The sequence below is a fragment of the Vigna unguiculata genome, chromosome 4, assembly GCF_004118075.2.
Source record: "Vigna unguiculata cultivar IT97K-499-35 chromosome 4, ASM411807v1, whole genome shotgun sequence".
In the NCBI taxonomy this organism is placed as follows: domain Eukaryota; kingdom Viridiplantae; phylum Streptophyta; class Magnoliopsida; order Fabales; family Fabaceae; genus Vigna; species Vigna unguiculata.
The window spans coordinates 32,381,824-32,446,429 of NC_040282.1; the positions used below are offsets into that span (position 1 = coordinate 32,381,824).

Below are 64,606 nucleotides of genomic sequence, written 5' to 3' on the forward strand. Positions count from 1 at the left end.
GTCCACATAACGAGGATTCTCAAATGATTACTAATAAAAATAAAACCTGAAATGTGAAGTTCAGTCACTGACATCTAAGCCAGACCTTCACAACTCTTTCACGCCACATTAATATTACTAAAAAAATAATAGTGTCAATGTATTCTACTCAACAATTTTTTATAAAAGCCTCACTTTTAAAGGCAAAACTAATAGTAGCTTACTGCAAAAAGGGATATACTGATTTACAATGACAATTAATAACCCATACTGATTATCATTCACTTTTAGCTACACCGTACTAATACTACGTTTAGATGGAACAGTTCAGGTTCAGGAAGATGCTCCTGAGCTTACATGATGCAATCCACTAGCTGTCAAGCAGTCATGCATGCAACAACTTCTACCAACTAACTGTCAAGCAGGTTTATTTTTTCTTTTGATATTCTTCACTTAGAATGATGCAACATTTAGACTACTCTTGCAGTCACAACAATAGCAATTGATCAACACCTGAGATTAACATGACAAAATTTAAAACTGAGCCACCGATATTGAGAAGTAGCTAAATGTGCGGTTCTGTATGACTACACAAGCGAGTTTCTAGTAGCATTATTCTTCCACTTTTCATGAGCATATATCTTTCTAAAACCTTTTCATTTCTTGTTATTTCTCACTTATCTACAATCCCTTCAAACTCAGAAAAAATGCAACAAAACCAATGAGGCGTCAACCACACAGCACCACACACAAAAGAAACTTGAACATTCCCCTCCCCACTCAGCGCCACTCAAAACCAATGTTCATAAATAGCATTACCCTCCCCACTCAGCACCACACACAAAAGAAACACCAAATGAAGTATCAGACCTGAAAGAGTGAGAAACCTGACTTGTTTCTGAGGAGAATCTGGATTAACCTTTACACATTGAGCAACTTGAAAAACATCTAGCTCCCTCATCTGCCAAAACCCACATCAAACAGTTCAATTAACCCATTTCAAATCCAGGGTAACTTTGATATGTTTTTTCACTTAACAAGTTTTCTTATGGAAGCTAAAGCTCCTCATATCAATCTCATTCATTTCATTTCGTACTATACTACTTCAAAAAAAGATGTCATTTCATTCAATCTCCTGTTATCTTATCAGATTATATTGAAGTTTATTTAATTTTCCCTTCATCTTGTCTCCTCTATTTATAAAAAAGCTTATTCTTATCCAATCATGCCCTGCTCTTTCATTAAGCGGGTTCTTCACTTTCCATTATAAAATGAATACCTTTTGAGCAGCGACGGGAGCCCCAACGAAATTGGGAATGCGATGGTGAACAGGTCGAGGGTTGTTGGCAAAATTGCGGGCCTCCATCATGTCCCATATCCTCTTTCGGATTACCCATTTCCAGGCCTTCGGGTCAGCGGCTTCCGCCATGGCTCGCCGGGCCTCCGCGTCGAGCGCCAGCCGCTCCGCCTCGTACGCCGCCGCGTCGAAGGGCTGGTTATTCTTGTGTGTTCTGGCAGCTTCCACCTTGAAGCACCGGCGAGGATGCGTGGAGAAGGAAAAGGTGCAGAGAGAGGGAGCCTTGAAGGGGTTGGTTGTGAGCATAAATGGATGTGATAAGCGGAAAGCTTCCATTTTATTACCAAACGTTTCGGTTTGATTTGAAACTATGCTTTGCTCCGGTTACAAGTGTACATATCAAAAAAAAAAAAAACTAAAATATGACGAAAAAAAACCCACTATTATATTTTCCTAAAAAAAAAATAGAAGACTTAGTTTCATTTCATCGTGTAGTTAAAAATACTTTGATCTTCATTCTTATAAAAAAATCTTATTTTAATTATACCGGATGAATTTTTTATTTTTTAAATCCTTACATATAATTTTACTACTTATTAATCTTTACGCCATAATTAAAATATATGTAAATAAAAATATGACTAAGATACAATGTTATCGGATAATGAAAAATAGCAGCAACTCCAAAAATCTTTATAAAATTATAACTGAACCATAATGGAAATATTATAGTAAATAAAATATAATACCATTACATAAACTTTTAATCTTGAGTTGATCCTAAAATTTTTTGAATGACATTGTTGGTCACTTGTGAGCTGATATAGCTAAAACAACTCTTCAAAGAATTTCAATTTGAAGAAAATTCCCAAATACATGTGAATTGTAATTTCATAGCAAAATTGGAATCTAGATATATCACTGCTAGATTTGTCAAATTGGATGACAATGTATCCAACCCGGCCACGTCTATGAGATGTTCTCGAAGTATCATGACCATTGGTCATTATTATTGCTGGAAAATAAGTATAGTTTCTTCAAAATAATTATAGTTGTTAAAATAAATAGTCTTAAAGGAGATTCATTTTCCTAGGAGCATGCTTTAGATCTAGTTCCTAGAAGCATGTTTTAGTCCTAGTTCCTAGGAGCATCTTCTAGAATTCTCCTATTTCCTCTCATCCATTGTATCTCATGTACTATAAATATTGAAACCTAAGAGGAGAGAACACACACTCTCAAATTCACTGTAAAATCTTCTTTTCTTTAATTTCAAGTTGGTATCAGAGCGGGTGGATCCCGCTCTGCCTGTCTTTGTCAAAGGACTGGTCTTTCGTCGTCCGTCGTCCGCCACTGTCTGCCATCGGCCGCCGCCGTATTTTTGCCATCCAGCACCTGGGTTCGAGTCGCCTCGAGGAGCGCAATCCAACCCCGGTGGTCGCGCCTCCGTTCGCTGCTTCACGCGCCGTTCAACGCCGCTGCTTCCATAGGCGCGTGGGTCTCACGCGCCGCTGTCCCGTCGCCGGATCATCTCCAGACCACCTTCGTCTGACTCGTCAGAGCACCTCCACCAGCTACTGTCAACTTATCATGTCTTCAAGGAGTATTCCATCTTTTTCGGGCACTACTTCCATAATTTTGGAAAAATTAAATGGAAAAAATTACTTGTCTTGGTCTGCATCTGTGGAACTTTGGTTCCTTGGTCAAGGGTTTCATGATCATTTGGAAGAAGATGGAAGCTCAGTGCCACAAGATCAAATTCAGCAATGGAAGAAAACTGATTTTCAGCTTTGTGCTCTACTTTGGCAATCAGTAGAGCCTAATATTTTGAGTACGCTTAGGGCCTTTAAAACATGTCATTCTTTTTGGAAGAAGGCCCAAAATATATTCACAAATGATATCCAACGGCTCTACGATTCGGCTAATCGACTATCTTCTTTAAAGCAATCTGACAATGATATGGTAACTTTTATGGCTGAAGCTCAATCTGCTGTCGAGGAATTAAAGGTGTTCTTAGAAGTGGACTCATTAGAAGAAATAAAAGGAAAGTTGGATAAGTTTTACATGGTTATGATTCTTCGAGCAATGAATCCAGAATTTAATCATATTAGGGATCAAATTCTAACTAGTCAAGAAGTCCCTTCTATAGAGAACCTGATAACACATCTCCTTCGGGTTCCATCCCTTAAGCATAGAAATGTCCAAGAGAATGTTGAGTCTTCTACTATGATTTCATTTCGTGGTAAAGGAAATCGTGGTGCTAGAGGAGGGCGTGGTGCTAGAGGGCGTCCCCAATGCACATATTGTAAAAGAATGGGCCACACTCAAGAGAATTGCTACTCACTACATGGCTTTCCTGGAAAGACAGCCAATATTTCCAAAGCTGAAAGTTCTGAGACAAAATTCTCTGAAGAAGAATATCAGAAATATTTAAAGTTGAAATCCAGCAACCTAGCTTAATCATCTACAACTCCTAGTTTGTCAACTGCCTGCATTTCACAATCTACGGAGAGTCACAACCCATGGATTATTGACTCAGGTGCATCTGATCATATTTCTGGTAATATCTCCTTGTTCTCCTCTCTCTCCTTTCCTAAAACATCTCATTTCATAACCCTTGCTAATGGATCCAAAGTAGCTTCCAAAGGAATTGGTCAAGTTTCTCTTTCTCCTTCTTTGAACTTAAAATTTGTTCTTTTCGTTCCTGAGTGTCCCTTTAGTCTCATCTCTTTAAGTCAATTAACAAAATCATTAAATTGTTCAGTAACCTTTGATGCCAACTTTTTTGTCATACAGGAACGTGGTACAGGTCGTATGATTGGCGAAGGACATGAATCTAGAGGCCTTTATTACCTTGGTTCTAGCCCATCTATATCTTGTGTTGCTTCATCTCCTAAATTGCTACATGACCGCTTAGGACATCCTCATTTGACGAAACTAAAGAAGATGGTCCCTGAACTCAATAGTCTCCAAACTTTGGAATGTGAATCATGTCAATTAGGGAAACATGTGAGGTCTTCTTTTCCTAAACATTCTGAATCTAGATGTGATTCTGTTTTTTCTATTATCCATTCTGACATTTGGGGGCCAAGTCGTGTGTCATCTTTTGGCTTCAGATATTTTGTTACTTTTATTGATGAGTTTTCTAGATGTACCTGGATTTATTTAATGAAGGATCGTTCTGAACTTTTGCAAATTTTTATATCCTTTTTAAATGAAATTCGAAATCAATTTGGGAGAATAATCAAAATTTTCAGAAGCGATAATGCTAAAGAATATTTTTCCTTTGAATTATCCAAGCTCTTAAACTCACATGGCATTTTGCATCAGTCTACTTGCCCTCATACACCTCAACAAAATGGTATAGCAGAAAGGAAGAATAGACATCTAGTTGAAACTGCTCGTACCTTATTGCTTGGTGCAAATATGCTGATTCATTATTGGGGTGATGCTATCCTAACTGCATGTTATCTCATTAACAGGGTGCCTTCTTCTTCTCTTAAAAATAAAGTTCCTTATTCCATTCTATTTCCAAAAGAGCCTCTCTTTCATATCACTCCACGTGTTTTTGGTTGTGTATGTTTTGTCCATGACATGTCTCCAAGTCTAGACAAACTCTCAGCAAGATCTATCAAATGTGTTTTCTTAGGTTATTCTCGTCTTCAAAAAGGATATCGATGTTACTCTTCCGAGACCAAGAAGTACTACATGACTGCCCATGTCACCTTTGTTGAGCAATCTACCTTCTTCCCTACTGCTACTTGTGATTCAAATTCTATCCAACATGTTCTACCTATTCCCTTCTTTGAGTCTCCGGCCCAGATAGTCCAAAATACCGTACTCGATCCTAATGCGCCGTTGTCGCCACCCATTATTACTTATCAACACAGGAACCAAATGGCAGGACCAATACTCCAAGGTGAGTCCTCTTTTGAAGGTCATTCTCCATCATCACCTGGTACCACGACTCCTGATCATGATGATTTGAATTGGCCCATTGCCATCCGCAAAGGTACACGATCTACTCGAAATCCTCATCCTATTTACAATTTTCTTAGTTATCACAGGGTATCTCCTTCCTATTTCTCTTTTATTTCTTCTGTCTCTTCCATTACTATTCCTAAAATTGTGAAAGAAGCATTTGATCATCCTGGGTGGCGACAAGCCATGATTTCTGAAATGCAGGCTCTTGAACACAACAAAACATGGGAGTTAGTTCCTCTTCCTTCTGGGAAAAAGACAGTAGGTTGTCGCTGGGTCTATGCCATTAAAGTTGGACCCAACGGTGAAGTTGATCGACTTAAGGCACGATTGGTGGCCAAAGGATACACTCAAATCTATGGACTTGATTACAGCGGTAGTTTTTCACCAGTAGCCAAAATGACTACCGTCAAACTCTTTCTTGCAATGGCAGCCATTCGTCATTGGCCCCTTCATCAACTAGACATTAAAAATGTTTTTCTGCATGAAGATCTTGAAGAGGAAGTTTACATGGAGCAACCTCCTGGATTTGTTGCTCAGGGGGAGTCTGGTTTGGTTTGTAAGTTACGTCGCTCTCTCTATGGTCTCAAGCAATCTCCACGTGCTTGGTTCAGGAAATTCAGCCACATTGTTCAAAACTTTGGACTGAAACGCAGTGAGGCAGACCACTCTATTTTCTATTGCCTTACCTCTCCTGGAAAATGTGTGTACTTAATAGTGTACGTCGATGATATAGTGATCACAGGCGATGCTGGTAAAATCTCTCAGTTAAAAGAACACTTATGCCATAATTTTCAAATCAAGGATCTTGGAACTCTAAAATATTTTCTGGGTATAGAAGTAGCCCAGTCAAAGGAAGGAGTTGTAATTTCTCAAAGGAAATATGCTCTTGACATCCTTAAAGAGACAGGTATGATCGACTGTAAACCAGTGGATTGTCCCATGGATCCAAATCAGAAATTAATGGCAGAACAGGGAGAAGCTTTCTCTGATCCAGAAAGGTACAGAAGACTAGTTGGAAAACTTATTTATCTTACTATTACCAGACCAGATTTATCCTTTACAGTTGGTGTTGTGAGTCAATTCATGCAGAATCCGTCTATCGATCATTGGAATGCTGTCATTCGTATTCTAAGGTATCTTAAAAAAGCTTCAGGACAAGGACTACTTTATGAGGATAAAGGGAATACTCAAGTTTTTGGATATTGTGATGTTGATTGGGCTGGTTCTCCTATGGATAGACGTTCTACCACGGGATATTGTGTTTTTCTTGGAGGAAATATAGTCTCGTGGAAAAGTAAAAAGCAAAATGTTGTTGCACGATCATCCGCTGAAGCAGAGTATAGAGCAATAGCATCCCTAACATGTGAACTTATATGGGTTAAACAATTTCTACAAGAAATAGGTTTTTGCAACATTCAACCAATGAAGATGTATTGTGGTAATCAAGCTGCTCTCCACATCGCTTCTAATCCAGTGTTTCATGAAAGGACCAAACATATTGAAATTGATTGTCACTTTATTCGAGAAAAAATGATGACCAAAGAAATTTACACAGAATTTGTAGGATCAAATGAACAACTTGCAGATGTATTAACAAAATCCTTGAGAGGTCCTAGGATTGAATTTATATGTTCCAAGCTTGGCACATACAATTTGTATGCTCCAGCTTGAGGGGGAGTGTTAAAATAAATAGTCTTAAAGGAGATTCATTTTCCTAGAAGCATGCTCTAGATCTAGTTCCTAAAAGCATGCTTTAGTCCTAGTTCCTAGGAGCATGCTTTAGTTCTAGTTCCTAGGAGCATCTTCTAGAATTCTCCTCTTTCCTCTCATCCATTGTATCTCATGTACTATAAATATTGAAACCTAAGAGGAGAGAACACACACTCTCAAATTCACTATAAAATATTCTTCTCTTTAATTTCAAGTATAGTCAAAGTAGAGAAGTAGAAAAAAAAAAGACTTGGAGACGGCCGACGTGGCTAACGGTGAAGGCTGGAGTTGGCGACCGGCGGTGGGGACTGGCAACAGCAGCTGATGACAGTAGTGAGTGACAGTGATTGTAGTTGCGGTAGTACTGTGGTGAAGGAAGGAGTGTTGTTTTATTTCTAAAGAAAAGGAAAGAAAACTTTATGGGGTAAAGAAAACTTTACTGCAGTAACTTAAGTAAATTAAGTAAAAGATAAAAACAGGGTAAAATAGTGATAATGGTCAGAAATATGTGTAGGTTTGTTTAAATAAAAAATTTAGTGGGTCAGGCTCAATTTGCTAAAGACTAAAAGGCAAAGATCAAATTAAAGTTTCTGCTCATCTTTTTCTCACCATGCCACCACTGTAAACCACCACCATTTTGCACATTTCTTCTCTTCTGTTCAAGATTTGGGTTCTTATTTTTTTATCCGATTTTTTGTCATAATTGCTACGCCACCGTCATCCATCATGCCAAAAGCAACCGTCATGAAAAATTTGATTTGCCTCCGCCTTATTATGGTGGCAGACCGAAAAACCAATACTGATTTCCGCCATGACCGAAATTCAATAACACTTCTAGGATATCAATAATTATAATATTTATTGTGATGACAATAAAGAAGTGATAGTGTTAACGGTTATAATAAAAGTATAATAATAGTTTTACAATAAATATAGTGATATAAAGACAACAATTATAATTATAGTTAATAATAATGAAAGTAATATATATAAAAACAATGACAATAATAATAAAAACAAGAATAATAAAACAATGTCAACTATTTAATTGTTTTTTAACTCATTTTCCTTGAATATTACATTAAAAATGGAAATAAACAATTCGGTAAGGAAGTGTATGTGCATCCAAGTATTAATTGACCACATGATACAACAGTCCTTTTATCTTGTCTACAAGCTCCTTGTCACCAAACAGTCTTTGAAAAGTAATATTATAAAATTTAACAAACTGACGATAGTTTTTTAAATAGATGACATACATTTTTTTAAAATATATGGATTAAACTTACCATATATAACAGTTCATAATTGAAGCAGCGTATAACTATTTTAATATACCAATCCATAAACATTTTTCTCTTCAAATACAAAATAATAAACCTGAGAACTCCTCCCATGCACGGATGAACCATTAAATCACAAAGACATATACCAGAAATGAATGGAAGAAGACTGATTAGATGCTATCCTTTACTTTCATAAACTCATCAATGGTGTAAATTAGCAAAGACTGCATATAACAAGAGGTCCTTTTATTTACTTAATGAGAATTTTACATTCCTTCATTGAAGGTTGAGTTGGAAAGGGATAAGAAAGATTATATGAGAATCTAAAGGAAGGGAAATAATGAAAATGTTCTCAATCCTTGAACATGCAAGGAAGAAGGAAAGGGAAGAAAAGGGTAGGACATGAAAGAGAGATACAAAGTGCAGATAGGAATAAATAAACCAGAAACAAAAATGTAGTTTCCACTTAGCTGGACAAGAAAATTGAAATGGATTTTGAGAATACAACAGAAAGGCCTACTTAGCCTGAATTACAGAACATATACAACAATCATGATAAGAACAACCATAAGAGAATCCCTCAACTCTGAAGAAGTAGTAACTTAACTTCTCTCTCTCTTTCTTTTCTATTCTTCAAAGGCTACATCCATCTGCAATAATAAAGCTTGCCCCACTACTTTATGTTAGCAACCTAAAAATCTAGTAGAGGCAAATGAGAAGAGAAATGATTCGAAGTGAAAAAGTAGTGCAAGTTTTATCAGTAAATTAGCAAGCAAAGAGACCATTACAATGACAATGAGGGTGACATAATCAGCATAAAAATTATCCTTCCCAAATTCAGAACCTAATATGCTTAGCAAGTAGCAACTATAAATCAATTTTCCTTCAGTTCTTATGCTCAGATATTCTGCAACTGGGAAAAGGAGATACGGACAACCGATCCAGAAAGTGGACTTGCATGTTTGCACACAAGGGCTTCAGTAGCCTGTTCCTCAGTGTCAAATTGAACAAGTGCCTGTTTTTTAGCATTCATCTCAAACACTTTGCAGTTGACAATGTTACCATGTTCCTCCAAAAGGCTTACAATCTCATCTTCAGTTATGTCTTGTGGGAGGGTGGACAAGTGGATCATTTTTGTCGGGGAGCAGCAATACCGATAGTTCTTTGCAGCATTTCGGTTGAATCGATTGAGATTTGAATTGACATACTCGTGTGTATCAGCACCTTGGGATATGTTTGCATACTTTGAATAGTTGACTTCCAATCGCTTCCCAAACAACATGGCTCCCTGTTTTCCAAATTCAAAGGTTTTAGTGAGTAGCTCAAAGCTAGAGTTGAAAAGTGCCTGATTAAATTGCAGGCAGCAACTATGGAGAATAAATACATCAAATAAACACAAATATTTGGTAGACAACTAGAGGATCTATATTCAATGTAACGTGCACTAGCACCTGCATAAAATCTCGATTCAATTGGCTAGGAATCCAGTTTTAATCAAAATTTAATTAAGCACTTACTGAATAAGCACTTGTGTATAAGTTGTTTCAACAATAAAATATGAATATGGTTGAATTGTTTCCGAGTAAGTTCCAAAGAAGAAGACTAGTAAGCATAATATCTTATTGCATGAACAACAAATACAATGAATCTACAGGCACAATAATAACATTTCATGTTAGTGAAGATATCACAAGATCTAGTTAAAGATATATATAACCAGCAAGGTGACAAGAAACAAACCTTCAGAAAATGTACTGCTAATTCAGCCTGGAAACCATCCCCCATCTGGATAAGTGCATGGTCAGGCTTATTTCGGAGTAGTTTAATTCTGACAATGTTCCCATAAATGGAGAACAAATTGAATAGTTTATCTTCGTCTATTCTCTGAATAAAAACAAATTACACGCCAAATATAATTTAAAAAAGTGTAGAGAACTTTATGGAAAAAGGGAAGAGAGATCAAGGCAATGTACTTACATCAGGACTGAGATTCGCAACAAGAATCGTACACCTTTCATTTGTTCCAGTTATGCCAGGAGGCAAACCTCCCCCAAAGGCAGCTGCAATTGCAGCAGCATTGGCCATCTAAAATTCAAAAACAAGTTAGCACGCCTGATTGATGTTGGCATATTTTATGTCCAGAATGGCTTAGAATCAAAATCAACCGAGCTTAAAATAACAATTAATTTTTTTTCCAAACAATTAAGCTAAGCCAAACATGCTTTAAAAATATATGGGAAGAAAAATTCATTCAAGTGATGCATATCAACGCTCAACTAATAAAGAAAAAACCCATAACAACAGGTTCATAATATAATGACTGTCATTTATCACAAAAAAGGACGAAAATACCAAGCTGATCACATAGCAGAAAGGCCAACAAACATTTTCAGTGAAACTTTCGAAAAAAATTAAATAAAATATGAAGCCCCATGGGAAATTACTTTGCTAAAGATCAGTAAACTCAAATTCTCACCTTTTGTAGGGTGCAGTTATGAAACCAAGTATTTACCACATTTTTAGATTTTAAAATATCTATATAGTAAAAAGAGATCAACCACTAATCCGCTAGACATTTATAATGCTACTTTTCACAAGATGTAAATTGATGATAAGTTGATAACTTCATCGTATATTCCACTGCAAATCACTAATCGCAAAAGAGACATCAACTTGACTTGAAAAATATCCACCTGTGAGAATCCAGCTGCAAAAAGAAAACAAAAATATTAGTTATACAAAGAAATAAAACAATAACAAACAAAGCAAACCAACCAAAGCAACTTAAAATATTTAGCACCTGTCCTTGCTCCAGAATACATGCCTCCTGCATCACCATATCCAGGCTATCTCATAGAATATGAAAGATGAAGTGAAAGAAACAGATTAGTTAAGGATTTGACAAAGATCAACAAGATTTGATTCAGAAATAAACAAGTGACAAACAACATACTTGTGAAGATCGACCTTTCTGTTCAGTAGGCAGATTTGGGTTCGTGAAGTCCCTGTGGAGCATGAGGGATAAACTCATTATAATAATTACAATGTTATAAAAGAGACAATGTTTAAAAGGACTACAAATAAAGAACCAATTGAATCACACCTTGAACGATCATTATTGTAGTTCACTTGTAGTTCATCAAGGCTGCAATGAACATGAATTATTATCCAACCATAAATAAATAAAGGCAAGGCAGAAAGATGGGGGATGCAAGATTAATCCGCAGCATAGAAGAATAACACAAGTCACTAAACCCAAAAATGACAATGGGATGAAATTGCTGAGATTAATTTAACTTACTTTGAGTATTGAATGTCCAACTGACAACAACCATCATAGATATTGCGTCCCTATAAATTGTCAGAAGTACAATCATCAAATATAAAAATATATCGCCAGAAATTAACAAGCCAAGTAATGCCACAAACTCCATGTAAATGCAAAACAACCTGTAGTGTACTTCTGGCAGCAACAGCACTTTGACGGGATTGATACTGGATGAGAGCCTGAAAGCCTACACAGTTTTTAAACACGAGATGAAACCAGTAATAAAACACATGCACAGAACATCAACCAATTAAATATGATAGGAAGACAATCTTCTTCCTTAAAAAAAATGCAGTGATGGTCCTTGTTCCTCAATAGCCATATCTTATAACAGGGTATATGTATACTGTGTGAAAAGCAAAAAAAGAAATGACACTGACACATTGAAAAACGAAAAACTTAATTTCATTCATATCAACGAACTCATTGTCCTATTTATCTACCAAACATATATTTACATAATGCAAAAGAAATTATTACATGAACCAAATATCCTCTATTCAATTCAATCCATTTAGGCCCCCCAAGACAAAAAGAAAATCTTAAAAGGAAAAGAAAGAGAGAGGAAGAAATCTGAGAGAATCTGACCAGCTGACTTCTGAAAGGTTACAATCTTTTCCACAAATCCATGGGGAGAAAACACTTGATGTAGCACATCCGCTGTTATAGGATACAGCATGTGATGAACTGTAACTAAGAGAATTCGATTTGGCTGTGCATCCAGAGAGTTGCCGACAGCAGACAGCATAGAGAAAGAGAAGAGAGAGAGAGAAAGGAGAATAAATAGAGAAGTTCGTGATAAAGAGAAAGAAAACTACAGAACAAAAGAAATCAACACTATACTTATTGCAATACAAAGTCTGAGAACAATATACATGTATATTATGGGGACAGAACATCGCATAAATATAAAGAATACAAATGGTAAATGAAAAAGGGTTGGTAAATATTAAGTTTTTGCCACAAAAAACCAGTTGAGGCATATATTTTCCATTTAAAGAAAAAAAAAACACAAAAAACCAACCTCATCCTCTCGTGCTTGATTTTGATCCATTGTAGTTAGTTCTTGATGTGAGGAAAACTGGACATAAACATTTCTCCCCCTACAATAAAACAATAAGATAACTATGAAAAGAATAATAATTTCTTAGAAGCAATCGAAACTAATAATGCTTTGTAAATCTCTTAACAAGACATCCAATATCAAGTTATCAAAATACTACCTTTGTTCCAATATATAACAACAAAATACGTAATCCATCAAGACCAACAAAAAAATTGAATACCCACCACCCCCGTAAATGGCTTCAGTAAAGGTTAATGGTTATATTTAATTATATTACTCATAACTCAAGGGATAATTGTTTTAACCAGTGGCTGACTTGTATTGCTAATAGGCCAATATATAAGAACAAAATACGTAATCCATCAAGACCAACAAAAAAGTTGAATACCCACCACCCCGTAAATGGCTTCAGTAAAGGTTAATGGTTATATTTAATTATATTACTCATAACTCAAGGGATAATTGTTTTAACCAGTGGCTGATTTGTATTGCTAATAGGTCAATGAATGCATCTACTTTGTTGGGAAATGAGTCAATGTCTCATTAATAGACTTCATACATGAATTAAGGATATAAAAGACAGTTACCAATTAATAAAGTTGAAAGTGGGTTCTTATTCTTATAAATAGGACAAGAGGTAGTTGTATTCAAGTCAACCACAACAAATTCAAAAGTGAAAAGATAATCTATTTGTACCTTATGCTTGGCTGAACATTTGAATAAAACTGTAAAGCATTAACTGCAGAAGGAATATCTTGCATTTGAAGAAGTGCCTATAAGAGCAATAGATTATACAAATAAAAAAATGATGAAACAAAACAGCCTAGATTTCCCAGAATCTAAGGAAAACAGAAAAAATTATTTGGAAATAAGAATACCAACCTGATTTTTTGCACGCAACATAACAAGCTTTGTTATAACTCCAAAAGGCTGAAATAGCTGAAGCAAATCATTCTGCAACCACATGAGTTATGACTTATAAATCACTTGATAAATTTAAACTCGGCAGAAAATGGGAAAGAATTGTTCATTCAAATCATCTTTGATAAATAAAATAGTAAACATAAAAAAAAAGAAAAAAGTATTGGTTGTTGGCGGCAATTACTTTATGACTCATGGAATACGGTGACTATAACTCAATAAGCAATTTTAGAAAATGTTATTATACACTTTCCGGTTGTCAGTAATGCACAGTAACCAAACATCCTTGTATTCTACCACAGGCTGGCATCTAGACTTCTGTTTGCTGTGGTGTGGATTTTTGTAAATCCCTCTTTCATTTAAAAAGTATTCCAAAATCAACTTTTTTCCCTTTTTTCGTGACCTGATATCCAAAGCCCTCTCAAAAGGTTTTACTGTTTAATTTGGATTGTAGTACTCAACAGATCAGTAATAGTAATTTAGATTACGATCGCAAAAAGTCACTTCATATCAGAAATTATTAACGCAAATTCTGAAATCAATGTTCATTTCATTTTACATTTCCCTACTGATAGGTGTGTCTAGGTGTCTGTAATATTCAGATAATACTAAACTAGAAGAAATATAGAGTGCCGTGGCAACACAACAAATAATGTATAACTGTTTCTGAAACGAACTATGCAAAGATTTACAGTTAACTACATGTTATTACCAGAAGTTTCGTTACTGACATGATCTTGCAGCTTCCTTTTATAAATATAGCTACTAATGTTGAATACAAGTACTTTTTAGTTAATACTGTCCAACATCGTTTGATATACCCACTACCTAAGTTAGCAGGTTCAGTTAGCAAGGAACGGTTGTTTTACCACTAAAGAGATCCAAAGTATGGCAAACAAAACCTGTTATAATCAATAACTGAAACGGAAATTGTAGAACTAATTACAAAAACGGCTATTGTCACTTTCTTTCCCGGACGAGTCAATATTACAGAAGTTACTATTCTGGCCATGACAGCGCCGAAGCTCATGCAACTATGCAATGTTAAAGCAATGACATGATCATATAACAAAAACAAGTAACAACAGAACACAGACACAAGAAAGAGTAAGAATGAGGAGAAATAATTTACTTCAGATATCTCATGTCCCACATTTCGAACGTGAATGACCTTGGAAGGTTCAGCCATTGCAAATTACCTAAGCAAAACACAAATAACAAAAAAGGAAATAAAAATTAAAATAAAAAAGAAACATACAACCAATATATCTGCATCTTCTCTTCTGTTTGCATTCCAATTTGAACATGCAACAAAACGTTCCCACTAAGAAGCTCGAGATTCATTTGCTATGAAAAACCAAATTCACAGCAAATCAAGATTCAGGCGGAAAAAAAAAATTGGGGTTTTCTGAAACCAAGTGCGAATCGCGTAAAAATCCAAACTTTATCTCCTACTCGATCGAACTCGTGAAAAACTCAGTTACCCAATTGAAGAGGTGAATCTGGGAGTGAGTAGAACAAAAAGTAATATACAAAATAAAATGCCACGCGGCAAAAGGGTATCTTCGAATCACATAAAGGAGCACAAAAAAGTTTCTCAAAATCGCGTCACGATGGCACGGGCTGCAAATCGTACAAAATGGAAAGCTAACACTCAGAAGCAGAGAGAGAGAGAGAGAGAGAGAGAGAGAGAGAGAAAGAACTTGCCTCGAGAGAGTGAGTGAGAGAAGAAGGAAAGAGAAGAGAGAGAAGAAAGTTGATTACAGAAGGTGCAAACGGTGTCGTGAATTTCTTGCCCTACGTATGTAATCATTTTTAAGCCCAAAACATAGGAACTCAATGATCCAACAATGTTACATATTTTTAATCTAATTTTTGAATTGTTTTCTATAAATTTAACTTTAGTACAAAATTATTTATAACAATAGTTTATTATGTGAATATTAATATTCATAAGAATGTAAACAAGAAAAAAAAAACCTACCAGAAAACAATCTTATGTGGGTTGCATTCGACAAACATCAAACATTTATAAAGTAAATTTTCGATTAATTTCCTAAAATTGCAATTATCACTCAAATTGTAATTTAAAATTAAAAAAATAATAAAAATAGTTCATAAAGTGTATATTAGTGATTAATATTTTTTAAATCGTAACGTAAGATAAAAATATAGTCTCTAAAATAAGCCATCAGACATAAATTTATTGAATGAATTATATATTTATTTCTTAAAATTATAACAGTTTGTTCAATTAATCTTCAGAAACATAAATAATTTATAAAATTAAATACTACTAATTATTTTAGTATCTAAAGTTAAAATTAACTATTAAATTGATCTTTAAAAAAAATAAAATGATTAATAATTCTTAAAATTATTATTTTAGCACCTAAATTTGAAATCGACTATTAAATTGATCTCTAAATATAAATAAAATGATGAGTAATTCATAAAATTATAAATTAACAAATAATATAGTTCTTAAAATTAAATAGACGTAACCACATTTTTACTTATTAACTTTTAAAAATTTATAATACAAACCTTCTTCATAAAAAAAATTAAAAAAAGTTGTGAATTTTCAACCGAAATATATGATGTTTTACTGTTTTTAGACTCAAATATGATTAATAACATAAGTTCATACTTCTTTTTCTATAACTATATTTTATATATTATTGTAATAAAATACATTAAAAATATAATCAATTAAACGCATTAAATTTTTGAAACGTACGTTTTTTATATATTTTTATAAGTCCCCTTTTCCTTTAAAGCATATAAAAAAATTATTAGCCTAAGTTTATCTTGTAAATGTGGAAATGTGAATTTAACTATTCTTTTTAAAATTATCTGTAATTTATAATCTATAATTCTACAGAGGATTTTCTCTTCTTTTTTTTTTACGATTGATAATTTTAATTTTACTTTTTATAATATAATTATTTGATAAATTTTTAAAAATAACAATTAGTTTTACATATTTTTTTCTAAAATTGTCCATTTCTCTCATTTCTTTTCCTGTCCATCAATAATTATTTTTTTATTTTTTTATTTTTTCATTTCATTTTGTACATTAAATTAATAATATTATAATATTATTATCTATTGATATAATATCATGTATATTAAAAAATATATAATATTCTTAAAAAAATATAAATTAACATAAATGTATTAAATATGAACGGTAAGTATTCACAACAATTGGTTTTAGATTTTTCTTGCGAGATTTGAACTAATGTTGTCAAAAAGATGTTCGTACAAATATATTTTCAAATTGCTAAAATGGAATAATTATTTACTCTAATTTTTCTGTGTTCACGTTAAAATGAGCAATTTTATTAATACAGCAAGCAAATATTTTTAAGTGATGACAACATATTCTTAAACCATTTTTAACGAAAAAAAAAACAATATATATTTTTTATATTTTCTTAAGAACTTTAATCAATATCAATTTAAAGTTATGGTCAAAATACTCTTTTGATATCTATTTTTGACACATTTGTTTAATATGGTCCTTGTTTAATTTCAGTGTTTAATTAGGTATTAATTTTTGTCGAATTTCAGTGTTTAATTAGGTACTAATTTTTGTCGATTTTAGTCAATATGATCTTTTTTGCTAATGATGTTTAAATAGTTAACATTGATGGATAATGCATGTCATGTGTCGATTCGTGATTTTTTTTTTATATTTCCAATTTTCAAGTTTAATATCACTGTCACGTGTCAATTCGAGATTGTGTTATTTCCTTTTGTTCAATTCAATTCCTTTATTTCTTATTTTTGTTCAATTTGGTCCCAATTTTTATTAAAATGAAACATTTTTGTCTCTTCCCACAAAAGACTAAATTAAATTTTTATATAGATGTATACTAATATTTTTATTAAAATTGACATTTTAATTAATTATTTATGAAATTCAATTATAAATTATTAAAATTACTATAAATTTAATATAATTCTTGTATTCAATTATTAATAAAATATAATATTATAATAATTCAATCTTTTTAAAAAATAATATTTTACAAAATAACTTCAATTTCATGGGTCTAAATAAGAAATAGAAATATATAGTCAAATTTTAAATTATTATTCTATGATTAATAGCTTTTTCACCAATAATTTTATTTTGATATTTTAAATTTTTAATAATTATTAGGGAGTAATGAGTATTCTCATGTTAAATACCATGATTAGACCTGAGCGTTGGTCGGGTTGGATCAAGTTCGGGTCCAACCTGACCAATCCCACAAATTCAATATTTTAAAATTCAATCCAACCTTTTTATTTGTCAGGTTAGCCGGATATGAATAGGCCCAAATACAGTTAAATATGGGCAGGTTATTCGGATTTAACTTGTTTAGATGAATTAAGAAAAAAATTATCAATTGGAAATAAAAATATTTAATGACTGAATTTGTAAAATTAATAATTTCATATAAGTATATCAACCATTACAAAATTTTAAAACAAAAATTTAAATAGTTTTTGAATGGACAACAGTAGCAGCAACAAGCCATCACAAATAACCAAGATAAGGAATTAATGAGTTTTTGAGCAGGAGCAAGTGCCTTTGTGACTTCCACTTCTTTTCATACAACCATATCCCCATCTTTGTCTTGCTTTCAGCATTTTTTTCAATGTCAAAGATGAATCAAACTCACAAATAACAAATGTTCAACAGTATCCAAAATGTCTAAATAAAATACACACTAGACAAATATCATCCAAAACATAACACTCAAAGTAAAGAGGTGAATGAATATATTAAATTTGCTTTAAAATTCAAAACAAAGTATCTATCTATGTACTCTACAAGAAATTGAGACATGTTTCTAAACAAAATTATTCAACTATAAATGTTATGTACCCAAGTGCTAAAGCCCCATACCACTAAAGCAAGAATCCAAGGATAGTTGACGCAAAAATCACCAAACTTTTACTGAAAGTTCCAGTCAAATGAAAGAACACCTGGTGGGTCTAATATGAAACACATAAAATGGTACCAACAACAACATACCACAAAAACACTTCAGCAAAGAAAAGTTGTAGCTAGTTATATAATAAGAAACAACTTTGATGACAAAAAGTTAATAATACGATTGGAGATATTTTTAATACGCCTTTCCAAAGTCAATCCAAGATCTTGGGGAAACATCACAGCAGGTATTCCTATATCAACATCAATTTCATTTTCTACTTAAATCATCTTGAAAAGTTCTGTATAGGAAGAAAATACAACAATTTATCAAAACAACCACAAAATAATATTTATATTTACAAAAGAAATATTGAAACTTAGAATTTATCCAACAATCCATTCAAAAGCACCACACCTATTTGAGAAGTGGTTTTGCTTCTTCAATGATGGAAGTACTTGTGTCTACCAATTTCCTCTTTACAACCATGATGTTACATTACTACAAATATTGTTGCCCTTAAATAATCACAAATCAAACAATTGAGATGAAAATTATCTATAATTCACCCCTAACATAAGTACTGAAATGGGTAAAGATAGACCAGTTTCAAAAAGGAGTGAATATAGCAAAGTACATTGATCAATGAACATATTTTTAACATCAATTTTAAAACTCACCAAAACCAAAAACATCACAGCCATCTCCTACTTCAATTACATGTCCTTGCAACATAGATGAGTGGATAATTATCTCATAAAAAAAAGGTCATTCACATGAGTCATCTATACAATTATATGGAGCTTCTACTTTAATCATCTAAGTACTAGAAATAGGTTATAGAAAGACCAATTTAAAAAAGGAGTGAATTCAACAAAGTACATTGATCAATGAACAAATTCTTAACATCAAATTTAAAACTCACCAAAACCAAAACCACCACATCCAATTCCTACTTCAATTGCACATCTTGCAACACATATGAGTGGGTACCTATTTCATAAAAAGAAGTTTATTCATGTGCATCATTTAGACAATTACGTGGAGATTCTACTTTAATCATCTAAATACTGGAAATAGGTTAAAGATAGATCAAATTAAAAAAGGAGTAAATACAACAAACTACATTGATCAATGGGCAAATTTTAACATCAATTTTAAAACTGACCAGAACAACCCAAAACAACCAAGAACATTGATTCATTCATGTGTATCATCTAGACAACCCAAAATAAAATGTTACATCAATTAATGAGAATCAATAAGTCAAAAAATAATAGTTGTCATTTATGTGTTTATTTTACAATGGTGATAAACTATACAATTAGTGACAATAACCATTCATGATAATAATAGTATCTCTTCAAAAATATGTAATGGAAATATCTTCCAAAAATACAATTCAAATTCATTCTTTGCATTTGTTTCTAACAAATGCCTTCAAAAAAGACCACAACTGCATAAAAGAAAAGTAGTTACATATCAAGCAAAATAAGTAAATTTAATAATAATAATAATAATAATAAAAGGAAGACAAATATCTTAGATGGATTAAGATTCACAGTTGTGGTTGTTGTGACATGATGCACCAACTTCGATTCCAGACCCAACTCATTCGGATGTTACTTGAGGTCCTCCCATTGTGTGGCTATTAAATTCTAAACTAATTTAAACAAACTATTATCAATGTACAAAACAACATAATTATGCAATAATGTTGAGCTGGAAAATAAACAAATCTCGTACCTGTGAAAATCTTCTCAGAAAGCTCAAACTCTTCATTGACATTAATACCATCAAGTTTAGTCATGGTGGTCTTCAACCAATTTTGAGCACAAATAAGTGCCTCAACCATGGATGGATTTAAACAGATTTTAAAAGCATCTAAAACCCTTCCTTCTGTATTAAATGCACTCTCATAAGCAATTGTGGAAATAGGGGTGGCCAACACATCTCTAACCATTCTTGATAGAATGGGAAACCATGAAGAATTTATTTTCCACCAATCTAAAATGTTAAGTTTGTCATCACCATTAACAACAAATTCATTTAAATGCCTCTCTAACTCATTTTTTCTATATACGGTGTATTTTTCTCTCAAGTGCTTCTTAAAAGCATTAGCCCTTGTCAAATATTCTAGAATTTTTCCAATGGTTGATGCATCAGATTAATGTTCAGATGGTTGCTCATGTCTATTTTTTCATCATGAACTGTTTTGTACCAATGATACATTTTTTTAAAAATTGTCTTTTACATAGTTAATTAGCTCTTCAATTTTGTTCATATCATGTTTATACATTTCTTGAAAATTCCAAATCACATACTCAAACTTGTAAAGAGGATTAAAAATGACACCAAAATATAGCAAGTGATTGATGTTATCAAAATTACCCTAATACTTATGATACTTCAACTTCATATCACAACCAATAGGTGCTAATATATTATTAAGATTCATGGTTGTCTTGTCAAGTGCAAAATGAATAGTAGCCATTTGGTAAAATGCAACGTGTATACTTGTTAAAACTTTGGCAAGTGTACCAAGTCGTGCAAGTAGTAACCGGTAAGACCGGGATATCGTTTCCCAAGAGACTCGTGTATACTAATTAATTGCGTAATTAGTGACTAATTTAAACTAACGAATAAATCCATATTTTGAGTTTTAATGTATGAAATTAAACTGTGCATAAATAATTAAAATTGAACTTTGGAAGTTAAAGGCACTTAGTGAGTGGAAAAGATTAGAAATGATATGACTTGATATTGCCGGGGTTAGAATTCACCAACTATGCTCTCATGCAACTACAATTTAACATCCTCTTCATTAATATGCTAATGCCAACCCACAAAATTACTCAAACTCTAATTCCTTAATAGATTGAGCCTAAATTTCCTTATTAAAAGTCAATTCCTTGAACTCTTAATAAGCAAATTTGCTTTATGCACAAAGGTTTTAATGCAACCCATGGGTCAAGCCCCATTCCTAGGTACAAGCTCCATTGAGTTTTCTTATTTCAAATCTAGGTTTCAAAAGATATTTCCACACCCAATGAACCAAAAATCATGCAAGAGATGGCTAAATCAATGCAAGCTTTAAGTGAAGAAATAAGAAGACTAGCAATTAATGAAAGAGTCATATATATAATCAAAACATTTGCATTTACACAAGAGTTTCGTGGCTACATCTAACCCCAACAAAAAATGGGTTTAGCTCTCCATTGCCATGGAGAGCTCAAGCTTAAAAATGGAAGAGATGGAAGAGAAAGAGATACAAGGAGGAAGATGGAGCTGTTCCCACGAGCCCTAGCGCTCCTCCAAGCTCTCCAAATGTGTTCTTCGTGCCTCCAAAATGCCAAAAGATGTGGTTCCCTCCGCGAAAACAGAAGAAAAAGGGGTCACTTGACACATCAGCGAAAAAGGGCGCCTGGCGGAAGGGTCTCACCGCCAGGCGCAAGCCACCAAACAGGGGGCAAATCTTCCCGCTACCGCCTGGCGGTGACTAAGTGCCGCCAGGCGGTGACTAACAGTAGCGCCTGTCTGGCGCTTGGCTGGCGCATGGCTGGCGGTCTGTTCCGCCTGGCGCTGGCTTCGCGTCGCCAGGCGCTTCCTGCTGACATTTTTCTTCTCTCTTTGCTATTCCGGGTCACTCATTAGTCTGGATTTTAGGAACAAAGCTTCCCATCTACAAAAAGGACACAAAAATGGGGATTAGTGATATATTTAGATCAATGTAACCCACAATGTATTTATTTACAAAAGTAAGGTAAAATTGAGGATTAAGTAGGTTAAAAGCTTTGGAAGAGATGATTTTGCTAATGAAATATAGCTTGGATAATGGTAAAAATTAACATTATCAATACTCACATGCAAAGATGTAGAAAAATATTTGGTGGCCTCATAGAAAATTTTCAGAAACTTAAGAAAAGTTTGGACATGTTCCCAATCAATAGCATTAGGGGGACTTTCTATTGACATGCGAAGCCTGGATGATGTGTTACTTGAAGATTTGATGAAGTTTTGTTGAAGTAACATGAAGCCATTGCTTTGAATCATGCCTACATTGATCAAGTTATGCATATTTGATGTTGCTCATGTTGAATAAGCCTTGAACGAGTGTCCTCCATATGGATCAATCATTAGAAAAACAAGCTTGAAGTTTGTAATTCTCTTTGTAGACCATCTAGCATTTATTATATGTATAAGGTCTTTAGTGTGTCTTTTAATTTGTTGAAATATTTTTCAATAGGTTAAAATTGACTTTTAATATGTTGAATGAATTTTTAACATATTAAAATGTTAACTATGGTAGTCTTAAACTGTAACTTATTCAATCAGTTGATTTATTTTTTAATCGACTGATTTCACTTAAGTTAAGTGAAATCAACCGATTGATTTGAAAATCAACCTGTTGAATTTCGTAACAGTTTGACTATAAGAGTTGTATTTTTCGAAAAATAGGTAAGAAGATCATTTTTAGCACAAAGTTGTTCTGGAAATCTGGGAATTCTCTCTCTTTCCTGACAGATTGCAACTGGTGAAGGTTGATCTTGGATAAATTCTTGGAGCATTTTGCTTAGTTTTGAAGCTTGTAGAAGGTGTTTATGGTAGGCAAGGTTGTGCTACCACTGAGGTTTGATCTTTCTCAAGCTTTGTGTGTGTGCCTGGTGGTTTTCTAGGTCTGCCAGAGGTGTCTTGTTGTGCTGGTGTGATTCTTGTGTGATTCAAGAGTCTTTTGTGTGTGTTTTTGCATATTTTGAAGGTGTAAGGGTGTAAACTTTGTAAATCTTTTGAAATAGTGCAAAGTCAGACTTAAGTTGTCTTGACAAACTAGATGTAGCTCATGTTTGAGTGAACCAGTATAAAAATCATTGCATCAATCAAGTCTCTAACCCTTCTCTCTTGCATATTCATTTAAAGGTTAAAGAATTTGGATTTAAACCATCTTTTTCATATTCCTGTGTGTTTTGGTGGCATCTACAACATTGAACATGTTTGTATAACTCATTGAAACCTGTCTTGACTGATCTTTTACATTGTTCGTGCTTTAAATCACAAATCTGTATTTCTGTATTTTTCCCAGTATTTTAGTCAATTGTTTTTCTGATTCAATCGATTGATTATACTAGTACAACATCTGTTTAGTAAAATCAATGGACTAACTTTGTTTTTGATCGGTTGAAAGTGTACTGTCCAGAGGTGTTTGCATCCAAACTTGGTAATCGAATTGATTCAATTTAAAACAATTTTTAAACCCTCAAAAGACATCCTAATTTTTAACTAGTCAATTCAACCCCCCTTCTTAGCATTTCAACCATTTCAAAACTTACACCTTCATCACCAAGAAAACTCATATAGCTAGAGTCTTCATTGTCAAGTTTTTCAAATGCAACTTGAAATTTTGTGGTTGTATCTAACATCACATATGTTGAATTGCACCTTGTGGGATCATCAAGACACAATAGTCTTTTGCATTCAATTTTTGAAAACTTTATGCACTTTCTAAACTTAGCCAATCTTTGTGGTGAAGATCTCACAAATCTGACAACATTCCTAATACTTGTGATTGAATTGTGCAACTCTTTTAAGCCATCACTCACAACTAAGTTTAGTATATGAGTACAACATTGCATATGGAAAAATTGTCTATCCATGACCAACCCACCAATATTCTTCATTTTTTTTAAATATGTAACAGCCACATCATTAGATGATGCATTATCAATTGTGAGTATGGAGACATTCCTAAGTCCCCATTCCCTTAAAACTTCTTCAACTTTCCTTTCTATTGTTTACCCTTTATGATTAAGTGTGACTGAAAAACTGATTATCCTCTTTTAATACCTCTAATCATTGTCTATGAAATGTGCAGTCAGTGTTAGGTAGTTTAAGTTCTGAATTGATGTCCAACAATTAGTAGTTAGTGATACTCTAACACAATTTGACTTAATGAAGGCCTTTAATCTAATTTTTTCATCTATGTACAACTTAAAACAATCTTTAGCAATTGTGAACCTTGATGAGGCAACAAACAAAGGTTGTAATTGTCTGCACAAGTTCTTAAAACCCTCACCCTTCATGTTCAGGTTTAGTTGTAGGGTTAGGTTGATTAGCTTGATGTGAACATGGAGGCAATTCTTGATTATGTGTCTCCATTACAACTGTAATGAAGAAGTCATACTCAATAACTACCAATCATATATGTATTATTAAAATATTAATACTAAATATTAATCCTTATTTCATTAACAATCCAAAGAAAGTACATGTTTACTAATTATGCATTGTTTGTATAAGAAAAATGTGTTATCCAACAAACTAACATTTATATAAACTAAGTACACTGTCACGTTATTCAGTAGTGACTTTGCTAAAAATGACACTTATTATTAGTTAATTGAGTGATGAACTCAACCAAACACAAAAAGAAAACTAAAACCACAATAAAAGAAACATAGAATTGAGTGAGCCACCTCATTATACTCCTCATCACAATATCTCACTGTAATTTCAATCCTTTATCATAATTTTCATTTCAACTTATTACATCAATGTCATAAATTCACTTCTATCTTATAACATCTAAGTTATATATATTTAGCCCAATTTTTTAAAATTATTAATTACTAACGTGAAAAAAAAACTACTTTAATTTAGTGATATCCCTACTTTCTTAAGTATATCCCATAAAGGTCACTATTTTCTTAACATATGATAAAAACCATAAAACATATTACCATAAAATTTCATTTGCATGTTTCTTTGACATACACGTAAGTAAGCTTCCAATCATTCAATAATTATTATCAATAACTCTTTCAATAGATGAAGACTAAAGAGAATGACCAAATATTCGATTGTCAATTTAAATCGTAGCACATTATGAATTCAACTTTTCCAGATAAAGGGTAAAGTAATGGTAATCAACTAAAAAATAAACAACAATTATCACTCTCACCTTTCTCTTTTGCAATGAATCTTATAATCTAGTGGATCCAAATTTCCCATGTGTAACTACTAGCCTAGGATTGCCATAACTCTGTAATTGGAAGGAAAGATAATTTACAAGCACCAAAACACAATCCAAAGTTCACAAAATGCAACACAAATGTGTCTAAAATTCAAAACTAAAAGACAAATAACCATCCAAAACATATAAACCCTAAAAATTACCATCCACTGTCTCTATCACCAAATGCTTGCAAATTAGCTCATCAATAAATAAGAGGAAGCAATCTAGAACGAGAAAAAGGGAAAAAGAAGAACCTTTTGGGAAAAATCTAAGCTTGCTTATTATGGACCTACTTATGCAACTCCCTCCTTAGTGACCCAGATTCGCATTAGTTCTCGTTTTGCATCCCCAACGAATCCGACACGGTTGAGCTTGATGCGGTATTGGAGACTTGTAGCTACTTCTTCGTGCAGATGACAAAAGAAGAGGCGAGACTGTATCAGAAGACCAAGGAGAACAAAAAATGATTTGGAGACAGTTAGGGTTTTCGAATGTTTCTTTCACCCTTAAAATCCATTCCTAAATTTTTATAATAATTTAATGGGTTAAATATGTTTTTGGTCCCTCAAGTTTCAGTGAAATTTGAAATTAGTCCCTCTTTAAAACTTTTGACCAACTTAGTCCTTCATCTTTAAAAATGTGTGAATTTAGTCATTTTAACAAAATTGTGTTAAGTTTATCTGACGTTTCAAACACATTTCATGGTAGTATATGAATTGTTTACATCGTTTGAAACATTTTCGCTTCAATGTTAACTCAAATATTATCATAAAATACGTATAAAATGTCAAATAAACCTATCAAAACACGTATTTCTAAAAATGAAGGACTAAATTAGTATAAAGTTTCGAAAAGGAACTAATTCCAAAATTCACTAAAACTTGAGGGACCAAAAACATATTTAACTCTAATTTAATAATACCTACGAGCCGGGTCGGGTATTTGCAATTTTTTGTTTCACACCCGTACATGACCAATTCAATCCATTAAACCCGTTTTATTTTACCCACCTTTACCCGAATCATGCATAACCGATCCATGCTTTAGTTTTTTATGAGGATTGGACGGGTGTCGTCGGGTACGCATTTTTTGCTCAAGCCTGACCATGATACTCATATTTCCTCATCACCAGGTGGGTAGTTAAATATCCATATCATTTACCCATAAATATTCATTAAAGATATCCATTTAATATCCTTGGACCAACATTAAATATCCACATCAATAATACCTTGAACCAACATATCAATTTTAAAAAAATAATGTTTTACAAAAAATAATTTCAATTTCATGGGTCTAAATCAAAAATAGAAATGTATGGTCAAATTTTAAATTATTATTCTATGATTAATATCTTTGCTCGTGAATAATTTTATTTAATATTTTAAATTTTTAATAATTATTAGCGAGTAGTGAGTATTCAGAGGTTAGATACCATGATACTCATATCTACCCTATCACCAATTGGGTCATTAAATATCAATATCCTTTATCCATAAATATTCATTTGATGATATCCATTTAGTATTCGTCATTGATTTTATCCACAAATATTTTTTTTTTTTCATTTCAACATAGATTTATTGATGATGTCTCTTAGTTTGAGATAGAGTCATAATAGACACAAAAATGGTAAAATATAAATGAACTAACAATAATTAAATTCAAAATATATGCAATTGAAAACATTTTGAACCTTAGATAAACCTTTGGAAAATAAATACTATTATTGTTAAAAATAAGTAAAGTACATGAGAAAATGGTGTTAAGAGTCAAACTTAAAGTAAAATACTTTCTCATATTTATTGATCACTTTATTCATAGGTTAAATATGTTTTCCATTCCCAAACTATTTACTAAATTTTATTTTGTCCCTACTTCAAAGCGTGAGCCAATTTTGTCCTTACACTTCATAAAAGTAATGTAAAAAAGGCATGGCAACAAAGTGACTCTAATTGTGTTAGAATTAATTCTCCTCCTTGCAACTCTCTCCTCCCTGCAATTTTTTTTCTAGTGGCGACAGGGGCAACCCTAATGGTGGTTCCAGAGGTATGTGACAATGGTCAATCTTCCCCAAAATCTATATAGCATATATAAGTTTCTTCTTGTTTTAGCTCCATGATTATACTCTCAATACTCACTATTATTCTTCTTCTTTTATACTCTTTGAGTATGTTGAATGTAAAATATGGCTTCACTATGACACGTGGACATTTAAAAAAAATTAAAAAACATTTAAAAAAAATTCAAAAAATTCAAAAAAAATAAATAAAAAAACCACAAAGTGACACGTGACTGTCACTGTTCATGGTCGTTAATGATTTAAACGGTGTTAGCAAAAAAGGATCCAATTGAACAAAATTGATAAAAAATTGGATTTATTTGAACACAACACAAAATTAAGACTTATTTGACAAAACTTGACAAAAATTGGGACAAAAAAATATTTTAACCTTATATAAATTTGACAATGATATTTTTATTATAATTAATATTTTTAACAAAATTAAGTTTATTTAAATGTATATTTTGTATTGAATTTTATTTAAATTTTGTTTTAAATATTTATATATCTATAATTTATGGATAAATGTTAGAGTTCCTTTAAAAATAAAAACTGTATAAATTCAAATATAAATTTTTAAAACAATTTTATAACAATTTAAAATAAATATATTTATTTAAAATTTTACAATTCAATTTATAAAGTTGTTATTTTTAAACCAACTCTAACATTTGTCTATAAATTATTGATATATAAATATTTGAAACAATATTTAAATAAAGTTCAATGCAAAATATATATTTAAATAAACTTAATTTTGTTAAAAATATCAATTATAATAAAAATACCATTGTAAAATTTATATAAAAAAAACAAATTTGATATTAGGATGAAATTGATTCAGTTTTAAAAAAATTGGGACTAAGTTGAGACAAAATAACAAATACAGAACTACGTTGAGTCAAATAAAATTAAGAGACCTACTTAAGAATTCATTACAAAAATGAGGACATCGAGAATGATTTAACCTTTTCTAAATCTTAAAATTCTCCGATAACACATCTTAATAGTAGTAGTTGAAAATTGTATACCGGTATTCCGCTAAATAAGTATGTTTTATTTTTTTTAAAATAATACATGGGAGATTAAACTAGTAATCTTACTATTGTAAAATAAAAATTATATTTTTTAATCTTCAGATATTATTGTATTTTTTATCTAATTTTTTTATTTAGCTTGTGGGGGTGTAATTTCTCAATCTTTTATTATTTAAATTTAGTATTTTTAACCTACAATTTTAATCTTATAGTACGTAAATAAAGTATTAGTAAAATATAAGTTTCACCCTCGTAAAATTTAAATTTTGCTTTTGTTATCTTTAAAATTTTTATTATTGTTGGGTGTTTCAAAATTATCATTATTGGTGAAGTTAAAGAGTAAATAAGAAAAACGATAATTAAACACTAATGGTTAAAAAAAAAGAAAAAATATTTTATCCGTAGTTTATTTAATCTTAGTTTCTAATAAATGTTTTGTTAAATATATATAGTTATAGATGTTTAGATGAAAAATATTTTCTTAAACGGACCGATTTAAAACAAGCCGATTATCATAAAGGTTAAGAAAAAAAAATACAGATATATTAGAAATATTAAAACAAGATACAAACAAAATATAAAAAATTATAACGGAAATTCACTTATTTTGCCGTTAATGTTATTCCTCAGGGAAACCTAGAAATATATTCTTCCAACTCTGATAGAGTACCTTCATCTTCCCTCCGCCGCCGTCTCCGCCGCGGAATTGTATAGCTGCGTAGCTTCTTTGTGATAAACTGCCATTGTTGTGGAGGTTCGTTAGCTGCAATTCCTCTGGGAAAATTTCACTCTTCTTCTAAGGTATTCTCAGATGAAACTAAAGCTCCCTCACATTTTTAAGCAAACATTCACCTCACTTCTTATTTGTTTAATCACGTGACACCCACTCATTGCAATATAGCAAACTTGTTCTGGTTACAGATAGACAACTACAGGAATTCTTTCACAAAATTACACCCCAAAATTTTTTGTATGTTGTAGTGGCAAATATATACTGTGTGCCCCAAAATTCTCAGGGGTTCTGCCATGAATTGTTATTAAAGTGTACTGCTTGCTCTTTCATCATGTTTATCTCATTTATCTTTTCACTGCAATTTTTTTTGTTGTTTTTGGGGTAATAGTTTAGTATTAGGGCCATATATGTGTATGTGTGAAGACGAATACTAGAGTTATTCTTTGATGCTATTTTAACTTTGAAGATAAGTGAGTTTAAATTAGAAAGGCCTATGAGTGTCATGTAAGAAGATCCTAGTCATGGCAATTTTTGCATTCCAGATATTTTATAGTTAAGCATTAATTTACAGTGAAATTAAGAAAAAAAGACTAGGTTATTTCGTTTTAGAATGAGTAAAAAGAATACATTAGTTTTCTCACTTTTGTACTAAAATTTAAAATTTAAAATGATGATATTTTAACAAAGAAAAAAAAAACATAAATATGGGAAGTCTGTGTGTGCCTATGTGTCATAGGTCTGTGTATAATTGATCCTGGGTCCTGCGTAATTTTAGGGTTTGTGCCAGTGTGACTTTATTTCACTACTTTTATTAGTTTCAGCACGGCAACTAAGATCGAACGAAATAGAACCGCAAGTGGAAGAGTAAGAAGCATCATCGTTAAGAAAATCTAAGCATAAGAGAAGGAAAATCCCTAATTGAAAAATGGAGGTAGAGACAGAGACTATGGTGGAGAAGAGGGAGATAATCAACAACGTGATGTGCCTTTTGACAGACCCAGATGGAACTCCTTTGGGCTCTCCTATGTACCTACCTCAGAATGCTGGCCCTCAACACCTCAATCAGATTGTTAATAAGCTTCTAAACAATGTAAGCAAGCCCCTTTATCCTTCTCAAATTCTATTTTACATTTTGTGTACTATTTATAACATTGAGTGATTATCTATGCTTTATTTTAGGAAGAGAAGTTGCCGTATGCTTTCTATATATCAGATGAGGAGCTCATTGTGCCACTTGAAACATACTTGCAGAAAAACAAAGGTTAGTCATGTTTGTTTACAATAAATTAGTTTTTTCTTTCTTTCTTAATTCGTTGTAAATTACTTATTCACTTGCTTTTAATACATATTTTGAGAAAAAAAATCCTCATTTTTCTAAAGAGTAGACGCACTTGTAATGATGTTTTTCTTTTCATTTGCAATGTTACTTTAACACTTTTCCAGTCTCGGTGGAGAAGGCTTTGCCTATAGTTTGTCAACCTCAAGCTATTTTCCGGATTCGTCCTGTGAATCGCTGTTCAGCAACTATTTCTGGTATGTGAGACATTATGTATTTTTCCATTCGTAGTGGCTCAGTGTTGTATTGTGCTTGTTAAACTGTGAGACAGCAATGTGGTTTGGATGTTGAAGATTGTAGTACAACACAAGTTTTTGTTATTTTCATATTCTCTGGAATTTATATTGTTGCGGTTGTTTGTGTTTTTAGGTCATGCTGAAGCTGTACTTAGTGTTGCCTTCAGTCCTGATGGACGACAACTGGCAAGTGGTTCTGGTGATACCAGTGTTCGATTTTGGGACTTGACCACTCAGACACCATTGTACACTTGCAAAGGTTTGACATTTAAAAATGTTAAGTTGTTCTTGGTATCTGCTAATTAAGTCAGGAAAAAGTTGATTGATGTTTAGTTATCCTTTCCTCAGTACAAGAATAAAAATGATCAATTTAACTAAATGGTAAAAGGAGTTAGAATTAGTTGAAGGTTCTTGATTGAAAAACAGTGTGTTACTGCTAAGGGGAATAGTGGTAGGGTGGGGGTTGTTGCAAAGGAATGAGAAAATAATAAGAGGGAAGGATAGGGACCGTGAAGGCAGGAAATTATAGTATTGGGAGAATTACAGTGGTCTACTCTGCTGTAAGGAGCTATTCTTTATCCTTCATTAAATTAATATTAATCTATAGTTTCATAATGTTTTGGCAATTTTAATGAGTCATATATAGCATTATAGCTGTTTACATTTTATGCAGGACACAAGAACTGGGTACTTTGTATTGCATGGTCACCGGATGGAAAGTATCTTGTAAGTGGGAGCAAGGCTGGAGAACTTATTTGTTGGGACCCACAAACTGGAAAGTCATTAGGCAATCCACTAACTGTAAGATCTTTAATCACGAATACCATCATCTATGATAAAGTTTGTTTAATCTTTCTTTTCATAATTCTTTTTTCATTTAAGTTTATTGAGAGCATTGCAAACTTCCAGTATTTCAAGATTCAAACAAAGAAACTTGATGCTTTGAACACTGAATAGTCAATTGTCGTAGTTAAGTAAAGATTGAAAACAGTAGTGGGCAATGGAGCAGTGGCTGCAGGGGCAACATTTATTTAGCTATAAGAATTACACAACTCTGGTTACACGGCTTCCCTCCTCTTCCCTGCTCTAATTCCAAAAATAAATAAAAGAACATCCTGCTTTATTATGGTGATGTTTTATATGAATTGTCATTTATTTATTATTAGTTACATATTTCAATTCTTATTTTGGTTTGTTCACTATTTACTTTTATAACAAATATTAGAATAGTTTGTGTCATGAACTCTATATGATGCTTCTTTAATAATAAAATTCAAATTATTCTTAAATATAGGGTCACAAGAAATGGATTACTGGTATCTCTTGGGAACCTGTCCACCTGAATGCTCCATCCCGTCGCTTTGTAAGTGCCAGCAAAGATGGGGATGCTCGTATATGGGATGTTTCTTTAAAGAAATGTGTTATGTGCCTTAGTGGCCACACACTTGCAATAACATGTGTAAAATGGGGTGGAGATGGTGTGATTTATACTGGGTATTTTCTCTCTCTTTACTTCCTCCTAGTTTCTATGAAGTTTAGTCTGGATTTTTATTTGTGCTCATTGTCATAGTTTACATATTCCTGTATACCCCTGTTAGACTGGAAATATAAATTCATGTTGGTTAAATTCTCATTTATGATTTTAACTCACGTTTTTATCTCGAGATTTTATTTTCGGGACTTTCACTGAACTGATCCTAGTGTTTGCTGATGGCTATAGTTGGGTTTTTCCCTTGTTTTGGTTAAGTTAATGTCTTAATTATCATTCTGTAATTCTATTTACTGCTTGGAGTCTATCTGTGTTGTTTTATTACAGTTCACAGGATTGTACTATCAAGGTCTGGGAAACCACACAAGGGAAACTAATCCGTGAACTTAAGGTGAGCCTCATCCCTTTTCAGTTGAACTTTTCATCTGCATGTTTATTTTTTAACATGGTTTTTGTTATGCATGACCCCTGTTTCGGATCTGGTGTTAACTTTTTCTTCATTTAGTTTTTTGATAATATCTTCTCATCAGATGTAGCTACCTATTGGTATTTTTCTATTATTGTACACATGAGTATTCTTATTTATAATAAAGAAGATATGCAATAATAGGGAACAAAATTAATATCTAATAATAGAAAATATTTGGTAAGATATTTCCCTACCAAATCATATTATATCTTTCTATTTAGTGTAATCAAATCATATCTAACACTACCCCTCAAGCTAAAGCATATATCTCATGAGACAAACTTGTTACAAATGTCATCAACCCAAAGACCCCTTGAGAGACTTAGTAGAATTAAACTCAGTTGGTTGCTGAAGCTGACAAAGTAAATGATGACAAAGCTAATAGATATTTCCTCAACATGACTTTCTCTCTGTCAAAGTGACCATCAATAGTCATTATGTTTCATCTTTTCAAACCATATCTTTAATACACCTCCTCAAGTTAGAACATATGTATCATGAGTCAAACTTATTAAAAGTGGTTAAAGGGATAGCAGCTGCTGAAGAGAAAAAATGTGTAACTGACACGGTGGCTTTGGGAAAGCAAAACATACTCACGAGGTATTTTAAAGCAAGAAGTGTTTCTTTGCTGTCAAAAAGAGGAAGTCTATCATTGATACGATGATGTGCTTTCTATTCTTAATTTTTGAATCAACTACATGTATTTTCTGTCATTAAACTGTCTTTACTTTCCAATACTTTTTCTAATATTTTTGGAATTAATTTTAGGGACATGGGCATTGGGTTAATTCTTTGGCATTAAGCACCGAGTATGTTCTTCGCACAGGAGCTTTTGATCATACTGGAAAACAATATTCATCTCCAGAGGAAATGAAGAAGGTAACCTTTAATTTTAAATGGTATTGTTGGCCCTTTAAACGTAGGATTTTAGTTACTAGACTCGACTGCATTGGCTGGTCAGATTGGTTAGCCCAAACTCAGACTGGGCAGGTTTGTTTAATTAAAAGATTGGTCCATTGTTTATATTCTTTCTTATCCCAAAAAAAAACAATTTTTGATATTACTCAATGGCATTGTTTTATTCTGTATCCAATCCCATATAACGGGATTAGGCTTGATTGTTGTTATTAAAATGTTACTTGAACTTGGACATTATTCTTAATAATTAAGACTATTTTAGTGACCAGCTTAATGTTTGTCGAAGTTTGTAATTTTGTATGCTTTAGAGTTTAAAGCTCTTGTGTTCTGCTTTGTGCCGTCCATAAGGTGATTTGTGTTCTTAGTTTAGAAAGATTTATTGTTTTTCATATTTACATTTTTCTCATTTCTGTTAGTTCAGTTTTTGAAACTTTGGGTTGAAATAATTAATATTTCCATTCTTTTCTTTTAGTTATCCATTTTGCATTCATAGATATTATTAGAGTAGTTGACGCTTTCAATCTATTAAATGTTAAATTTATCTTTGCGTCACATTTCTCAGGTTTTAACTATTATAGTTTCCTTCCTCTCGGAACTTCTTCCATCTCTGTTGTACATTTTTCTAATTTACTAATACCAGCTTATGCCACTGATGAATATAGGTTGCTCTGGAAAGGTATCAAGCAATGAGAGGCAATGCCCCTGAGAGATTGGTCTCTGGATCTGATGATTTTACTATGTTCCTTTGGGAACCTTTCGTCAGCAAGCACCCCAAAACTCGCATGACAGGTCATCAGCAGGTACAACTCTTTATTTTTCTAAAACATTCAAATTATGGGAATCAGAATAAACCAAAACAATCATCAAAGTGCAATGCGACTTTGGTTTATATAAGCGTTATTGAGTACCTAAGGCCTTTTGAAAGAATATTTTGATATATGACTGTATCTTTGTAATCTAAAATTTGAAAAAAAGGTTCTAATAAATCTGATATCCTTTTCTTGGCCAATGTGTCAGGTCTAAACTCTAGTCAGCAGGTTGTCCTGCGGACTGCTATGTCTCCAAATTATGTTAAATATTTGCTGATGTCCATTTCTTGTTCTTAGTTGCCGGTTGAAATTGATTGTATTGTTATACACGTAACATCTTTTAGGTTTAATGATTAAGCTTGCTTGCTTGACAGCTTGTGAACCATGTCTATTTTTCACCTGATGGGCTATGGGTGGCAAGTGCTTCTTTTGATAAATCTGTGAAGTTATGGAATGGCACCACAGGGAAATTTGTTGCTGCCTTTCGGGGCCATGTCGGGCCTGTTTACCAGATCAGGTACAATTAAGTGATTTCTTCTTGAAGCCTAAGATATTCCATTTAGAACCCTAACCAAGTTTGTATCGGCTTTTATTGTACAGCTGGTCTGCAGACAGTAGACTTCTTTTAAGTGGCAGCAGAGATTCAACACTTAAGGTAAGCATGGTTTTCTGTTTCTATTAATAAAGGATTTTGTATCACGAATTTTTAATTTGATTCGTAAATCAGAATGTTTAAATTTTCATTTTCAAAAGTGGAACCTTGACCATGTTTGGTTTTCCAGGTTTGGGATATTCGGACTCGTAAGTTGAAGCAAGATCTTCCAGGCCATTCTGATGAAGTATTTTCACATGCCAAAACTTTTGGTATTAATTTTCTAATTACTTTTTCGTTCTAGTTGCTGACGACCTAAGTTTATTTTCTTGCGGTAAAGGTTTTTTCTGTTGATTGGTCTCCCGACGGAGAGAAGGTAGCCTCTGGTGGTAAGGATAAAGTGCTAAAGTTGTGGATGGGCTAGGCTAATTTTGGGATGAATGTTGGAATCTAAAGTAAGTGTAATCTAATCTCAATGGAGTCACGGAGATTTCATGGAAATCAATGGTTCATATTATGCCAATGCAAGGTCCTCTTTAAATTATATGGACAACATATAAGTGTTCATCAGAAATATTACTCCACAGCAATTCAGGACTGGCCCTGGACGAAGTTGCTCAAATTGAGTCTCAGAACAGTGGTGAAGAAGCTGATTGAAATTTTTGGATGCCAATCACATACTTGTGAGAATATATACCTACCAAGATGTTTTATTGTCTGATTTGAAGCCTTTTGTTTTTGTCTTACCCTGACATTGTTTCTCACAACAATGGCCATTTTGTGGTTGAATTGTCATTGTTGTCATTAGTATGAACTCAATTTTTTGTGCAGTTTGATGCAAATGAAGTCTGATAACAGGAGTGAATGTGGAAGGACAAGTCTGAGGATGGTTTTTTTGTTCACCTTGTCACTTTTGTAGTGTTTGAACTGAGTATGCAACGAAGTTAAAATTTTGTTCTTATTTTATAAAGCTATGTGTTTAGACTGCTATTTACTGAAATTAAAACATCCATGCAAACTTGAAAAAGAAATGTGAAAAGCTTGGAATTACAACACGACCAAGTGCGGTGTGTGGATGTCCTCATTGAACCATAACACAACCATTCTTCAACCAAATTATAGATGAATGGTGGGTGGGGTATCTTCAGATATTGAAACGAGCAAGTTACTTTTAATTTTAGATTGTTTGAATGAATTGTCAGAAAATGTAGAAAATGATAGATTATCGATTCAAACTAGTGGTTGATTTGTCGACTAATCCATTTTTTTTTAAAATTAAAATTAAAATATAGAATAAATTAATTTTTTTATATTATATTATTTTAAGGATATACATATATATTAGTGTCCAACTTAAATTATTTTTATTCTTATAAATTAAATTTTAATTGCTATTTATCATAAAATAATTTAACATGTAAATATAATAATTACTTTATTTTATTTGATTAAAATTTAGTTAAATAATAAAAAATTTAAAAGATATTTATATAACTGAATATGTTTTAAATATGTATAAGCAAATTTTAATATTAATTTAAAAAATTAAAAAGAAAATTGGCAGGGTAAGCAGTCTTATAGGGGATTTGTCCGTCCTGTTTCATTTTTGAGGAAAAATGACGAAAAAGATTAAAATATTTAAATAGGATAGACTTATCCGTTTTACTACTCTTATTTGGTTCTGGTTTTTGTACAATCTTGCTTTTTGATTTTATCAAATAGCCAACTTTCATACATTTGCTTCTTATTTTATCCCAACAAAGGATCTGATACTGTATTTTACAAATTAAAATTAAGGTTAAATACTAATTTGATATTAATTTTGGTTCAGTTTTCTTAATTTGATTATAATATTTTTTATTTTTAATTTGATCATAATATTAATTAATTTTGTTCAATTTGATTATTTTTTTAAACTGTTTAAATGATTAACGTATGGTGAACAATAATCGTCATGTGTCATTTTGTGAATTTTTTTTCTTTATTTTTAATTTCTTTAATTTTATTTAAAAAAATGTCAATATATTAAGTCAGTATACATCGTGTCACGTGTCAGGATTGTAACATCACATTTAATAGAGTAATTATACTAAAGAGAAATATCAAAGGTTTAATGCTTCAAGCAAATAACCATACACTAGAAATTCTTAATACAATTATCTAAAAAATAAATACATAACTGGTATACTGCCACAATATAAAACTCTAATCATATATGGTAAAAGGTAAACCTTACAAAAGTTGTTCAAAAAGATAGAACGTAATAATGAAAACAAATTTAAAGAATTAAACAGTTGCACTGTCATCACCGTCTCTAGGGGAGTCAACATCTAAATCTTCATCTGCTCACACCAAATATTGACAATCTTGCAAAAGAACAACAACACAAGCAAAAAAAACACACAGACACACACACAAGAGGGTAAGTTAATATAAAAACAAATGTTTCATTAATCATAAATTAAATCATATTAGGGAGCTAAGTAATTCACATCATTATAAGCAACAAGCCACATCGTAAAAGATCCATTAGGCTTAGTTATCCGGATAACCAACATTGAGGAAGAACTACTTGAAAGTTTTGGCACTTGTGATGGATAACCTCCACCCACAAGGTTAATCCTATATAGGTTCCTAGAACTACAAATGATTTTTCTAATTAGGACCTCCTGCTACTCTCTACTCCTAATTCATTCTCCTCTACACGAGTTTGAATGATTAGTAGGGTGTCAGGATAAACTTCCAAATTCTGAGTTCCTACATCAATGCATACCAAATACACACATACTTTAAAAGGATTTTTTTTCTTAGAAATCCATTGAACTTTCTCAATTTACAATTAAACAAGTCTCATACATTATATCCTCAATGTACAACACACTTATCCATTAGCAAGGTCATCATCATCACGGTTTTATACATCATTATATTCCAAAAGTTCATATCATCCCCGCACATTCACATAACCCCAAGTAATTTACACAATAACTTAACAACATATATGCAAATTGGTTGGGGAATTTAAAAATAAAACTACAACTTGCACAAAGCTCCAAAAGTTATGTTTTTACATTCAATTGAAAGATAATTGATCAAATTGGGTACCTATAGAAAAATTTATGCACTAAACAAGTGACAAAGGTAAAAGTTGTAAACAACCTAATCTATGGGAACCTTACAAGAAAAATTGCTCCCATTATAGACTTTCAATCAAAGATCACACCGGTCAAAACAAAGCATCATATGTCTAGGATTTGCTGTAAAAATTTTAGCTCGATCCGACGTTTAACGAAGTGAAAATTCAAAATTTTACAAAGTGACTTAAAGTTGGAAAACTCACTCGCCCATGAGAGGATTGCTCGCACAACGAGGAAAACTCTATCAAAAATAAATTTATTTATCTGAGTGAAATTGAGTATTCACAATTATAAAATTGTTCAAATGAGTATTCATTAAAGAGAAGAATAAGAGAAGATAGAATAAAATGATTAACATTTTATTTGACAAGAGAAAAATGTTTTATTGATCCAAATCACAAACCACAAACCACAATATATGTTTAAATTCTTTTAAAATTGTGTTCTTATATTTGTTGTGGTGATGTTGGAATGATTTTATCGGTAATTAGCTTCATATTTATATATTTTAAAATGGCAATATCAAATAATATAATAAATCCATAACTTGTAAACTAAGATTTCAAATTCATTATTACCATTTCACCTTCTATATGGTGGATGTAGAACATCATACGTTATTAATTCAATTAATACTCTTAATTGATATAATGATGCATCATGTGTGATCAATAAAGTGCATAAACAATATGATAAAACTACACGAACACGATGTATAATTCACATTGTTTCAAATGTATCCAATGTTTTTCACCAAATAACAATGAAATTATCGCTCTCATGTCATTTTTTTTTTCACTTTCCGGGGACAAAGTTGGTGGCGTAGGCCCAAGCGTTGTTGTTCACTGGGTCGGCAAGGTGATCGGCGAGGTTCTCCAAAGGACCCTTGCCAGTGACAATGGCTTGAACGAAGAAACCAAACATGGAGAACATGGCCAATCTCCCATTTTTCAACTCTTTCACCTTCAACTCAGCAAAAGCCTCTGGGTCTTCAGCAAGGCCCAATGGGTCGAAGCTCCCACCCGGGTAGATTGGGTCAGTGACCTCACCCAAAGGCCCACCGGCAATGCGGTAACCCTCCACTGCACCCATCAAGATGACCTGTGTGGCCCAGATGGCAAGGATGCTCTGTGCATGGATCAAGCTTGGGTTGCCCAAGTAGTCAAGCCCACCCTCACTGAATATCTGAGATCCAGCCTTGAACCACACCGCCTCCCCGAACTTTACACCGTTCCGGGCCAACAGTTCAGGGAACACACACCCCAATGCCCCCAACATCGCCCATCGAGAATGGATCACTTCCAGTTCACGGTTTTTGGCGAAAGTCTCCGGGTCAGCAGAAAGTCCAGCGGTGTCCCATCCATAGTCACCTGGGAATTCCCCCGTCAGGTACGAAGGGGCCTCGCCGGAGAATGGGCCCAAGTACTTGACACGGTCTGGGCCGTACCATGGGCTTCCGGAAGAAACCGACTTGGAGGCCGTCTTCCTCATGGAAATCCTTCCACCGGAGAGCTCCGGGGTGGAAGGGGAGAGCTTGATGGCTTGACCAGCCAATGACGGTGAAGAGAGAGCCATGGTGGAAGCGGCCATTGCAGTGTTGTAGAATGAAGAACTGAAAAAGGTTTGTAAGTGAGAATGGTTAGTGATGGTGGTTGTTGTATTTGAGAAAGGTTAGAGGAGCAATATATATAGTTTAATCGAGAAAAGGCGTTGTTATCTTAACATCTTAGAAGATCTGCATTTGAGTTTCTATTGGCTTGGATTTGTAGGATCCTTAATGGCCACAAGCTTCTTCTCGTACTATGTAGGTTGGATGAGATCTCTACCACAATCATAAAATGCCTCTTAGACATTGCCACGTAGGATTCTTTTGGATAGTTTGGATCGAATAAGTAAATAGGTTTCAAAGTGAATTATGCTAAAAAAATAACAACTCCAAAATTTTACATTGTTGAATAAAATCAACTTATATCAAAATATGACCAACAAAAACAATTTTAGGTTTTATGTTTTGAATAAATTTTTCCATCCTGGGATAAATTGAAAATGTTTTTGTTTCAATTTTATGTTCATAATCATTGACTCAAATCAGGTATAATAAATAAATTCGTCTTTCTATATGTCTAAATACTTTCGATTTGTATTTAAATAACGGTTTTGGTTTTCGTTCTCATATCTATATCTATTTTGATTTATTAAACTATTTTATAATTTAAAATATTTCCATTGATTTTTGTTGTTGTCAATTGTGACTTAAACATTTTATAACTTTTACTTTTTTTATAATTATTAAACTTTTATGTAATTGTTATTTTTTTTTGTTTGATATTTATATTTATAATTTTTTTCATTATATTTAATATTGGATAAAAAATGTCTTTTTCACATTGAATACATAATAAATAATATATTTTTTGTTATAATCTTTATTTTTTGTAAAATAATTATATAATTAATATTTAAAATAGTAAAGAAGTAGGCAATTGTGAGTAAAGTTATATTTTCGGATGGAAATAACAATGTGAGAACAGTTTCATATCAATTTATAAGAATAAGAATAATGATAACTTTTTATAGCAGGAATGGAGATAAGATACAGCACCAACCAACCCCTTGTCATTCTTAATTAAAAAAAGTAGCGTTTATTAATTAACATCTATTGTAATAACTTCGGTAGGCCACCACTAATGCAATATTAAAATGACATTCATCTAGTTTTAATTTAATTTAGTTATTCTTTAGTCAATTCTCATGTTCTAAAATTTAAAAATTTATTAAAATATAGATATAAAAAATGACATATGAAGTTTCTCTACGTGTTTATTTTAGTAAAAAGTTTATTATTTTGTATTTAAAAATAAAAAATAGAAATTAATATTAAAAAAGTCAAAATAGAAAAATAAAACATAAAATACAACGTGATAGAATTGCTGCCAATAATGGGTCCTTCATCCTAAAACAATAGTCGTGTCACTAAAATACTACCTAAATAACAAAGTTAAAATAAGTATTAAATTCTTCTTTGATTTTCGTTTTTTTTTAAAATATCAATTAGGTCTTCAAATTTTTATTAATTTTAATTTAGTCCTCATTTTAAAAATGTGTCATAATTTGATTTTTTTTATTAATACAATACTAACGACATTCAGTGATGTAGTATGTGTTAGCTAGTAAGTTTTTTATTTTTTATTTAATTTAAAACAAAAAGTTGTTGCGTGTCAAATGAAAATGAACAGTCTTACCATGTTGTCATGTGGTTGAGTTAGTATGACATGACAATGACAATATTACATGTTAATGTTAGAACAAATGTAATGTGAAAAATCTCAATTTAGTTTTTGTATTTGTTATTTTATCTCAATTTAATCTCACTTTTATGTTAATACTGTAAATTTTATTCCTCTCCAAATTGAAACTAAATTTAACTTTTATATAAATTTTCTAATGATATTTTTATTAAAATTGATATTTTTAAAAAGATTAAGTTTATTTAAATTTATATTTTTCATTGAACTTTATTTAAATTTTGTTTCAAATATTTATATATAAATAATTTCTATACAAATGTTAGAGTTGGTTTAAAAATAACAACTTTATAAATTAAAATGTAAAATTTTAAAATACTTTTATAACAATTTAAAATATATATACTTATTTAAAACAAAATTTAACTAAAGTTCAACGTATATAAATTTAAATAACTCTAATCTTGGTAAAAATATCAATTTTAATAAAAATATCATTATAACATTTATATAAAAGTTAATTTTGGTCTTAATTTGGATAGTGATGAGATTACTCTAGGTATAAAAAAATTGGGACTGAATTGAGATAAAATAACAAATAGAGGGACTAAATTGAGATTTTTCACATGACACTTGTCCCAACAATGACACATGATACTGTCACTACCATGTCACACTATCTTTGTCATGTGGTAGGACCCCTCATTTGACATGTGGCATTTTTTTTAATTTTAAAAATATTTAAAAAGAAAGTCAATGAGCTGACATGTGACATCAACATCAATTAACATCATTAGCAATATACTTACAAAAATGACCAAATCTTAACACATTTTCAAAAATGAGGACTAAATTGAGAGTAATGAAAATCTGAGGATCTAATTAAGATTTTTAAACAAAAACAAGAATCAATCGAGAGTTTAAACCTTAAAATAACATACCTTTAGACATTACGAGCAATGAGCATCCATTAATAGATCTTGTTATTACACTAATGTAATCAAGGACGAAACTTAAGCTTGATAGAGGGGAGCCACGGCTCCCCAAGGTTTTTTTTTTCTTTTATATATATATATATATATATTATTTATATAATTTAATTTTTAAAAATTTTATTTAAATTTAAAAATCAGGTTTTTCTTTTTGTAATTTATTTTACTTCTTCATTTAATTTCTTTATTTTCGGTACCTTCATCTCTTTTTCTATTTTTTTTTATTCCAATTTTCATCATCAATCTCTTATCATTTTCAAAATCAGACGGCAACATAACAAAATTGAGGAGTTAAGAAACATTTTGGACTGAACAATTATTTCTTTTGAGTAAGTTCATTTTTTACCTTTTTTTTTTCGAAATAATATGTTTTCCTCTTGTATGTGGCTTTTCTACGCTCTAGGCATATCTTTATGATCATAAAATCATGCTCTAATTGTTGATCAAACTCTCTTTGTGTAGATAGAACTATTTTAGCTTTTGAAGTTATATAGGGAAAGAACAATATTAGGAATTTAATTTAAGATAAGGGAAGCTAATTATTTACAAGGTGTTAATTTTCTTAATATATTGAGTCTTAGTTTTGAAATTTAATTTGGGATATTCATAATTTATCTTTTCCTAAATAGGTGAGAGGTGACAAATTTCTATTAGAAAAATTATGATAAAAAGTAGAATTGTTTCTTTTTACAAGAGGAATATTTGTGATGAAAATGAAAAAAATGCATTTACATCATCTAAACTTGAAAAACTCACGATAATTAAAAAATTGAAGAAAATAAAAAATAACTATCTAAAGTTCCTAGAGTTACATATAATGAATTTGAAAATGCTTTAGAACGTGATCCGGGTAAACATCCTCAAACTTGGCAATACCTATCAAATCAAATTAATGAGGTACGAAGGACTTATCTAAAATGGGGTCCATATCAAATGCATCTAGAAAACTATCCGTTGTCTAGTAAAGATGGTTATCCAAGAAGATATCAACACACATGGTTTAGCTTATTTCCTTCATGGTTAGAGTATTCGGTATTTGCTATTAAAAGATGTTGCATATTGTTTATCATACTATCTTTTTAGTAAAAAATCAAGAGGACGACCTGACTCAAATGTTTTCATTGTTACATTGAAGTCAAATTGACATTGAGTTGATTGTCATCAACATGTTTTATCTTTTTTTTGAGTGTTTTTTTATAGGTTTTAAAAGTTTTTATAGCAAGGACTATGATAATCTATATTGCAAGAGATATTACAACAAACTTCATTTTTTATTCAATTATTCAAGTTTTTAAAAGTTACCTATAGTAACTTTTGTTGTTTTTAATATATGATTGTTGATAAATAAACTTTATGTTACACTTTCATATATATATATATATATATATATATATATATATATATATTATCATATTTTTTTGGATTCTATTATCATATGTGCTTGTTTTTAATAAAGAAAATAATGTGAGGAAATAATTTTTTTAAATATAAAAAAATTTATGTATAAAAAATATAATTTGGCTCCCCTAAAATTTTGGTCCAAGTTCCGCCACTAAATGTAATAGTTATTTTCCCAATGTTCTACAATCCATTCATACGAAAACAACTATATTAATTCACCAATATTAATTCATGGTTAGAGTATTCGGTATTTGCTATTAAAAGATGTTGCATATTGTTTATCATACTATCTTTTCAGTAAAAAACCAAGAGGACGATCTGACTCAAATGTTTTCATTGTTACATTGAAGTCTAATTGACATTGAGTTGATTGTCATCAACATGTTTTATCTTTTTTTTGAGTGTTTTTTTATAGGTTTTAAAAGTTTTTATAGCAAGGACTATAATAATCTATATTGCAAGAGATATTACAACAAACTTCATTTTTTATTCAATTATTCAAGTTTTTAAAAGTTACCTATAGTAACTTTTGTTGTTTTTAATATATGTTTGTTGATAAATAAACTTTATGTTACACTTTCATATATATATATATATATATATATATATATATATATATATATATATATATATATATATATATATTATCATATTTTTTTGGATTCTATTATCATATGTGCTTGTTTTTAATAAAGAAAATAATGTGAGGAAATAATTTTTTAAATATAAAAAAATTTATGTATAAAAAATATAATTTGGCTCCCCTAAAATTTTGGTCCAAGTTCCGCCACTAAATGTAATAGTTATTTTCCCAATGTTCTACAATCCATTCATACGAAAACAACTATATTAATTCACCAATATTAATTCATGGTTAGAGTATTCGGTATTTGCTATTAAAAGATGTTACATATTGTTTATCATACTATCTTTTTAGTAAAAAACCAAGAGGACGATCTGACTCAAATGTTTTCATTGTTACATTGAAGTCTAATTGACATTTTGTCATCAACATGTTTTATCTTTTTTTGAGTGTTTTTTTATAGGTTTTAAAAGTTTTTATAGCAAGGACTATAATAATCTATATTGCAAGAGATATTACAACAAACTTCATTTTTTATTCAATTATTCAAGTTTTTAAAAGTTACCTATAGTAACTTTTGTTGTTTTTAATATATGTTTGTTGATAAATAAACTTTATGTTACACTTTCATATATATATATATATATATATATATATATATATATATATTATCATATTTTTTTGGATTCTATTATCATATGTGCTTGTTTTTAATAAAGAAAATAATGTGAGGAAATAATTTTTTAAATATAAAAAAATTTATGTATAAAAAATATAATTTGGCTCCCCTAAAATTTTGGTCCAAGTTCCGCCACTAAATGTAATAGTTATTTTCCCAATGTTCTACAATCCATTCATACGAAAACAACTATATTAATTCACCAATATTAATTCATGGTTAGAGTATTCGGTATTTGCTATTAAAAGATGTTGCATATTGTTTATCATACTATCTTTTTAGTAAAAAACCAAGAGGACGATCTGACTCAAATGTTTTCATTGTTACATTGAAGTCTAATTGACATTGAGTTGATTGTCATCAACATGTTTTATCTTTTTTTGAGTGTTTTTTTATAGGTTTTAAAAGTTTTTATAGCAAGGACTATAATAATATATATTGCAAGAGATATTACAACAAACTTCATTTTTTATTCAATTATTCAAGTTTTTAAAAGTTACCTATAGTAACTTTTGTTGTTTTTAATATATGTTTGTTGATAAATAAACTTTATGTTACACTTTCATATATATATATATATATATATATATATATATATATATATATATATATATATATATTATCATATTTTTTTGGATTCTATTATCATATGTGCTTGTTTTTAATAAAGAAAATAATGTGAGGAAATAATTTTTTTAAATATAAAAAAATTTATGTATAAAAAATATAATTTGGCTCCCCTAAAATTTTGGTCCAAGTTCCGCCACTAAATGTAATAGTTATTTTCCCAATGTTCTACAATCCATTCATACGAAAACAACTATATTAATTCACCAATATACATAAATTTGTATACGTATTTGTTGTTACAAGAATAGACAATGACTTTCCAACTCTTTGTTCACTTGACTTGGACAAATATTTACTGAAATTTCCTCCTTTTGTTGCCAATTTATGTGATTTCTCTTTTTTCTTATAGTTAATGAGGATAAGGATATGCCTAATTGGATTTTAGATGATACTGATGTCCTTTCTAAAAAAATTGCTTAAAATATTTACTCTTCTGGTATGGAATGCGTGGATTAGGGGGATTGTATTTGGATGAATGTTGTTCCACCAGCTAAACCTTTGGTTTTTTAGAAGTTTTTGTATGATCGTTTACCTATTGATTTGAAGGTTCAAAAAATGGGTGTGGTTTTATGCTCTATGTGTTCTTTGCATGGGAACAATGTTCAATCTTCTCTCATTTGTTCTTTCACTATTCCATTGCTATTTGATTATCAGAATGGTTGAAGGGTGTTTTTCAAGATTTGTAGTTTTTTTCTTTGAATTTAGTTGTTCATTTTATGAAGTCTTCTTGTACTTTTTTGCTTAAAGTGATTAAAGTGGTTGTCATTATTGCAGTTATCTAGATGATTTAGAGAATGAAAAGCTATAGTAGATTTCAGGTTCCGATTGCTTTTACTTCTGCTGTTTTTAAAATTAAAGAATTGGTGTGTATGACTAGAAATAAATCTAAGAAACAAATGAGTAATATTTCTCTGATTTTTTTTTTATTTTTTAATAAATTTTCATGTGATGAGAAATGATTGACAAACTTTAGAGTGTCAACATAGCTGAGATGTCAAATCTCATAGTGATGCCTAACATGATTTTATTTGGAAAAGGTCTTTCTAACTCTTTGTAACGTAATGACTTTTATACTCCTCTAACTAATCTTAAGTCAGTGATGCTTTGAGTTTGAATAGAGAGTGAGTATTATCAAGAGGTTAGTTAATGTATGTATGTATAAGTAATAAATGCTATAAAAAATATTTGCCAAACCTATAAGATATCAATATATTTATAGAGATTTCTTAGACCTTTGTGTGTATGTGTTGGAAATCACACAATGGAAAAATATTTTCTTTTAGCATAAGCACACTCACAAATAGGAGCATATAATTTAAATAAAAGACACAAAAATAATTAACACATTTTGACACCTTATAGTCTACATCCACAAATATTCAAGACAAAGGTTATTACTCAACATGTAATACTTTTGTCAAAAACGATAAATCTTTTTGTACAATTCTTCTAGACAAAATTACAAATCTTCTAATGCAATTTTTTTGGATAAAAATGCAAACATTCTCATGCATTTTTTTTTGGAAAAATTACTAACCCTCAACTCACACAACTACCCAAATCTCCTATACGCCTAAGATACTTGTTGAGTTTAGGGACAACACTAAAATCAAATCTTCATTTTTATAGTAGCTTTCCACTTTTTCCTTATTCATATTACTCAATGTGAGACTTTAGTGAATACCCACTTGAGAAACAACATATTATCCTTTCGTAAAAATTCTCACACATAAAGTAACCCCACAATGACGCTTCAACATCATTTTTTTTTGTGTCCTAAAACAAACAAAAATTGATATACTGTCAACATATTTGCTTGAACCACTCTTGCTGCTAATGATCTTTATGGACTCATTGACATCAATCCTTACCTGTGTTAGTTCTCACCACCTTGTATATCAAACTTGTTGTCAACAACTTTCACGTCATTATCGTTGACAACTCACATATATTCAAGTTAGAATTCATCCTCAACACTGCCCAACCAAGCCAAACCTCATGACATATCTAACAACAAAATCATTACACAAATAAAAAAACCATCAACACCAACATCTCTCCAAGGGTGTAATGTAACATTGACCCTACTCAACATGTCAAACTACTTCTCTCTCTCTCTCTCCCTTGATTAAAACCTCAACTTTGATGCCACAATTGGGAATCATGTAATAAGATGTAGTCTATTGTTATATATATATATATATATATATATATATATATATATATATATATATATATATATATATTGTTGTTATTTACGTGATAATGATTTGGTCTATGCTTTAATGTTTAGATGAACTCATCACTCATCTTACATAACTGATTTAGATTGAGTTGGAAAAGTAATCTTGAATTAAGGTCCAACCAAGTCATCTAATGCGCTTGAATGCTCGGAACAAATTTAAAGGCTTTAGTTGAGTTAAAAGTCACAAGGGATTGATTTAAAATGAGTTAAGAACTTTCAATGACATTGGATACTTGCATTGATATATACTGAATTAGTAAAAATATAGTTAAAGAATATAGGTGAAACTCAATCTTAATATGCATTCATATATTGGTTATTAACAATCTTGTCTTAACTTTTTTAAATCATTTACAACAACATCATCAACATTGTTTTAGAGCAACTTCATAGCAAGTCATAACAAATTAAAATTATTTGAGCTTTTGCATAAGTTCTCGTGGATAAGACACTTATTTGGTACTATAACAACCCACGCAAACCCCTGTTTTAGATATTTTATTATTTCAATCATTTGTGGGCTTGGCCTACGCATAAGGAATTATTCTCATTTGCGTCGTCCTAACCGATGAAAACTGTTTTAAGTTTTTAGTTATTTTAGTTGTTCGTGGACTTGTCCCATGCATACAAAATTAATATTATATTTTTTATGCGTTTTCGTTGGTTAAGCCAACGATAAATAAACAACAAATTTTCGTCCACGTTTAGTTGACGCAAACAAACTTTACATCCAGGTAATAGACGTGGTCCTCGTTGTCGTTGTTGGACCGACGCGATCATTCTCTTATCATCGTTTTTGGACTAGTGGCATTCTTTTCCGGCCGACACAAAAAACCTACATTCTTTTAGTGAAATTTAGGGTTTTGATCATTTTAGTTCATGTTAACTAAATTAAAGTAATTTCTCTTACATTGTTCTATCACATTTTTTAAGAAATTACACTAAAGAAAGGGAAGATTCAGTGAAGTTCTAACTTAATTGTAGGAAATCCAATTAAAAAATTAACCACATCATGATAAACTTTAAACTAGTAAAAATTCATATACCGATAAAAAAAGAGAGGCAAAGATTCATATTTTCTAGTCAAATCCCACATGCAAGAGACAACTCGTCCACATGCATAAGAAAACTAAAATAAATAACTCAATATATGTGGAAAAGGAAAAACTTACGTAAAACAATAGTTGATTGACTTTGATTATCCAAAATTTCTCTATCTTGTAACTGATGTGCTTTAAGTGAATAAAGGACGAAAAATCAACTCCTAAACCTCTATAGTTGTAAGAAATGTTCCAAATTTAAAGAGATAAAGTATTTTAGAGAAATGAAGAATGAAATTATTCTATATTATACTTGTAAAAATAAATGTTAAACTTATAAAAGTAATATAATATAGTTTTGTAGTTTTCTTAAACTCTCTCTTCTATACTTATAAAAGTAAGTTATAACATTTGTTATTTTTTTCTATGTATATCTTGTACTTATTTTTGTTTTAGGAAATGATATTTTTCTTTATTGATAAAAAAATGTTAGCAACCTCTACATTATCATGAGTTGAGATTTGTTAATGATACATCTTCTCGTGACTAGAGATTAAGGAAGAGACAACACTCTCTTGTATTAATATAATCCTTGGAAGAATGTCAATGGAAAGGGATCTAAAGGATTCCCTTCAAAACTATATAATGTTTCCTCCTTGAAGGTGAATATTATTGTGTTTTCATTGACAAATGAAATAAGTTTGATTTGAAAATAGGTCTTAGATTCCATTCACTTTGATCGTGAAATTAGTAACATTTGTCTTAAGAGAAAGATATCAGTGGACATATATATTCAAATGATCTATAATAATTCATATTTTTCTGTTAATAATCATCCAAACTATGTTGGAGCGAATAATATTTCAAAATATAAAATATGCCAAAAAAAAAGGTATTATTTGAATAAAGAGAAATAAAAAGAATAATGAATAGTTTTTACTCTAACAGTCTTGGTTTCGTACTACCAAAGTAAATTAGTTACTATATATTAGCTACCAAGGTTTTTGCTATCAAAGAAATTGGTTTCTAAATTAGTCTTTAATTAATTTGTGCCCAATTTAGCGATCAATTATAATTTTTTATTCATAATAATGACGATTTTAATAACCAATAATTTTATTTTTTTTTAAATTGGTATCTAAATTGGTCATCATAATGACTAACAACTTTTGATCACAAAAATTAGTTCTTAATGAGACATGCAGTGTATAATATAATAATTTAAAATCATTATGATCTTATTTGCACCATTAAACATAGGTTGAAGTTTAAAAAATGAAAGATCTATGTCTAAATACAAAAAATTATTAGTTTAATTTTTTTTAGTGATTTGTTCAATATAATATAATTAATGAATAAAAATATATTTTATTATAATTTAGAGAAGGAAATAAAAGAATATTTGAAATATTTTTAAACTTAAATATTTTTTTAATATTTAAAAATAACATTTGAAAAATTAGTAGATTTTTTTTTGTTGTCAAAATTTATTTATACGTAATTATATAATATTTATACAATTATTTCACTTTTTATTATTTAACACTTTCATTTAAAATTTATATAATTATAATTTTTTTATAAATATTTAATATTGAAGAAATAAATTAATTTGATATTCTTTGATAGTATTATATTTTTTTTTGTTTTACATAAATATTAATTAGTTCCTATTATTCAATCAATGCTTTTAATTGATATGTGATGCATCATGTATGATAAAAAAATGCATAATATATATAAAAGACTGTGCAAAAGTATGAATGTAGCATAAAAATGTATGATTCACATGGTTGTAAAAGCATATATCCAATGTTTTTCACCAGATAACAATGAAATTATAGTTCACATGTCATTTTTTTCTCACTTTCCGGGGACAAAGTTGGTGGCGTAGGCCCATGCATTGTTGTTGACAGGGTCAGCAAGGTGATCAGCGAGGTTCTCCAAAGGACCCTTGCCAGTGACAATGGCTTGAACGAAGAAACCAAACATGGAGAACATGGCCAATCTCCCATTCTTCAACTCTTTCACCTTCAACTCAGCAAAAGCCTCTGGGTCTTCAGCAAGGCCCAATGGGTCAAAGCTCCCACCCGGGTAGATTGGGTCAGTGACCTCACCCAAAGGCCCACCGGCAATGCGGTAACCCTCCACTGCACCCATCAAGATGACCTGTGTGGCCCAGATGGCAAGGATGCTCTGTGCATGGATCAGGCTTGGGTTGCCCAAGTAGTCAAGCCCACCCTCACTGAATATCTGAGACCCAGCCTTGAACCACACCGCCTCCCCGAACTTCACACCGTTCCGGGACAACAATTCAGGGAACACACACCCCAATGCCCCCAACATCGCCCATCGAGAGTGGATGACTTCCAGTTCACGATTTTTCGCAAATGTCTCCGGGTCAGCAGAAAGTCCGGCGGTATCCCACCCATAGTCACCTGGGAATTCCCCTGTCAAGTACGAAGGGGCCTCGCCAGAGAATGGGCCCAAGTACTTGACACGGTCTGGGCCGTACCATGGGCTTCCGGAAGAAACCGACTTGGAGGCCGTCTTCCTCATGGAAATCCTTCCACCGGAGAGCTCCGGGGTGGAAGGGGAGAGCTTGATGGCTTGACCAGCTAGTGACGGTGAAGAGAGAGCCATGGTGGAAGCGGCCATTGCAGTGTTGTAGAATGAAGAACTGAAAAAGGTTTGTAAGTGAATGGGTGTTGTTGATGGGAGAGGCGTATGATATATATAGGTTGAACAAGAAAGGGTTGTTATCTTTGGGAGATCTGTTACTCAATTTCTATTGGTTTGCTGCATCCATTTTGTCCACTTATCTCTTCAATGAACCCTTGACAACATAGATGGAGTATCTACAAAATATCACCAAAAACAAATCGTATCCAGTAAGAAGTTGCCACCTGTGATTTTGGATAGGCTACGTGCAATATTCACATGCATGAATAATGCCCCCATTTCACATCCACTTAAGTTGAGGTTAGTACCCAACTGAATACGTAAGATTTTCTGGTTTATGTATGGAATATGAAAATGAAATTAAAATTTTCATCCGTTAAAATAATTTGTAAGAAAAATCTTATAATTTTTCTATTTTTTTAATTTATAGATAAAAAGATTAATTTACAAACAAAAATTTATTCTATTTTTTTATGAAAAACTTTTTGAATAAACTCGTTTTAAAGCGTGTTATATATAGGAAAAAAATGCATAATAGAGACACAGTAGAAATATTGTCATCCAAATCTTCCGCGTCAAATATTTATGCTTTATTCACGGCAGTGTAGATCGTATACTTTAATCATCAAAACATTCCCACTAAAATAAGTTTTTCATATTTTGAAAACTATTATATATATATATATATATATATATATATATATATATATATATATTTAAATAAAATTTCAAATAATCCAACGAATAAAATACAATTTATCACTACTTCAAATATGACTCGCAACTCAAATCCATATATATGTTTAGATATAAAAATAAAGTTAAATTACTTTTTTTTATCCTTGTATTTATTACAAGTGTCAATTTGGTTCTCAAGTTTTTTTCTGTTTCAATTTTGTCTTATTTTTTAAAAAATAATTTAATTTAGTTCTTACAGTTAGTTTGACCAAACGAGATTAAAGTCAACGTTACATGTCAATTTCTGATTTTTTTGAATTGTTTTACATATGTCACTTTATAATTGTATCACGTGTCAAAATGATTCAATTTGGTCCCTACATTATTTAGTTTCAATTCAATCCCAATTTCTGTAAAAATGGAGCAATATTGTTCCTCTTAAATTGAGACTCAATTTACTTTTTGTATAAATTTACTTTAAAGTTTTGTATAGAATTTAAAGTTAATTTAAAAATATTTCTAGAAATATTTAATAAAAACTTAATTTTAGTAATAATTATACAAAAATTGGGATTGAATTTATACAAAAAGTAAATTGAGTCTCAATTTAAGGAGGGACAATATTATTTTTTTTTTTACAAAAATTGGACTAAATTGAAACCAAAAATAAATATAAAGATCAAATTGAATCATTTTGACACATGACACAACAGTGAAATGACATGTATAAAAAATTCAAAAAAAAAAAAAACAGAAATTGACATGTCATGTTGACTTTAACACCATTCGGTCAAAATTAACAGCAAAAACCAAATTGAATCATTCTTAAAAAAGAATGACCAAATTGAGACAAAGAAAAATTGGATGACCAATTTAACATTACTTGACAAATAAAAAAACCAAAAGAGTAATTTAACCTAAAAATAATGAATAATAATTAAAACTCTTAATTTGACTAAATCCCCGATCTACGTGATTGGGTCTTCGTGGACCTGGGCTAGGACAAAAAAAAAACCAACGAGACCAAAAGTTTTACATAAAACTAGTAGGAGACCCGTGCATACGCATGAATCGTGTTTTTTGTTTTTAAAATTTGGTTATTTTGAAAAAAAATATTTTTATACTTTTATGTATAAATAAATTATTAGAGAAAATTTTTTTTTCAAGACTTCAAAAGTTAATTTAATTATATGTATCGATTAGATTGATTTAAGAGATATATTATTGATATAATTGGTTGAATTCATTATTATTTTATGTTATGTTTTCTGAGTATATTTCATGATGAATTGGTGATAAGGTAGGATTTAAGTATATCTATAATATGTATTTTTATTTTTTGTAATATATATTGTTATTTAATGTTATTGTATATAAATCAATTATTTCGATTTAAATGATTTTAAAGAATTGATTTGTTAATTTGAGTATATGTAATTATTACATTTATTAAGTAAATATAATTTTGATATAATAACGTAAAATTAATTAGTTTGATATATTATATTTAATTTTTTTTAATTTTGGTTATATTTGTAATGTTATTGATTTATAAGTTTATTAATTGCTACTAAATTTAAATTTATGTCATTAGTATCAAATTTTATATATAATATCATTAAGATTTTTATTGTTGATTGAACCTATTAGTAGATAATTTAAATTGTATCAGAAACATAATTTTTTGGTTTAAATTAATATCATTAAATTTGAAATAAAATACTGATGGGAATCTGAAGAGATGGCGGCAAAAGAAATTATTGTATGTCTTATCAACGTGTACATACTGATATTTTGGAGCATTTTAATCTAAATGGTCAGGACGTTTGGATTTGGTGGAGACGTTTCCTTTAGTTTGAATAAAAGGAATTTTGATGATTGTAGGTTTTTTTGTTCAGAAACGAAGAAAGAAAGCAATCTTCCTCACGAGCTATAGAAGGGTCCGACGATCGAATGTCTACCTCCAAGGCTTTTAGCTTTACCAATTTCTACCAGAACTCTGTCATGGTGATGGAACCCTTAGAGGTTGGTTCGTTTACATGTTTGATTTTGTTTATGTTTTGTGTGTTTCATGTATACAGTTACTTTTTGGATGAAAGTTTCAATTTTTCTATGATCCTTTGCTTCAACCATGTCCATTATATTTTGTACAGTTCTTATTTTTATGGATCGTTGTGGTTTTGTGTATGAAATTAGTATCTACAATTTGAAGAAGGTTTTTATGAACAATGGGGGAAATCTCTACTGATGGGGACTAACTTTTTCAGTGATCCGAAAGGAAACATGATCAATATAGAGTTTGAAGAAACTCTTCTTGCTTAGAGACAGTTCCGTGCGGTTGAGCAGATAATGTGGTTTTAGCTAAACGATGTATATTACGTCTGTAGTCTTTATTGTGGAGATTGATACTTTCGCATAAGGGTGTTCGATCTAGACTGGAATGAAGTTGTGTATCCTGGTAGAAGAAACAATGGTCTTGCATGTGACCCTCTGTCCTCAGTCATATTTTTCCAAGCATTTAGGGTGCAATTCATTCCAAACATGGTATGGAACTTTAGTCCATTTTTTTTTAATTTGTAGTTATTGTTACTAATAAAGGGTTTTTGTTGATTGTTGTGATAATTGTTGATAATCTTGCCCGGTTACTTCCAAATCTTCTGTGAGCACAAAGTTTCGTTTAACGATCCGATGAAGTTGTATGATCCTTTCACAAAAAAGTTTGAAATATATGTGGACACAGATGAGGGTGGGAGGATGGTATTATTTGGTTTTTGTCAGTATGTGGCATACTATGAGTTCATTTCTCCTTGTTTCCTACATTTAAATTATGTAGGAAACAATATCTTTGTTCACAGGATCTTCTCGGCGGAAGGAGTTGAAATAGATTATAAGAGAGATTTGGGCAATGCTTGCAACAACAAAGTTGAAGTTGGTTTTGTTGATTGTGAGAAAATATTAAGTTCTTATGATGTTCAATCATCTTCTTTGGTATGGTTGATAGTTATATTTATGTGTTTATAATTTTGGTTTATATTTATGTTGGTAACACATTTTCTTTTAATGTAGTATCTGGATGCGAAGTTTGTGAAAGAATGCTTGGTGAAGGGGAGAAAAAAATTACGTGCTAACAAATGGCCAATCACAATACTAGAACTGCAAAATTTGATGGACAATTAGAAGTTCATTTGAGTGTTATCTGACATGTGGTTGGAAGAAATTCTGTAAGGAAAATGGGTTGGTTGCTGGTGATCGTATTCGATTTATGGTGTAGACTGACGAAACCAACGTGATCCATATTCTGAAGATTTAGCATGTATAAGTGTTTGTTGTTATTTTGGTGTGTAAAACAAATGTATGGGACCTATGAACAATATCTTTATATTTGGTTTTCTTTATTTCAACTTGTCTAATATTTGTATGTCAACATTAATGTTTTTTGGTATGTTGGCATGTATGTTTATGAAGACCTGAATATTTACTATTAAATGGAGTATGCGTCTAATTATGTCTACTATTTCTCATTGGTGTATGTTAAATAATTTTATTCTAGTACTTTATATTTTGTTTAAATAAATTATTAGAGTAACCAAAAGATTTGAATAAATAAAAAATATATATTACCAAATTTAAATTCTGAATGGGTAGATTATTTTAATAACCAATAAATTTGAATAAATTAAAATAATATATTATCAAATTTTGCATTATATCAAACGTAGTGCAACAAAAATTAAACGTTAATCAACTCATTCTTAATTGCAATTGATAAATAAAATTGGTAATTTATATAACTATGATTACTAAAAAATCCATACAAGTTACATAAAGTATAAGTATTCCAGTTCGGAAATATTATTTACTAAGAAAAATTAAATTAATTTAATAATGTTAGTTATAAAAATTAATAATTGAATGTGTACGTTTAAGATTGAGTATAATGTTATAATATTATAAAAACCATAATAATTTCAAAATAATAATATTAGTTAAAATTATTATACAAAACTCAATCGAAGAAGTAATTGGAAATGTCATTATTTGATGTAGTTAATATAGGTTAGGATAGTCAGAATTACAATATCTTCTTAATATATGAAAATGGATCACCATTTGTAGAGCTTATAACAGTAATAATGTTAAATATGTGGGAGGTGCGCTAGAGAATGATGGTGGTTTCGTTAGTTAAATACTGAGTATTAATTGGGCTAGTTATAGGTTTGAAAGTCTTGGTTGACCTGAAAAAATTAATAACGTCACAATTGTGACAGGTCCATTGCATAATTATGGTGGTGTGTTTAGTAAAAATATTCAGTATCAATTGGGCTAAATATAGGTTTCAAAAGTCATTATTTTGATAACTAATTATTATATGAACTGACCTTTTTGACCTTATTGTGGTAGGTGTACCAAACAATTATGTTGGTGTCAATAATAACTAATAACACCAGTTTGTTGAATCTCTGCATATTATTAAATGTTGCTGTGTTTTTAGGTGAATGGTAGTTTCGAATTTTAATGCATCTTGGCAAATAAGCATTTCTTAAAGCAATATAATGGTACGTTAAAAACATGATAAAGCAACATATATGATGACAACAACAAACCATTTACTTGGATCTCCATCTTTTCTTGCAATGCATATGAATGCACCACAATGAAGCATTCATATCTTTATAAGTAGTCTCTGACAAATATTTTTCAGAAAATACAGGCACACAGGTATGTTAACATACATTGCAGTTATACATTGTTAAAAACTTCTTTGAAAACTACATTTGTGGTAGTAGTCAAAGGCTTGTTTTCATTGTCATGGATTAAAATTTTTAATCCCGACTTGCTTTTAACTCTAGAAGCTGCAACATATAATTGACCGTGACTAAAAACTGGTGTTGGCAAATACAACCAACACAATCTAAAGATTGTCCTTGGGATTCGTTAATGGTCATAGCATAAGACAACATGATGAGGAATTGTCTTCTAATCAGCTTGAATGGCCAAGGGGACTGGGATGGTGACATGGACATATGTGGAATGTAAATCTGTGTTCCTTTTGATTTTCCAGTAATAATCTTTTCACTGATTACATGGTTTGCAAGTTTAGTCATTATTAATCTGCTACAATTACACAAACCTTGAGATTGATCCAAATTTCTTAAAAGCATAATTGGAGCACTAACCTTTAGTTTGATACTATGGTTTGGTAATCCAGATGTTCTTAATGAATTTAGAAAATTTGGTGTAATACCATCGTATGCTTCAACTTCTGTTGGCTCAGATGTATCTATGCAGTCAAAACTTAGGTATTCTTTATGTTCACCTTATATACATGAATCAGATTAAGTTCATAGATCTTAGTGATGATTAAGTAAATTATTATTATGAATAATGTCTGACCTGGAATTGATTTCAAAACAGATTGATTGATTTCATCAACTGTTTCAATTCGACTGGCTAGAATAGCTCTTGATATGAGGAACCTTTCATCTTTGTATTTTTGCATTGATCCTGGATATGTGCTATTGACAATGGCTTGGATAGGATCATTATATTCTGATATTTGTAATTCTGATGAGATTTCTATATCAACTAATTCATCATTTGGTTCATTCAATGAACCATTGCCAATTTTTATTATCCAGGAAGAAAACTCTTCAATTTCAGCAATAGTAGACTGGTATAATCCATTTTGTAACAGTCACATGTTCTTTGTTAAATTCATAATCTAGCAATGGTCCCACAGATAGGATGAGTTTATAGTAGCATGAACAATATCATATTGTTGGTCTCTTGGCAAGCGTACCAAAAGTCAACTGTAGTATAATGATTTGAAGTAAGAGTGTCGAACCCACGAGGAACGGATTCAGTTAAAATAATTAATTATCTCGATCAGCATATATATATATATATATATATATATATATATATATATATATATACAGAAATTTTAATTTGATAGATCATTGATGTTTAAACTAATTTGCATAAACAAATACAGTAAAAGCAAAAAATTAGATAAAAATTCAGTAAAAGAAACTGGGATTGAATTTCATCTATCTCCCTTGTCTGTAATCTGGATGAATACAATATATAACATCTGAAAATACCAATATTGATGCACACTCAAAAATCATTTATATTGATCCTTCGCGTATAAAATTCATAAGATTAGTTCCCTGAATATTGATTCCTCACATATTCAACAAACTATCCAGCATTAGGATCGAGTGTTAAAAGCAATTGATATATTGAGATCTATTCCTAGCATCACAGTATATCAAGTATCATTGTTCAAATCAGATTTTCAGAAATACTTTTCAGTCAGATCTAAAAATCAAAATCAAAACATCTATTGATCATATAGAAATAAGCATTAAGAACAGAACAATAATACCAATATTGAGTAAAACAGAAATGCTATATATAAATATCACCAAATTACATCCAAGTTCGAGTAGATTACATTCAATCCTAAAGAAAGAGATTAGCCACTCATGGTAGCTATCAAAATCCTACGAGCTAAAGAAGAAGAAGAAGAAAATGTGAACTCTGTAGCTCGTGGTCACAGCTCCAGCAAGTCTGCAGTTTTTCTCCCAAAATCTCCAGCTCCTCCACTTCCTGATTCACGGAGAATTTATACCCACGAAGGTCTCGCTCAAGCTACCTGAGTCTCGCTTGAGCGAGACAACATTCTTCATCCTAAAGAAAGCCTCTCGCTTGGGCGAGACGTGCTGAAGCCAACATCTCGCTTAGGCGAGCAAGAGTACTTCGAGCTGAAGAAAGGATCTCGCTTAAGCGAGATTGGGAGCATCTGATCTCGCTTGAGCGAGAATGGCGGCAAGAGAGGGTCTCCACTGCGCGATCGTTCGCTTAAGTGAGGTCCTGCATCGCTTAGGCGAGAATGGCGGCAGTGACTTTAGCTTAGGCGAGCATGCTTTGGTTTTGAGCGACTGTGACAACATTTCTTCCCTATTTTCTCTGTTTCTTGCTTTCTCCTTTGCTCCTCTTAAGTTCTTTCCTTTTTCTACTCTATTGTACCTGAAATTTACACAAAACAGGGATCAAGTGACTTCTTTTCAACAAAAACTTGGAAGCTCATTCTTTTCTAGATTTAGGGAGAATCAATCATGATATAAACACAAATTAAGAACATAAGTGCCTTCATTTCATATGAAAATTACTCATTTTTGGCACTTATCAACTCCTCCCAACCTAGCATCTTGCTTGTCCTCAAGCAAAGTAATATGATGTAATAGCCAATCAAAACTCTAATTCTGAAATTGGTTATTGAGAAATCATTTTCACAGTTCCTGTCCAGACAACTTTTGCATTCCAAACCACAGATTCAAAATCAGAAGCAAATGGTGAATCCAATTATCAAACAGTAGGATAAGAGTGCATCCAATTTTTCAGGAAAACCAATTGTAAGAACAAGTGATTCTAACCAAGGAAATTCTCTCTTAAATCTCACAGGCATGTGTCTCTCTCATTTTCCACTGAATTTCAACAAATCAAAATTGCTAGTCATTTTCAATCCAACCACAAACACACAATCAACATGGATCTTAAGGTCTTTTCAAGGTTGTAATGAGGCTAGGCTTTCAAGAATAATGGGTTTTCAAGATCACAAAAGCACAACTTAGAAAAGAGAGCATAGTTATAATTCAAACCCAATTCTACTCTCCATTCCTCACAATTCAGACCTCAATACACCAAGTTTCTTTTTCATTCATAATTCACTCTTATCTCTTTTTGTTCTTTCCTTTGTTTTTTGTGTGTCAATATATACATTCCTACACAAAACTAAAGAGTGAATTATGATACTCAGCCCTTTTCTTCCTTAAGTGCAATTCTACCAATCAATTACCCTTACAGTTGAAAAATGCACCTATGCTCTCTATCCCTAAGTGTGCAAAGGGAAGTGATAATAATTCAAGTTAAGGTTAAGGTGCATAATTCAAACAATTAGGCTCAAATGGGCTATCAACAAAAGATGATTATTTACAGGTTGGCTATTTGGCACTAAGTTATAAATTCAACAAAATTGCCTTAATCATTTCCATACTTCAAATGTGACGTTATCAAATGAAAACTCAAGCAATATCAATTTGTCAACAAATAGTGGAAACACTCAAGCTGTTTAAGGATTCACACACTCACTGGGTTTTCTGGTTTATTTCCTTGGTATCTCACTTGTTGTTACAACTGATTATCTTGACTAACTATCCAGCACTAATATCCTAATCCTGTTTAATTATGAATTCAACCAAAATTTTCCTTTTTCACCTCTGTGTTCAGTTCACTCAGTTGTTCTAGACTCAGGATACTTACTGAAATCAGATTTCTCTTTAACCAATTTCCTCAAGAAAGATTTTCAAAATGATTCCCAAAAAAAATTTTAGCTGTCTCTAAGTATTATGCACAAAATACAAAGCCAAAAAGTAAAGTTAAACAATTAATTAACTAGATAATATAGCATTCTAGCCAAAACAACTAAAGCAAAATAGTAGTAATTACATAAATACTGCAAAATACTAAAAGAAAAAGAACAATGAAACCGTATTTATAGAGTTTTGAAGGGTGGAATGGTGCTGTGAATCAATCCCCTCCAAAATCAATCTCCTCCTCAATGTCTGCTCCATCTGTGTCAGCAGCAAAGTCATCTCTGTCCGCAGCTCCTGATGGTCCCTCACCTGCAACAGGTCCACTTCCCCCCGGGAAAATAGGACTGTCCCTAGGCCACTATAGATAAGTCAAGAATTCTGGTGGAGTCATGCCTGGGTATGGTCCACGGACATTCTGATAGAGGTACTCCTGAAGGTGGAGTTGTCCTCTATGAATGGAAGCATTTTGCTGGTGGGTGTGCTCCATCTGCAACCTCAGATATCTCATCTGTTCAAGCAATTCATTATTCATGTTGAGTTAAGGTTGCTGTGTGGGCCCTGTTTGTTGTTCTTCCATAGTAGGTTGGTCTTTAGCTGGTTGGTCTTCCATAGCAGGTACTACTTTGCCACCAAAAACTGAATCAAATTTGTTCTTTTCTCTCATGATGTCTTTTAAAGTTCAATCCAATGCTTCAAAACAATATTTGTGTGCCATTGGTGCTTCATCCCAAATTATTAGGTTTGCTAATTTCATCAGGTCTGATAGTTCACTACCCTTCGTAATGTTGCAGACAGAGTGCTCTAGTGTAGGAACTGGAATCTTGAATTGAGAATGAGTCGTCCTACCTCCAGGCAATAACAAAGAAGCTATGCGACTTGATGCATCTGTCAACACTATTTTTCCTTCAGATCGAAGAGCAGAAGATAAGATTGTCCACATAAAAGTTTTTCTGGTTCCTCCATAACCATATAAAAAGAACACCCCCCTTGTTCATGATGGATAACATCTATAATCTTTTCAAAAATATGTCTTTGCTCATCTACAATTCATCATAAATTATTATGTTATATTTTAATGTGTTGTATGAATAATGCATGTACAAAAGAACACAAACATGTCATACAGTTAAAGTTAGATTCAAATATATGTAGCTCATCATTCTTGTTGTAATCAAGTTCTGTATATACCAATCTATTTCCACAATAATTTACCACAAAATCATTGGGATAAGGCATAGACGGCCATTCCTTTAATGTTCTCCTGTTATTCTGCAAGAGCTTCTCAATCTCTATCAAGGTCAAATTTTGAAGAGTTTCAATATTGAGATTGAGTTCTGCAACAGAAAAATTTAGTTAATATGCTTTAAACATGAAACATAGATTTTATATGGTTTAATTGATTATACCTTGATTTGTAGCAATAATCCTTTAGTTGTATAATATTCCATCAGATAGTCATTCTCATGGTTTACTCCACAACTCTTCAGGTTTTAAGACACTATTTGACATGAGGATAGTTACAAATAATTTCCTTAAGAAGTGTCCTAATCCCCAATCTTTGGCTTCCTTAATAGCATCGACATATTCAGTATTCTCTGCTAAAAATCCACAAGCTTCATACGCTTCTCTAAATGTAGGATATGTTATATTGTCAACAGTTCGAAGATCTACATATGATAGTGGACCTTTTACTACTGTTAGCATCCTCCTTAAGTAGAAAAGTTTACCAGTTGTTGGGGAACTCAGATAAGTCTTCCAATGGTGTTGCCCTTTTGTCTTGGTTTCCAACATCTTTGATTGTTATTATAAACATACTTAGATACAAATTGTGGATATATTAAATTCTTTGCATCAAAATTTTTTGTTGCACTCCATCCAGGTTGTAAACATTGACTCTTTAACTGTTGGTTTTGCCATGATTTCATCAATATCATCATCATCCTTGAAGTACACTGACTGCTCATCAGGCAAATGAAAAAATAGTCGTTCTACAACTGGATTTCTTTCGTGAATAGGAAATGAAAATATTCTCCAACATGCTTCACATGGTGAAATATATCTACAATCAATATACTGTTTGATTTCATTTGTTGCAAGTTGAGGTACATTCTCATCATTGCCATTGGAAACTATAACAGCTATAATTTTATCATATCCTTTATTGATGTACTTAAATAAGTACTTGATAGAATTGGAATGATTACACCATTCAACATTGACATGAGCTTGATATTTGAGCAATATTGTAGGATTGTAAGGGACAACACAAAAATTATCCAATTTTATGTCATTCTTGACAATAGTGATTCCGTTGCTTCTTCGACGATAATGAGGAAAACCATCTTCTACAATTGTGGTAGTATTTTGGAATTTCTTCGGATAAAATCTGGAACATGATTTATTCTTCATGCATGGAGATGATATATTAGCTAGTCCACATGGTACGTGTATCATATGTTCTTTGACACATGCATACAATTCTGGCTCCTTTTTGGCACATGGTATTTTAGCTGAAATGACCTTATTTATATCCAATGTTGTTGGATATTTGCTAGAAGGATGCAAGAATATTAGCAAATGAGCATGTGGTAAACCACGTTTCTGGAATTCAATACTCTACATGTCTATCAAAAATAAATTAAGAATTACGTTGTTAGAATAAAAGAATAATTGAAATTTTTAGATTCAATCATAAAAATATTAATACTTACATGCTATTACTTTTCCTTATGCTTTTTTGTTAAATCTGATAGCAACTCATCAAATTTGATTCTAAATACTCTTGCAATAATATCTTGTCGGTCTAAAGGACTTAATTTTGAAGTCTTTAATATTCGGGAAATCTCTGGCCATTTCGGGTTGCAGGGAAAAGTTATAAATAGATCTGGGAATCCTACATGACCACATATTGTAATTCTGTCAAAATATAATTGATCCATAAATCTTCTGCCACCAACAAAGCTTGATGGAAGCACAAATCGTTTTCCTTTTTCAGAGGCATCAGTTTGGCTTTCATTACTTGGTTGACAAAGGTTATTATACTTATCAACCTTAAGCTTGGATTGATTGTTTCTGATGACTGATAATCTCTCTGACTCAATCATTGTGTATCCATTAACAAGAAATTTTTGGAACAATCTTCTAAATCTAAGAATAGTCATTGCCTCACAATCTCGAGTTTGAATTCTGAAACAAAACTATTCCCTAATTGTTAATTGATTACGTTTTGATGCCAAAGAATCGCGATGACTAATATCATGCCTATAACCATCTTCACCATATGGAAACAATAGAGGATATTGATAACCCAAATAACTGGTGTGAAACTCGTTTATTCTTTGGAGCTTTCCTGATCTACTTTCCATAATAATATCTCTAGGAGAAGCGCTATCAACATCACCTACGATTAATGCAACTACTTCTGAAACCATTGGCATGTTGTATATTCATCCATCTTTTTGCCTATCTACTATAAGCCTTAATTTGAGATCATGAAATGGTTGTTTTGCATATCGATCCCTTGCCATTCTAAAAGATTTGGCATGCACATTGTACTTATCGAGCATCTCAGTTAGTGTTCTAACAATTTTAGCATCAATATCATTATGGTTCCTACATCGACATTGAATTTCAAATCAAAACAATAGCCTCATCATATAATATAATTTGGAACCATAATAGTAGTTTACCTCAAAGATTGAATTCTATTGTGTATCTCGTT

General features: G+C 31.4%; 5 protein-coding genes and 1 pseudogene across 6 annotated transcripts in view; 1 reads left to right on the forward strand and 5 right to left on the reverse strand.

The window, feature by feature from the left end:
• The window catches only part of LOC114181175 (5-formyltetrahydrofolate cyclo-ligase-like protein COG0212), a 4,053-nt gene extending 2,398 nt beyond the window's left edge, over positions 1 to 1,655 (reverse strand). The window contains exons 1-2 of the mRNA XM_028067536.1: positions 1,259 to 1,655; positions 850 to 940 (exon numbers count right to left, since the gene is read on the reverse strand). Of these exons, the coding sequence (XP_027923337.1) occupies positions 850 to 940; positions 1,259 to 1,612 (445 nt within the window). The 5' untranslated portion in view covers positions 1,613 to 1,655. The remainder of the gene's footprint in view (positions 1 to 849; positions 941 to 1,258) is intronic.
• Positions 1,656 to 8,664: 7,009 nt separating this feature from the next.
• Positions 8,665 to 15,387, reverse strand: LOC114182198 (polypyrimidine tract-binding protein homolog 3-like). The gene is made up of 15 exons (XM_028068997.1): positions 15,276 to 15,387; positions 14,701 to 14,767; positions 13,530 to 13,601; positions 13,344 to 13,420; positions 12,606 to 12,684; positions 12,170 to 12,293; positions 11,704 to 11,768; positions 11,555 to 11,604; positions 11,357 to 11,398; positions 11,207 to 11,258; positions 11,054 to 11,099; positions 10,947 to 10,960; positions 10,231 to 10,338; positions 9,994 to 10,137; positions 8,665 to 9,541 (listed from the first exon to the last, which is right to left on the reverse strand). Exons 2-15 carry the CDS (start codon positions 14,755 to 14,757, stop codon positions 9,152 to 9,154), a joined length of 1,320 nt encoding a protein of 439 aa, XP_027924798.1. The 5' UTR covers positions 14,758 to 14,767; positions 15,276 to 15,387; the 3' UTR covers positions 8,665 to 9,151.
• Positions 15,388 to 29,207: 13,820 nt separating this feature from the next.
• On the forward strand, positions 29,208 to 36,182 carry LOC114182328 (notchless protein homolog). 2 transcript variants are annotated; one of them, XM_028069186.1, is made up of 14 exons: positions 29,208 to 29,411; positions 30,159 to 30,433; positions 30,523 to 30,604; positions 30,787 to 30,876; positions 31,049 to 31,174; positions 31,589 to 31,716; positions 32,210 to 32,409; positions 32,732 to 32,795; positions 33,642 to 33,752; positions 34,454 to 34,591; positions 34,975 to 35,117; positions 35,201 to 35,255; positions 35,383 to 35,439; positions 35,533 to 36,182. In XM_028069186.1, the coding sequence occupies exons 2-14, from the start codon at positions 30,269 to 30,271 to the stop codon at positions 35,614 to 35,616; spliced, it is 1,443 nt and encodes a 480-aa protein (XP_027924987.1). In that variant the 5' UTR covers positions 29,208 to 29,411; positions 30,159 to 30,268; the 3' UTR covers positions 35,617 to 36,182. The 2 variants fall into 2 exon arrangements, with proteins under 2 accessions (XP_027924987.1, XP_027924988.1); XM_028069187.1 differs by having other exon boundaries at positions 29,213 to 29,411; positions 30,165 to 30,433.
• A 2,810-nt stretch (positions 36,183 to 38,992) lies between these two features.
• On the reverse strand, positions 38,993 to 40,047 carry LOC114181796 (chlorophyll a-b binding protein of LHCII type 1-like). The gene has a single exon (XM_028068352.1). The coding sequence runs from the start codon at positions 39,917 to 39,919 to the stop codon at positions 39,125 to 39,127; it is 795 nt and encodes a 264-aa protein (XP_027924153.1). The 5' UTR covers positions 39,920 to 40,047; the 3' UTR covers positions 38,993 to 39,124.
• A 10,845-nt stretch (positions 40,048 to 50,892) lies between these two features.
• Positions 50,893 to 51,864, reverse strand: LOC114181795 (chlorophyll a-b binding protein of LHCII type 1-like). The gene has a single exon (XM_028068351.1). It carries the CDS (start codon positions 51,800 to 51,802, stop codon positions 51,008 to 51,010), a length of 795 nt encoding a protein of 264 aa, XP_027924152.1. The 5' UTR covers positions 51,803 to 51,864; the 3' UTR covers positions 50,893 to 51,007.
• Positions 51,865 to 57,244: 5,380 nt separating this feature from the next.
• LOC114180761 lies at positions 57,245 to 59,192 on the reverse strand (annotated as a pseudogene).
• Positions 59,193 to 64,606: the final 5,414 nt, after the last annotated feature.

Bases quoted from the DNA above. Each gene is read 5' to 3' on its own strand.
- LOC114182198 (XM_028068997.1), bottom strand. From the start codon at position 14,757: ATGGCTGAACCTTCCAAGGTCATTCACGTTCGAAATGTGGGACATGAG. The intron at 13,602-14,700 runs GTAAATTATTTC...ATGTGGTTGCAG, and splicing joins TGGGACATGAGATATCTGAA to AATGATTTGCTTCAGCTATT. The intron at 10,138-10,230 runs GTAAGTACATTG...GTTTTTATTCAG, and splicing joins TTGCGAATCTCAGTCCTGAT to AGAATAGACGAAGATAAACT.
- LOC114181796 (XM_028068352.1), bottom strand. From the start codon at position 39,919: ATGGCCGCTTCCACCATGGCTCTCTCTTCACCGTCATTGGCTGGTCAA.
- LOC114182328 (XM_028069186.1), top strand. From the start codon at position 30,269: ATGGAGGTAGAGACAGAGACTATGGTGGAGAAGAGGGAGATAATCAAC. The intron at 30,434-30,522 runs GTAAGCAAGCCC...GCTTTATTTTAG, and splicing joins TTAATAAGCTTCTAAACAAT to GAAGAGAAGTTGCCGTATGC. The intron at 32,410-32,731 runs GTATTTTCTCTC...GTTTTATTACAG, and splicing joins GATGGTGTGATTTATACTGG to TTCACAGGATTGTACTATCA.
- LOC114181795 (XM_028068351.1), bottom strand. From the start codon at position 51,802: ATGGCCGCTTCCACCATGGCTCTCTCTTCACCGTCACTAGCTGGTCAA.